Genomic DNA, 72,089 nt, shown 5'->3' on the forward strand with positions numbered 1-72,089 from the left:
CCCGATGTGTGCTGTAACTAGGAGAGCAAGGAGCCAGCGCTCAGTGTGCGCTGCTCCCTGCTCTGTGCACAGATAGCTGCAGCACACATCAGGCAATTAACCCGATGTGTGCTGTAACTAGGAGAGCAAGGAGCCAGCGCTCAGTGTGCGCTGCTCCCTGCTCTGTGCACATTTAGCTGCAGCACACATCGGGTTAATTAACCTGATGTGTGCTGTAACTAGGAGACTGGGGGCTGGTCACTGGTTGCTGGTGAGCTCACCAGCAACTCGTGTAGCCACGCTCCAGCGATCCCTGCCAGGTCAGGTTGCTGGTGGGATCGCTGGAGCGTCGCAGTGTGACAGCTCACCAGCAACCTCCTAGCAACTTACCAGCGATCCCTATCGTTGTTGGGATCGCTGGTAAGTTGCTTAGTGTGACTGGACCTTAATAAGTGACAGATCCTTGAAATCAGTGTCTCAGCCTCTACCTCATGCTGTCATCAGATTACATAGTAAAATAATGCTGATAGATTCCCTTTAAGTGGCAGCTGTAGTCCATCCAATTGCATACAACTCAATGTATCGCTTTGGACTGCAGCTGTAGCTAAATAGGTAAAAATCAATTAGTAGCGCTACAAAAGTTGTAGTGTAGCCCAAGTCTAAAACCACAAGTTAGCAAAAGTGCTTACCAATAAATAAACTTCATTTACTTCACAGTTTTCAGCATATGTGCCATTTAACCCCTTCCACCACCTTGCTATACATATTTAGCACAGCCAGGGTATGCATGTAAGGCCTCTTTCACACACCCGTGCCTCCGGTACATGTATGGACAGTTTTCTCACGTACCGGAGACACGGGCACACGTTGACATATGTTTTCCTATAGTTTCGGGCACACGTAAGTATTTTTGTACGGAACGTGTGTCCGTTCTGTACTTACGTGTGCCCGTGTGCTCCACACGCTGACATGTCCGTTTTTCTCCGGCATCACGGGTGTCACACAGAACGCAAACGTGTCACACGTAACACACACGGACCACACGGATGTGTTCCGTTTGACACGCACTGGAGAAAAGACATGTGTCTATTAAAAAAACCCAAACCTTTACTCACCTTCTCCAGCCCTGCAGTCTCTGCCGCTGCTGTCACTTGCTGCCGACCGCCGCTCATTATGGTCATTTAATATTCACTTCACTGCGGACGGAAGCAGCAGCAGCGGGGAGTCGGCAGGACCGGAGACAGAAGATCAGCACCACGGACAGTGACGCCAGGGACAGGTGAGTAGAAAGTTCCCGTTCTCCGTGTGTTATCACAGATAACACACGGAGAACACACGTGTGCCAGACACAGAGCTCACCGAGAGCAATACGCATCTTTGACACGTTCGTGAAACACGTGCGTGATTTTCATGGGCGTGTGAAAGAGGCCTAAGGAGCGGGATCAGGAGCTGTACCTGCTCAATACAAGGCAGACTACACCCATAACACTAAGGGGTACTTTGCACATTGCGACATCGCTACTGCGATATCGTCGGGGTCAAATCGAAAGTGACGCACATCCGGCGCCGGTAATGACGTCGCAACGTGTAAAGCCTAGATGTGCCAATAAACGATCGCAAAAGTGTCAAAAATCGGTGATCTGTGTAGCGTCGGTCATTTTCATAATGTCGCACCAATTGGAAATACGATGTTGTTCCTCGTTTCTGCGGCAGCACACATCGCTGTGTGTGAAGCCGCAGGAGCGAGGAACATCTCCTTACCTGCTTCCACCGGCTATGCGGAAGGAAGGAGGTGGGCGGGATGTTTACGTCCCGCTCATCTCCACCCCTCCGCTTCTATTGGCCGCCTGCAGTGTGACGTCGCTGTGACACCGCACGACCTGCCCCCTTAGGAAGGAGGCGGGTCGCCGGCCAGAGCGACGTCACAGGGCAGGTAAGTGCGTGTGAAGCTGCCGTAGCGATAATGTTCGCTATGGCAGCTATCACAAGATATCGCATGTGCGACGGGGGCAGGTACTATCGCGCTCGGTATCGCTAGCCGATGCTAGCGATGTTGCAACGTGCAAAGTACCCCTAACAATTGTCACTAGCATCTAAAAGCCAAATCATCAAACCCGGTATATCAAAATGTAGAATTATTTAAAACATACAAAAACTGCAATTAAAAGTGATCAATATGTTGGATGTACCCCAGAATGGTAAAAAAAATAAAACTACTGCTCGGCACGCAAAAAATAAGCCCCTCACACAGCTTCATTGACAGAAAAATCAATCAGTTAATGGTCTTAAAAAATGACAACACAATATTTTTTTATACAAATCTCAGAATTTTTTTCCCTTAAATAAAAAAAATAGCTATAGAAGTTTTATATCATTAATCGCATTGACTAGGTTATATTTACTGCACAATGAACACTGGAAAAACAAAACCTGAAAAATAATAGTGGATTTGCAGTTTTTCACCATTTGCCCTGATTTTCAGTACACGATTCAGTAAAATAAACAAAGAAAATAAGTTCTTATACAACTATAGTAACCAAAAATTAAAAAGTGACTGATCTTGGCAGAAGAAGGAGAGGAAAGTACAGAAGCATGAGTTGTCCGATCCCTCTAGACCCAGAAGAACATCCATACTGGATATAGTGGGTCTGATGGGAGTCCAGGAGCTCAGTGCTGCAGTGCCCCAGTGTATTGGACTATTGTTACCACAGTTATCTAAACTGTGGTAACAATAGTCCGTTACGCTGGGATGTGTGCGCCTTTCCAGTTCTCATCACGTCTACATAATTATCAGCCATTTTGAACTACAAGAGTATGTCACGTCCTATGTCCTGACATCCACTAAGGTGACGGCCCTCGTCCAGCGTCCATTTCACATGGAATGGGAAACCTGTGCTAAGATGTTTCTCATATACATGAACTTTCTGTCTATAAATATATATTCTTTATTCTCTTATTACAAATATTTTACAGTGACATAAACAAAAATAATTAGACTAAGCTGCCTGTACCTTAACGGGAACCTGTCAGCATGACCATATGAGAAAATCGTCCTCGTTTCATCAAGAAAATTCGGTCAATTTTGTTTTTCATTTGACATCCATATACAATCTGTTTTTTTTCGTTATATTTTTTTACAGCAGTCATTAAAGAAGCACTGACACGGAGAAGGCGACAGTAGGTGAGTATATTAATACACTCACACTACATTACATGCATATGTACACAGACTGAATCAATAGAAATGTTAGCGGGAGTGCTTCTTTAATGATGTACAAGACCATTTGCAGTTTTCTGTTACAGATTGCAATGTCTCCATATGGGATCCATTTTTTTCCAATATTATTCAATTGTGCTGTTCAGATGAGCATTTTACGTTTCAACGCATGTGAAAAAAAATTGCAGTGTGCACTAGTATCTTCCGTACGTCGGCTCAGACTTGTGCATTCCAGTCTATGGGTTTACAAAAAAAACAGATCTTATATGGAACGTATAGTATCAGCTTTTTACAGATACATTACAATTCTTTAACATAAAAAAATATAAATCACCTTGTAAATTATTATTAGCTGCTGCTATAAAAAAATAATTGGATTGCTTATGAGTTTCCTGTTGTGAACCCGGTTTAACTGGAAGAGTGCAGGCAGAAAATGGAATTTTTGTTCACCCTGCAGCCCTTTGCTTCCAGTCATGGTGACGATGCAAGGTCAGTTACAGTCATCATTCATTACACAGTGAGCGCTCTGTAATGACACCATGGCATATTGATTGACAGCCTGCTCTGCAGCATGTGTTTGCAGAGCAGGCTGTTAGCCATTGTGCAAGAGGAGTGATTACAGAGCGCTCACTGTGTAATAAGCGGTCACTTCTAAAACCTCCTGTACCGTTATGATTACAGGAAGCAAGCGGCTGCACGGAAAATATATCTTCGTTTTCTCCCTGGAGCCACTCTTCCAGTTAGAAAATTAGGGCTTGGTTCCACTTGCGTTTTGCAAGGATGAGTGCAATCCGATAAAACATCAGATTGCTCTCAGTCTAGTGCAAAACTATGGAGCAGTGTCTATTTGTGATTGATTTCTCATGCCATAGTGGCATGCAGAATGAATCCCAGCATGCTGCGTTTTGAAGCGAGTCTCAGGTCACGCACCCCCATACAAGTCTATGGGAGTGTGTGAAACATTGCACTGCACTCACATGTAATCCCATCGCATTGCGATATACGAAGAGACAGGCCGGGAAGGAGATGAGGAGAAAGTGTTCCCTCCCTCTTCTCTGCAGCTGTGATATGATCACATCACAGTCGCATGACTCTCGGCTGACGCTCACAGCAGAGGGTCATTAGCATATCGATTCCGATGCTCTCACATCAGGAGCTATGAGCAAGTGGACAAGCACCCTAAAACTATGTGCGCACTAGAAAATGGATTTTTCTGAAAAAAATCTGCACCATGTGGCAGAATACCGCACCTGCGGCAACAACCACGGTAATAATGCACCCGCTTTATTGCCCTGGTATTGCCGCGGTTTTGCTGCAATTTTTTTTTACCATTATCTATGGCAAAAACCGCAGGCACCTGCGGAAAAGAAGTGACATGCACATTAAATCCGCAGCGGAAAATACGCGGGTAAATCCGCAGGTATAAAAAAAAATTCGCAGTGTGCGCACAGCATTTTTTTTTATACCCATAGGTTTTGCTGGGGAAGGACTGCAGAAATGTTAGAAACATTTTCTGCAGCAAATCCGCGGTAAAATGTGCGGTAAATCCTCAGCGTGCGCACATAGCCTTAGAGTATTTGGTGAGTTTTTTACCTCAGTATTTCTAAGCCAAAACTAGGAGTGGAACAATTCGAGGAGAAATATAATAGAAAAATGGGCACCACTTCTGTATTTATTACCCACTCCTGATTTGAGCTTACAAATAGATAAAAAGGTCACCAAATACTCAACATGTGCATGGCCTAAAATTGTATTTACCTGCAGATTACCACTATGGTTGCAGGCAACTACCATTTTTAACTGACATGTTCCCTTTTATCACATCTTAAATCAATCATTCTCCTTAGGTCATTGGCCTTCATGATATTCAAATAAAATTAGTACATGGAAAAGTCCTTCTTGGCTGATATGTCGTAACAAAATACTGCCTGCAAGCCTCCTTGGGATTTCGAGCCTTTTTTGACTGTTGGAAATTCAGTATGATTGAGTTGAAAGAATCCTTTCTTGCTTAGTTGTCTATAGATATGCAGAGAAAGTAGAATGCTGCCAATCAGACCTGTAGCTGGCACAATTGACCACATAAGATAATATCCATCTGAAAAATAAAAGAAAGCATTTGGTTTTATCTGATTACTTAATGGCGATTTCCAGGACTTTTTCCTTTTTTTTTTACTATGGGCTTTAGGTTACTTTCACACTTGCGTTGAACGGCATCTGTTGCTATCCGCCGCCTTGAGGAATTGCAGTAACCGTTGCAGGAAACTGTTTTATTCCTCATAGACTTCTATTAGCTACGGATAGCAATGGTTGGCCTTGCATTGCATCCGTTAGCCGACGCTGTGTTGCATCCGCCTGGCGGATGAAACGCTGCATGTAGCGTTTTTCAGCGCTTGGCAGAGTGTCAAAAAAACGCAACCTGCAAGATTCCGTCGGCGTCCGTTGTTTTTATAATGGATGCCTATGGTGCCGGATTCTGTTAACGCAACCATCTTTACACAACTGCGCATGCCCAGTATAAAGTCAAGAAAAAAAACTATAACGGATTGCGTTATTTTGTACAATCTCTTGCATCTGTTGTGCCACTATATGCAACGCATCCGTTGCATGCATCACACAACGCAATGCAACGGATGCCGTTCAACGCAAGTGTGAAAGTAGCCTAAGAGCTATCAGGCAGTTACCTGCCTGTTGTACCCGCCGCTGGCTCAGAACAGTTACAGACCACTCCTGCCAGTGATTCTGCTGCTTCACATCAACAGAGCAACATTTCCTCTTCTGGGATAATCTGACGATGGGGTCTGTCTGCCGATGTCATGCTGAATGACAGCTGTCTCATTGTAATCAGGCAAAGGGAAGCCAGCTGTCAATCAGCATAACTGACCTAGGTCTTGACCTATCTATAGGATAGGTGTTCATTTGTAGCCAGGTGGGGGTCCAAATGCTGAAAGCATCAAATATCCCAAAAATGGGATGTGTGTCACCTGCTCCACTAATTTTCTGATAGTCCTACAGAGAAAGAATAGGGCAGTAACACTCATGTATGGCCACTGCTTCATTTTCATGGGGTATGTCAGAGCCCTATTCTCAGGATCCACAGGGTACAGGGAGATGAACCCTCACTGATTCGGACATTATCACCTGTTCTCTTAATAGATGATAACCTTTAATGTTGGGAATATCTTTTTAACATGTAACATTCAAATTACACAACAGAAGCCATTGCCATGTTTTTGTTGTATGGCTGTGATATAATTGATATATCCAGACCTAAAGAGATTTTCCTGGACTTTAATATTGATGAGTTAACCTTTAAAGTGGTTATCCACTACTTAGACAACCCCATCTCATTCCCCATGTTTGCTCCATTAAAATAAAAAAAGCTTATACTCACTTCCCATGCTGGTGCCATTTCAGAAGTGCTAGGGCTCGCAATCCCGGGGCTGACATGAAGTTGTGATATCACCTGAGACCCACGCCCAATAAGCACTGGCTTTTCTCTCACTGCCTTCGGAGAAATGATTTTAATCAACAGGTAATGAGACCAGAGGCTGCAACTCACTTCATGTTGATTTATCATTTGTGAAACAAACAGCTGGAACAACGCCAGAATGGTTGGGACTGGAGTATAAGCTTTTTTTTTATAAGGGACAAACATGGGAAATGGAGAATGGGGTGTCCAAGTAGTGGACAATCTCTTTAAGGTAAAATGTTTACTGCTATGTTTTGTCTGTATACATACCAGTGTTAATAGATTTGGTAGCACCAATTATCGTAGTAGGCCAGGTACTCTGTGTGGTGACTGTATTAATTATAGCATTCTTTGTATGTTCTCCTGTAATGGTCGAATGGTGACTTTTTATTGAAGTGCTCTTTTGCTTCCCCTGGGTGGTTTCATGATTTTGAGAAGTGGTAACTGTGGTCACGTAAGGTGCCTCTGATGTCTGTGTTAGGGTAGATGTGATTTGAGAGGTGGAAGTAGCTGGGGCTTCAGTGGTGCTCTTGCCTGTAAATGAAAATATTCTATAAAAGAAGGTAATCTTTATGGTAATGATTTCCCCATAAAATGTAGTTCTAACTGACAAAACTAGTTTGATATGAAACCACATTACAGAAATATATATCACAGGGGTTGGCCCCTATTTGGTCAACCCCTTCTCAATCACTATGTTTGACCCCAGGAAAATAACAACTATACTCACCTCTGGTGCCAACGCAGTTCCAGAGGGGTCAGCACTTGCTCCCCAGGGGCTCATGTCATATTATTACATCAAGCAAGCCCCAGTTCACTCTCTCCGCCTTTTGAAGTATCAAACATTAAGAGGACGTGAGTAGAGATGAGCGAACCGGTTGTGGTCCCGCGAACCGAGGTCTGGTTCGAGTTCGGTTTGGCTAACCAGTTCGGCGAACCACTCGAACCCATAGGAAACAATGGGAGGCAATCACAAACACATAAAAACGCATTATAAATGTACACATACAGTTAATAAACATTGCCATAACACTTACCTGTCCCCGGGATGCGTCCTGCACTCTGTCTCCTGCCGCTATTCCTCCCGATAATCGCTGCATCCTCCTGTTAACCAGCAGGGATGCAGGACCTACGTGACGTCATCAAAATAGCATGTGACCAGTCACGTGTCTGTTATCTCATTGGCTACAGACTGGTCATATGACTATGACGCCTCATGCTAGGACCTGTCATTGCATCTCTCTGTTACACGGTGCACGTTTGTGTATCGCCGTGTACTGGCGACATGCTCCAGCACACGGTTGACTCCCCGTTCCCTTAAGGTACCGTCACACTAAGCGATGCTCCAGCGATCCCACCAGTAACCTGACCTGGCAGGGATCGCTGGAGCGTCGCTACACGGGTTGATGGTGAGCTGTCAAACAGGCAGATCTCACCAGCAACCAGTGACCAGCCCCCAGCCAGCAGCGACGCGGGGAAGCGATGCTGCGCTTGGTAACTAAGGTAAATATCGGGTAACCAACCCGATATTTACCATGGTTACCAGCGCACACCGCTTAGCACTGGCTCCCTGCACTCCTAGCCAGAGTACACATCAGGTTAATTTAACCCGATGTGTAGTCTGGCTATGTGTGCAGGGAGCAGGGAGCTGGCACTGGCAGCGTGAGAGCAGCGGACGCTGGTAACTAAGGTAAACATCGGGTAACCAAGGAAAGGGCTTCTTGGTTATCCGATGTTTACCGTAGTTACCAGCGTCCGCAGAAGCCGGCTCCTGACCGGCTGACACAGCCGGTCAATAACGGAGATCACCGTTGCCATAGCAACGCGCTTGGTAGCGGTGACGTCCCGCTACCAGCATGCAGCGGCATCTGAATCACGTAATCGGAGCAGCGTTGCTATGGCAACCCGTGCCACCGCTTACAGCCGGGAGCCTGTGGTCACTCTCACAGAGTGATTTCTGCACGGAGCACAGCGTCTTCCCCCATGCAGCTGTGTTGTCTGATGGAGCAGACAGAGCTACATGTGTTGAAGGGGAAAGAAGACAGAAGAGCAGGATCGTGGAGAGCTGAGAGGGGGTAATAAAGATGGAGTCTCTAATGTGTCTGTGTATTTATTTCTATAAAAGTATTTTTTTTCTGTGTGGTGTTTTTTTTTAACCCTTTATTGGAGATTCTTAATGGCCGGGTCAAACGTGCCTGACATTAAGAATCTCTGACTTAATACTAGCTAGTAAAAAAAAGCCAGTATTAACTCATGATTACCCAACAAGCCACCCGGCTTCAGGGCTGTTGGAAGAGTTGGATACAGCGCCAGATGATGGCGCTTCTATGGGAGCGCCATTTTCTGGGGTGGCTGCGGACTGCAATTCGCAGCAGAGGGGCCCAGAAACCTCGGCTAACCTGTGCTGTGGATTCCAATCCCCAGCTGCCTAGTTGTACCCGGCTGGACACAAAAATGGGGCGAAGCCTATGTCGTTTTTTGTTTTTTTTTAATTATTTCATAAAATTCATAAATTAAGTAAAAAAAGGGCTTCCCTATATTTGTAGTTCCCAGCCAGGTACAAATAGGCAGCTGGGGTTTGGGGGCAGCTCGTAGGTGCCTGCTGTACCTGGCTAGCATACAAAAATATGGCGACGCGCACGTCATTTTTTTTGTAGTTTTTTGGCAAAAAAAATACCCCCATCTGCATGGCGTTACCTTGGCTGGCAATCAAAATACAGGGAAGCCCATTAATTTTTTTCTATTTAAAAAATAGTTAAACAAAAATGACGTTGGGTCCCCCCATTTTTGATAGCCAGCTAGGGTAAAGCAGATGGCTGTAGCCTGAAAACCACAGCTGGCAGCTTTACCGTGGTTGGGGATCCAATGTGGAGGTCACCCCAGGCTCTTTTTTTATAATTATTTTATAAATATTAATAATTACAAAAAAAAAGTAGTGTCCCCCCCCAAATTGGATCATCAGCCAAGGTAAAGCGATCAGCTGTGGTCTGGTATTCTCAGGGTGGGAAGGTCCATAGTTATTGGGCCTTCACAGCCTAAAAATAGCAGGCCGCAGGCACCCCAGATGTGGCGCATCCACTAGATGCGCCAATTCTGGCGCTTCACCCCAGCTCATCCCGTGCCCTGGTGCAGTGGCAAACGGGGTAATAAATGGGGTTGATACTAGCTGTAAAGTCACCTGACATCAAGCCCAGCAGTTTGTGATGTCATGACGTCTATCAAATACCCGACATCATAAACTGTCAGTACTAACAAAAAAATCGACAAAAAAAATGTATTTGAAAAAACACTCCCAAAACATTCCCTCTTTCACCAATTTATTGTAGGAAAAAAAATAAGGGGGTCCCACGACGACTCTGGATCGTCTATAATATGGGGGGGAGACACTCAGGGAACGTATCCCCCATTTTCTAGGAGTGCAGACCCTCCATGTGAGGAGTGTGGGTGCAATGAATCTGCACTCACTCTCCCCGGGTCCACAGCAGCAGAGTTCATGTCGTAACGGTTGCTACCAAAGCTGCAATGCCCTGCTCATGAGGTAAGGGCATGCCTAATCAGGAGAACTATTCTACAGTTCCAAATATTGTTAGACACCGTATGTCCATGTACATAGAAAAACACAGTAGGGTGGGTCATACATGAAATCACCACACTACTATAGAGCTACTCAAATAGCATAACAAACAGAGAACTAGGAGTAGATATGCTTCAAATCAGTCAATTTATTAGTACAAAAGATCATAAAATCGAAAAATACAAGGTCATGGGACCAAGGCAATTATTAGGGCACAGGAGGGGGAAAAGGTGAAAAAGGGCAAGAAAAAACGGATATCTGCACTTGTGTGAAACCTCAGTTTCAAGTCTCCACACCTAGACCACATGTATCAAACGGTAAACAAATAGAAATGTCCAAATAGCTTATAACGTAACAACATCTAAAGTTTTAAATGGACATGTAAGCCATGTCAGGAGTGGTGACAGGACAAGCAGGCAGCAATGTTGGAACATATGCACCATATGCCCCAATTGTGAGGGTAAAAGAAACAAGGGTTCATTAAAGTTAAAGAGGTCAGACCAAAAGGAAGACACTGATGCATGTGCACACTACATTACAACCAACCTGCGAACCTGTATGATGTAACACAAAGGCATGCAGAAAAACTCCGGAGGTGACGAGGAGGGAAGACCCCCCCAGTGGGACTCCAACGTACGTTTCACGTTAGTGGTATATTCGCTTCATCAGGGAGTCCCTGCGTCCTGCTCCTGCCACCTGGCCCCGGGACCAACAAACCCCCTACCCACGGAGGGGTCAACACCTAGCTGCGACCCACCACCGATCCCGGATGAGCCTCCGCACCCTCATCGCAGCGGTGGTGCCCATCACCTCACCACGACCCGTGGGTGGCGTCACAAACTGTTACCGGTCACCGCGGCTCCGGCCGTGAAACCGGTCCACCCCAAACCAAACAACCAAACCCCCCCTTTCCAGAGCGACGTGGCCCCCGGTCCGGAGGCACTCGAGCCACCGACAACCCGAGCCCGGATCCGAGCGGCTCGGCGGAGAGCAGCCGAGCCCCCAGGGCGGTACGGATCCATAGCTTCAACCTACATGAGGCGGTCACATGTTCACTCCAGTGCCATTTTCTACTGCTTTTCACAGCGTAGAGCGCTCTGGTGATTTTCTTGTGCTTGTACACTTCATATCAGTCTTTTCTGTCATCATAATGGCAGAAAGACACATAATGTCTCACTCTCCTGCATTTTGTAATTTTGCACCCTTTGGTGCCTTTCATGTGGCACTAAGGGGTGCTTAGCCTTGTATTTAGCCAAAAAATTTTAAAAAAATGACGTGGGGTTCCCCCTATTTTTGTAGCCAGCTAGGGTAAAGCAGACGGCTAAAGCCTGCAGACCACAGCTGGCAGCTTTACCTTGGCTGGTAATCCAAAACTGAGGGCATCTCATGCTGTTATTTTAAATTAAATAAATAATTAAAAAAAAACAACACGTGGGGGTCCACCCAAAATTGGATCACCAGCCAAGGTAAAGCAGACAGCTTGGGTCTGATATTCTCAGACTAGGGAGGTCCATGGTTATTGGACTCTCCCCAGCCTAAAAATAGCAGGCCGCAGCCGCCCCAGAAGTGGCGCATCCATTAGATGCGCCAATCCTGGTGCTTCGCCCCAGCTCATCCCGTGCCCTGGTGCGGTGGCAAACGGGGTAATATATGGGGTTAATACCAGATGTGTAATGTCACCTGGCATCAAGCCCTGGGGTTAGTGATGTCACGCGTCTATCAGATACCCGACATCACCAACCCAGTCAGTAATAAAAAAAAAAAAATAGACGACAAACACATTTTTATTTGAAAAAACACTGCCCAACACATTGCCTCTTTCACCAATTTATTAGAAAGAAAAACAAATCCAGGTCTGCTGTAATCCAAGGGGTTCCCATGACGATCCACACTGTCCCAGTCAATGAAGAGCAGGATGTTCCCCATTGGCTGGGAGAGCAATGCAGTGACCTGAGCTAACATCAATAGCCCAGGTCACTGCAGGGGATGACAAGTGCTGCTGTCAGGAGCGAGGTACATTACCTGCGCTGATCTCCTGCACTGCTGACACCACCTGTCACTGACTTCAATGACCTTCACAGCCAAGTATCGCGAGCGGCCCGTGACGTCACCGCTAGTGACAGTCTCTGGTCGGCAGCGAGAGAAGGAGATGTGACAAGCGGCGGCCATGGAGGACAGTGACAACGCTGAGGTCGGGAGGGCGGGACTTCATCACCACAGGTAAGCCGAGCGGGGCCATGTGTGCCGAGTGCGAGGTGGGCGGAGCCTAGCAGGGTAATGTGTGCAGAGTGCCAGGTGGGCGGAGCCTAGCGGGGTAATGTGTGCAGAGTGCCAGGTGGGCGGAGCCTAGCGGGCCATGTGTGCAGAGTACCAGGTGGGCGGGGCCTAGCGGGGCCATGTGTGCAGAGATCCAGGTGGGCAGAGCCTAGCGGGGCCATGTGTGCAGAGAGTGAGGTGGGCGGAGCCTAGCGGGGCCATGTGTGCTGAGTGCCAGGTGGGCGGAGCCTAGCGTGGTAATGTGTGCAGATGCCAGGTGGGCGGAGCCTAGCGGACCATGTGTGCAGTGACAGGTGGGCGGAGCCTAGCGGGACCATGTGTGCAAAGTGCCAGGTGGGCGGAGCCTAGCGGGGTAATGTGTGCAGAGTGCCAGGTGGGCAGAGCCTAGCGGGGTAATGTGTGCAGAGTGCAAGGTGGGCGGAGACTAGCGGGACCATGTGTGCAGAGTGACAGGTGGGCGGAGCCTAGCGGGGTCATGTGTGATGGTGGTGGAGTGCGAAGTGGGTGGAGCCTAGCGGGGCCATGTGGCGCTGAGGACGTCAGTGTCGTGGACTGCATGGCTGGGGACAGGTGAGTGTGAGTGTGTGTGTGTGTGTGTGTGTGTGTACATGCCGCGTGCAGGAGGGGGCGGAGCGAGCTGAGCGGGGAAGTGTCGGCTCCCTACACACGTAACTAGGATAAATATCGGGTTACTAACCAAAGCGCTTTGCTTGCATGCCCGATGTTTATCTTGGTTACCAGCTTACCTGCCTGCAGGCTGCCTGCGATGGCTCCCTGCACACTGTAGCTGTAAAAAGCCACGCTTTTTGCTGCTAGAACCGTTTTCGAACGTAACTCGAACTGTCGAGCTTTTAGCAAAAAGCTCGAGTTCTAGTTCGATCTAGAACAGCCCCCAAAATCACTCGAACCGCGAACTGGAGAACCGCGAACCACGAACCGCGCTCAACTCTAGACGTGAGTAGCCAGCTGCAGCTCTGACTTCCTCTTGATGTTCAAATCGACCAGAGAGTGTTGCATCCTACGTCATGCACACAGGCTGGCAATGAGGTCCCGTTCATGCGCACTACAATACTTTGATCTGCCCTGCTATATCCATACTGGTATTGCTAGGTTAAAGCATGTGTGTAAGGACAGCTGTGTGGTGGTGCCCTTAGGATATATGCGCACGTTGCATTTTTTCCCGCTTTTTTGTCGCTTTTTTTGGTGCAGTTTTATTGTCAGCAAGTTCTGACTTTTGACTTCCCAGCAAAGTCTATGAGAAGTCAGATTTGCTGTGTGCACGTTGCAGTTTTTGTCAGCAGTTTATTTGTCAAAATCTTGTGACAAAAAAGGAAGCAGCCTGTTCATTCTTCTTGCATTTTTATCAACTTTTGTCACCCATTGAAATCAATGAGGGGATGAAAAACGCAAGGAAAAATGCATGTTATCAAATTAGTGCATTTTGCATGTGTTTTACTTGGCGTTTTTGTAAAAAAAAAATGCAAGTCACCCACATTGTTCCAGGATAAATTCACTCTTTCTCTCTGTGTCTCTCTCTGTCTCTCTCTGTCTGTCTCTCTCTGTCTGTCTCTCCTAGCACTTCATACTCACCAATCACTGGTGCGGCTGTCACACTGCTCTCGCGGCCTGTCATTCTTCTTGCCAGGCTCATACATATTCACTGCTTCCCTTGACTACCGGCATCTGTGATTGGTTGCAGTCAAACGCGCCCCCTCCCTGGGTGACATCTGTCTAATTGCAACCAATCACAGATGCCGGTGGGTGGGTCTGTATCGTACAGTAAAACAAATAATTTAAAAAACCGGCGTGAGGTTACCCCAATTTTGATGCCAAGATAAAGCCCCATAGCTGGCGTCTGGTATTCTCAGACTGGGGAGGCCTATGGTTATTAGGGTCTCCCCAACCTAAAAATATCAGCTAGCAGCCGCCCGGAATTGCCGCATTCATTGGATGCGACAGTCCCGGCATTTTACCCAGCTCTTCCTGATTGCCCTGGTGCAGTGGCAATCGGGGTAATAAGAAGTTAATGGCAGCCCATATCTGCCACTAAGTCCTAGATTTAGTCATGGCAGGCATCTATGAGACACACCCTATCATTAATCTGTAAGTGAAAGTAAATAAACCTAAAACCCCCAAAACCTCTTTGTTTGAAATGAAAGACAAAAAAGCACCCTCTTTCACCAATTTATTAACCCCAATAACAGCCTTGCAGGTCCAACGTAATCCACACAAGGTTCCACGACGCTTCCAGCACTGCTATATCTGATGCTTCCAGTGAGTTCAATAGAACATGTTTTCCCGCTGTGAGCTTGACGCAGTAACTGAAGTGAGCCACGGGGTCAGAGGTGACGTCACTCAGGTTAGCCGTGGCGACAGCTGGAGTCCACCACCCGAGATAGCAAATCACCCAAGTGACTGAAGTGAGCAGCGTGATCAGCAGTGACATCACTCGGGTGATTTGCAGTCACAGCTGGAGTCCTCCACCTGTGATCGCAAATCAGACCGCGACTGAAGTGAGCCGCAGATGGAGGACTCACCTGAGTGACGTCACCGCTGATAACGTGGCTCTCTTCAGTCGCGGCCTAAACCTCACAGCAGTGAACCCGTGACATCACTTCCGTGACACACTCCGTACTGCGGGGCCTGCAGCTGTGACGTCATGGGTTCAACTGAGTTCAGTCTGATCGGGTGGCTCTGTCTGCACTCATAGCGGGCAGTCATGCTCTATGACGCCTGCTGTGACAGGACAGAGAGTAGCAGAGCTGAATTGCCGTGGGACCTCATGTAGATTAATTCAGACCTGCAGGGCTGTTTGGGGGTTAAGAACGTGGTAAAAGAGGGTGCATTTTGTATTTTAGTCCAAATAAAGGATTTTAGAGGGTTCATGTTTATTTACTTTCCCTTACAGATTATGGGGCGGGATCTAATAGACGACTGCCATCACTAATCTAGGACTTAGTGGCAGCTGTGGGCTGCCATTAACTTCTTATTACCCAGACTGCCACTGCACAAGGGCAATGGGAAGAGCAGGGCCGAGCACCAGAATTGGCGCATCTTATGGATGCGCCACTTCTGGGGCAGCTGTGGGCTGCTATTATTAGGCTGGAAAGGGCCAAATAACGATGGCCCTTACCACCCTAATAATATCAGCCCCCAGTTGTCTGCTGTACCTTGGCTGGTTTTAGAAAAATGGGGGAGCCCCCACTTCTTTGTTTTTTTTTAAATATATAAATCAAATAATTAAAAAAGTGTGGGATCCCCTCTATTTTTCATCATAACAAGCCAAGATACAGCACACAGCTGAGGGTTATAGCCTACAGCTGATGCTGTTCCTGTGCTGGATATGAAAAATGGGAGAGGGACCCCACGTTATTTTTTTACCCCCCTAAAGATTAAAAAAAAAAAAACAGCTGGCCAAGCTAGCTATCGCTCTACCTATCGAGCTATATTGTTATTTCTTTCTAACTATTCTACATGTTTTTGCTTATTATCTATTCTATATGTTCTTTCTATCTATTCTTTCTATCTATTCTAGCTATCTATTCATTATCCTATCCTATCATATTTTATTTCTCCTTTAAAAAACGCATTAACAAAAACATGGCAAAATCGCTGCAAAAACGCACCATGATACAAGCATATAGACTTAGTGTTTGAGGAAGCAAGTGCCATCAGTGCTCAGGATCAATATATGCAATCATTGCCAGGTTTGTCTGGAATAAGCTCTGACTTTCTCATTGCCTCTAGCTTGCCAGTCTGAGTAAGGTTCTTCCAGACTGTATTACAGTGTCAGGATGAAATTGGCATCAGAGTGAATAAGCACGACTGCCAAAATGGCTTCCTCACTGATGAGGGAATCACATGGGCTGCATGCCAAGGAAAGGGGGCAATTGGGGAGCAAGAGTGGTGTGGAGTAAGAATGAGGGATGCACTGTAATGAGGGAGTGATGTGCTTAGAGAAGATTCTTTTGAGGGGTATATGCAGCCAAGGGGAAAAAGATGTAAAGTTGAGGGTTTATTACAGTGGTTTTCTATGTGTGAGAAGGCTCTGATTGTACATCACAAGAAACAAAAAACTTAAACCCTACAAATCGCAAAGTCACAGAAAATCCCATTAATTTTACTCAAGTTCATGTTCACAGATTGTCACATTGCAAATTACATTGTTTCTGTTGCTCACACACAAGTGTATTTAGGTGGTTAACCCTTTAAAGTTTGATGTTTAGCACTGCTTTTCGTCTGTATACATACCAATGTTATTAGATTCGGTAAGACCACTTGTCGTAGGCTGTGCGCTTTGTGTGGTGACTGAACTGATTGATGCAGTCTTTGTATGTTTTCCTGTAATGGTTGTTTGGTGACTTATTATTGTAGAGCACTTTGGCATCCTTTGGGTGATTTCTGGATTTTGAGAATTGGTAATGGTGGTTGTCAGGTAAGGTGCTTCCAGCTTCTGTGATAGATTAGATGTGATTTGAGAGGGGGACGACGCTGGGATTGCAGTGGTGGTCTTGCCTATAAATGAAATATCGTGCATGAGATGGTTGCTACAATTCTCATGTTCTTGTACAATATACCAAACTAATATTTATATAGCAATACACATAAAGTGGGAGAAATCATGTCCTCATCATGTGCACTAACAGATCATAGCAAGAAATCCAATAAACATCTCTTTTAAGAGGAATGCATTTATGGTTTCCCCCCTTTTGAGATTATAAAAAAATTTTTGTCATGAAAAGTTATCCTGATGAAAGAACCATGAAATGTGCATTGGGGCGGTGGGGACAGACATCTGAGCAGGATAATTAACCCTTGTAAATACGTTTAACAATTTAGATGTCTTAAATGTATGTATCATATTGGAATATCGGATCTAATCAAAGGGACACCATTGTAGTCTTTATCCTATTTATGATTATTGTTGTCAAGAGACTTTATTTTTATTATGGTGTAAGTAAGGTAAGTGTATATACTACCGTATTAAAAAATGCAAAAATGTGTGTAGAACATTTTTGCATTTTTTAATACAGTAATATATACACTTACCTTAATTACACCATAAGGCCCATTTCACATGTCAGTGAAAAACACAGACGTTCTTCACTGACGTGTAAAACACGCACATGTCCCTCCATGTTCCGTGATTCACGGCACACGTGGATTGTCCATGTGCAATCCGTGATCCGTGATTGCATATGGACATTACTCACCTGCCTTCACTGCTGCTGTCCATGGTGCTGAAGTCTCTGGCTCTGCAGCGTCCGCCCACCGCTCTCAGCAGCTACTTCCTGGTCGTGTTTTCCTGCTCTCATGAATATTCATAAGCCAGGAAGAAGCTGCCGAGAGTAGAGGCTGCACAGCGAATCGCAGGCAAGGTAAGTTGAAAATGTTTAATATTTAATATGTCCGTGATTTTCTTGCACGTGTTTCACTGATCACACACAAATGACACCATAGTGTGGTCAGTGGGTCATCAGTGATGCCAGACAAAAACTGACATGTCTCCGTGCAGAATCACGGCCAAGTGTGCACGCTGCACGGAGACACGTTCAGTGAAAAATAACTGATGTGTGAGCAGACCCATTGATTATAATGGGTCTGCGTATGTCAGTGATTCTGGTACGTAGAAAAAAAAAGCACAAACGTACCAGAATCACTGACGTGTGAAACAGGCCTAATATTGTGGTAATATCTGCAGTTTGTCTGTCCCCATTCACACAGCAGCCTCTGTGTTTTACACTTTATTTGTATACATTTGGATGTATCTCTTTTAAGACTACTTAATAAAATGAATACTTTTAGGCCTAATACTCTATTTGTTCCTTTTTTGTGATGTACCTTATTGCCTTGGCTAAGTCATCAACTCTTAGTTTTCATAGACCTATTCTACATTCATCAAAACATCTATGCTAAATCACAAAAGTTGCCATTTTCACTTAGAGGTGCACTCACTTTTGTTGCCAGTGGTTTAGACATTATTGGCTGTGTTGTTAGAAGTCACACCTAATTTATACTGTTATACAAGCTGTACACTGACCACTTAACATTTCAAAGTATCATATCTTCATTGTTAAAAATAGAAGAATTGCCGCCACGTCCTAAACTTAAGGTCTGAACTGGTGCAAACTGAATATATATTATCAAAAATAACAGTTGCACTCAAGTAATAGAGAGGGGAAAAAACTCCAGGATGTAAATAGTAAACATTAAAATGTGAATATGCATTACTGCCCACAAAACATGAAAAAAAGGAAAAAATGAGTTACTTTGCAAATAAAAATTGACAAATTTACTTGAGCCCAGTTACCAAGCCAAGGTATTCCCCTCCCCTCTACGAATGCAACTGTTATTTTGAATATCTTCAGTATTGTCCCATCAAAAGATATAATAAAATATTTCCAAAAATGTGAGCGGTGTATTCACTTTTGCGATATAGCGGACATACATATCAACACCTAAATGACACTTAAAATATATTTTGTGCGGTTTCAATTGTTTGTCACACATAGGTTTATTGTCACAACATCAAGCACAATAATAATACATTATAATTATGTCCATTGGAGTATTTTTACCTTTAAATATGTTCAGGCTTCCTTCTCTTGTAAACACTTGGCCATTCACATGCACTTGTGCCTCACACCGGTAAGATGTGTCTGACAGCCAGTCCTCCTCAGGGACAACCCAACTCCAAGTAACATTGTATAAGTCCCCATGAAGAGCCTCATGGTCAGTGCCTTCATTCAGCATTTTGTATCCTTTGTAACAGCGAACTTCAGGCGGAGGATACACCAACTCCATTGAGCAGTTAAGATAATGGACGCCATTTTTCATATTACTGCTTAGGAGCAAAGTGTTTGGTAAAGCTGCAAAATAGAGAAAATGTATATGTATGTATGAAGAAAAAACAAGATAGCCAGCACTAAATGTGCACTACTGCACTAAAAATTACAAACTATACTTATTCATAAAATTTGAGATTTTTGGCAAAAAAAATTGCAATTTCTTTAGCTACCCCGCCACGTCATGGCAAATCTCTTTGGGGCAGTTATACTCTAAATTATTTTTATTTAAAATTTGCAATCTGGCCTCACATATGAAAAAGTAGAACTGTTCATAGCAGCATTTACTTACTGCTGGCTATCTTGTTTTTTCTTCATTGAATTGGTCGGTGGCTGACCCCCACCTTGCCGTGCACTCCAATTTGGGTTGTATTCCACCTGTTTTGATTTTGGCAATTGGTGGCTGTTCACATTCAGCCATCAAACCCTGTCCACAGGCTATTTACTTAATTTGCTTGGGCCTGTCCCACCCACAGCCATGATTCAGTCATGGGTACGGGATTGAAAAGCATCAGGTAAGAACTGCTAAGAACAGTTCTATTTTTTCATATGTGAGGCCGTATGGCACATTTTAAATAAAAATAATTTAGAGTAGAACTGCTCCAAAGAGATTTGCCGTGACGTGGCGGGGTAGCTCAAGAAATTGGAATTTTTTGCCAAGAATCTCAAATTTTAATAATGAGTGCAGTTTGGAATTTTTAGTGCTGCAGTGCACATTTAGTGCTGGCTATCTTGTTTTTTCATTTATGTATATACACTGCTCAAAAAATTAAAAGGACACTCAAATAACACATCTTAGATCTGAATGACTGAAATATTCTCATTGAATACTTTGTTCTGTACAAAGTTGAATGTGCTGACAACAAAATCACACAAAAATCATCAATGGCAATCAAATGTTTTAACCAATGAAATGAAAGTGGAAACAAGTCAAAATGAAAATCAAAACAAGACAAAACAAGGCAAAATGAAAGTGGAAACAAGTCAAAATGAGACTCAGTATTGTGTGTGGTCTCCACGTGCCTGTATGACCCCCCCCTACAATGCCTGGGCATGCTCATGATGAGGTTGCTGATGGTCTCCTGAGGGATCTCCTCCCAGACCTGGACTAAAGCATCCGCCAACTCCTGGACAGTCTGTGGTGCAACGTGACGTTGGTGGATGGAGCGAGACATGATGTCCCAGATGTGCTCAATCGGATTCAGGTCTGGGGAATGGGTGGGACAGTCCATAGCTTCAATGCCTTCATCTTGCAGGAACTGCTGACACACTACAGTCACATGAGGTCTGGCATTGTCCTGCATAAGGAGGAACCCAGGGCCAATCGCACCAGCATATGGTCTCACAAGGCGCCTGAGGATCTCATCTCGGTACTTAATGGCAGCCAGGCTACCTCTGGCGAGCACATGGAGGGCTGTGCAGCCCTCCAAAGAAATGCAAGTCTGCACCATTACTGACCCACTGCCAAACCAGTCATGCTGAAGGATGTTGCAGGCAGCAGACCACTCTCCACGGCATCTCCAGACTCTTTCATGTCTGTCACATGTGCTCAGTGTAAACCTGCTTTCAACTGTGAAGAGCACAGGGCGACTGTGGCGAATTTGCTAATCCTGGTGTTCTGTAGCAAATGCCAATCGTCAGTGAGCACAACTCCCATCTGTGGACATCGAGCCCTCATGCCAGAGGTGTATCTAGGCTTTCCAGCACCCGGGGAAAGAATTCAGTTTGGCTCCGCCCCCCCCCCACCAGGCAATTTAGGTGGTCGTTATGTGACCAATCACTCATATATGATTTGCACACTTACAGTCATGGGGTAACTAGCTTCTCTTAATAATTCTCTCAATGTTCAATGAGAAACTTATGAAGAAAAGCTAATTGTCATATGCAAGTATGAAAATCTCATACAGTTAGGTCCAGAAATATTTGGACAGTGACACAAGTTTTGTTATTTTAGCTGTTTACAAAAACATGTTCAGAAATACAATTATATATATAATATGGGCTGAAAGTGCACACTCCCAGCTGCAATATGAGAGTTTTTACATCCAAATCGGAGAAAGGGTTTAGGAATCATAGCTCTGTAATGCATAGCCTCCTCTTTTTAAAGGGACCAAAAGTAATTGGACAAGGGACTCTAAGGGCTGCAATTAACTCTGAAGGCGTCTCCCTCGTTAACCTATAATCAATGAAGTTTGGCGCCGCAAACAAGCAAGACCTGAAGGCTGCAGCTGTAAAGGCCTGGCAAAGCATTAAGAAGGAGGAAACCCAGCGTTTGGTGATGTCCATGGGTTCCAGACTTAAGGCAGTGATTGCCTCCAAAGGATTCGCAACAAAATATTGAAAATAAAAATATTTTGTTTGGGTTTGGTTTATTTGTCCAATTACTTTTGACCTCCTAAAATGTGGAGTGTTTGTAAAGAAATGTGTACAATTCCTACAATTTCTATCAGATATTTTTGTTCAAACCTTCAAATTAAACGTTACAATCTGCACTTGAATTCTGTTGTAGAGGTTTCATTTCAAATCCAATGTGGTGGCATGCAGAGCCCAACTCGCGAAAATTGTGTCACTGTCCAAATATTTCTGGACCTAACTGTATTTATTGTACTGCGCGATATAGACCCTCCTACCGGCGGCTGTGATTGGTTGCAGTGAAACAGCTGTCGCTCAGCGTGGGGGCGCGTCTGACTGCAACCAATCATAGGCGCCGGTGGGCGGGGGAAGCAGTGAATACGAGATGGAATAACGAGCGGACGACATTTTCAAAAGCAGGAGAAGCCGCCAGAGCAGTGCGACAGCTGTGCAGCGCCGGTGATCGGTGGGTATGAGAGAGGGGGTGAGAGAGACCGACAGACAGACAGACATCATGATTTTACATGATTTAGAACGTTCAGCTGGGCATGCTCAGTAGAACATGACGGAAACCTGCACTGGAATCCGTTGCCAAACGTATGGCGACAGAATCCAGCACCGCGAAAATTGTGTCACTGTCCAAATATTTCTGGACCTAACTGTATGAGTGGAGTGGCCATGTGGTGACCAGCGAGCAGAGCTGAATTGTGACAGTGGGTATTTTACACGCGGTTAGAACTGAGGATACTACACTACTTAATTTTGTAATTAAACGGGTTGTCCAGATTAGAGATGAAAGTCTGCAGTGACTCTATTTGTGACTTCAGGCTTCTGAATTCTTACAATGCATGCTCTGCACACTTTTAGGATTCTCCGGTGCCAGTGACGACAATGGACGATCATATAAGCACAAGTATGAGATTTGAATACTTATGGCCACATTCTGGTTTGATGTGTCCGGCCTCAGTCAAATCATTTTCATTGAGCATGTCTGTTCAGCACGTGACCACATCTATGTAAATCGCATACTTGCAGCTTCGTAACCTCCCACTGTCACCGCCGCCATCAGAGAATCCTGACAGCGTGCACAATGTACGCACTGTAAGAATTCAGAAGTCTGCAGTCATATAAAGTGACAGAGTGACTGCAGGCTCATCACAAACTTGGACAACCCCTTTAATGCTCCTAACAACATAAATAAAAACATAGTAACCCTTAACTTGTCAGACGGCACAAGACTTTATTAAAGAGATTGTCCACTACTTTAACACTGAGGGCCTTTCCTTAGGATAGGTCACCAATGTCTGATTGGTCGGGATCTGGCACCTGGCACCCCAGCCAATCGCCTGTTCTAGGTGCCATGCTGGTGGTGGCAGGTGGCCGGAAGTGCTCAGTTCTGGATCTGCTCCATCATCTGATAGTCGCAGCAGGTTCCTATTAAAAGCAATGAGGCGGATGTGCAGTACCCAGCCGCAGACACTATTGTGACGCCCTGGGCAAGCCAGGGGTCACAGGTCACAACATCACATGTACCCCATATTCCCTGCAGGTACACCAAGCTAACCCAAAATCCTTGTTGCCTTCCTCCAGGGGCTGATGTCCACACCAGGGGGTGGGCCAGGCGGTAGGCTCCACCCACCGAGGAGTTCACAGCCCTGGAGGCGGGAGAACCAGGCAGAAGAGAGAGGAGTTGAGGAGGAGGAAGTAGAAGGAAGTGAAGTGGTAGAGGAGCTTAGGAGAGAAGCTGAAGTGAAGTGAAAAGAAACAGTTTGTAAAGCCTGAAGTTGGTCCGGGTGTGTGCCCCGGACAGTGACAGCATGGTCAGCAGACAGCGGTGATAGTCTGCAGGGGGACTGCTCGGAGGTTGCTGGAAGGACCGCGGACGGGTGGTGACCCGGCGGTACCGGAGCAGTATACGAAGAACAGTCAGCACCAGGGTAGGGGCCTTTCGGATCCCGGCAAGGCTAGGAGTCGCCATAATTTGCCAAATCCGTCAGTGAAGGGGACCGCTGTCTCCTAACAACCAAGTCCCGATTGAAGGCAACAGCCCGACCGTGAAGGGGAGACACCGCCACCAGAGCAGCGGTGGTGTCCACTCCATCACCACAGCCGTGGGTGGCGTCACGGACAATAAACTATCCCAAAACCCAATCTCCTTTCACTCACGGGCGAGGAGCGCCGCTCGACAGCCGGACCCAAGCAGTAGGGAGAGCACGGCGTCCCCTCCTTCGCCCGCGACAACTTGGCGTCACGAACAGGATCTTACCGCTCTGCCGTTGGGTAGAGGTGCGCCTTGTGACCGCCGGAGGTATCCGGCCGGAAAATTTCAGAAGTCGCCATCTTTGGTGCGAAAAGTTCCCGCTCGAGCGTCTTCTCGAGTAGCAGAGGCGCGAAGGCCAAAACCCCGCCCCGATAGAGGAGGGGCCGGAAAGAGGCTAAGAGGGACGGAAACAAGATGTCTGCGCCCGACGGAGCCGCTGGAGGAGCGGTGGTCGCAGCTGCAGTGGCACCCGTGGATGGGAATGGGCCTGCCCAGGTCCCGGCCGCGCTGGCGGGAGGTGCCGCGGCCCCCGCGCTCGCTCAGGTGATGCCGTTCTCCTTGCCCTATGCGCCCGGAGCTACCTGGCTACTGCAGTATGACGGGAAACCTGATGCTTTACAGGTCTTCCGGAAAAAGCTTAACCCGTTGCTAGAACTATACCCCCTGACCGATAAGCAACGTGCAGCGGTAGTGCTGGGCCAGTTAACCGGTGCGGCTGAGCAGGAGGAGGAGACCTGGGCCGAGGGGGACCGGCTCTCTGTAGCCACCATCTTTGAGAAGCTACAGACTGCCTTTGAGACCCGGACTGAAGCTGAGCTGAGGATGCAGTTTTACCAGTGCCGGCAACGGTCTGTGGATAGCATTCGGGACTATGCTTTACGTCTGCAAACCGCCCTCTGCACGCTAAACCGGGTGAATCCTATCAATGAGGCGGACAGCAACAAGATGTTAGTAGAGCAATTTGTGCAGGGGATGAGGTCCCCGGAGGATCGCAAACAACTCCGGCTCTGGGCCCTAGAACACCCTGATGTGGACTTTGCCGTGTTAAAGGAACGGGCCATTAAAGCACTACAGCCCCCAGCTTCAGAAATCTTGGAGCCAGCCCCGTGGCCCATTGAGACGGCCCCCGTTGTGGTGGCCCCTGCCCTACCAACCTCTCCAATACCTACAGCCCCAAGCAGCACGATGGAGGAACTGGCAGCCCAGGTCCGTCGCATGGACGGAGACCTCGCCAAGATTCTTGCTGCACTCCAACCTTTGACCAGATCTCAGCCTCCAGCACAGATACAGCTTGCCGACAGCCCTGAGGATGTCCCCTGGATGCAGCGGAGAAGTGCTAACAACCCGCGGAGCAGACCCCCAACCTGCTACAAGTGCCGTAAGCCTGGGCATTACTTCCGACAGTGCCCGTTAAACGAGCAACCCCTGGGGCCCCGGGCCAATCCTCAGGAGTAGAACCCCGTGGCCCCCCAGACTGGCGGGACCGGTATATCGGGGCCCGGCCATCATCCCCGTGGCTGTGGACGGCATACCGGTGATGGCTCTCTTGGACACTGGATCACAGGTAACCACCATACCATACACATTGTACCAACGGTATTGGGGGACAGACGAGCTGGCACCCCCAGATACTAGTATAACGCTAATTGCTGCTAATGGACTCCCATTGACCCAAGTGGGGTATAAACAGGTGGCTATGACAGTGGGGCAAGCTGAACTGCAACACCAGGGTATGATTGTGATCATGAATGAACCCAGTGATCATAACCCGAAGATAGTGCTAGGAACCAATGTGATGGAGCACTGTATGGGTGATGTGTTGGCCCTACTGCAACAGCTGGCCGCCACGGCGGCGGGGAGCCGACAGAGAGCTGTGCAGCGTGAGATCCGAGCCTTGATGTACCGCCAGCATATAAACTCAACAGGATGAGAGATTGGTGGAGTGAGAGTGATGGATGTTGCTCCGTTGATTGTGCCCCCTAGGAGTGAGATGATGATTTGGTGTAGGGCAGCAGTAGGGCCTCAGGGGCGTGACTACCCTGCCATGATGAAGCCCATACCCTCCGAGCACTGGCCCACTGTAATGGCCGCCCGAGGGGTGGTAGACGTAAAGAAGGGGAGAGTGCCCGTGAGGGTGCTGAACTGTGGGGAGGAAGAAGTCAGGCTTCCCCGGTATGCCACCATTGCCAAGCTGCTCACCTTGGATTCCCACACCATGCACGAAGCCATTCCCTCAGTCTCCCCACCTACTACCAGCACTTCGCCGCCTCAAGGGGAGGTAAATGAGTGGCACCAACAGCTACACGTGGGCACTGATGATACCCCTACACATCACAAAGCAGGGGTATACAGGGTGGTGCGGGAGTATGAACAGGTTTTCAGCAAACATCCACTAGACTTTGGGCAGATCAAAGGGGTCCAACACCACATTCCCACCGGTGAACACCCCCCTATCAAAGAGAGGTACAGGCCTATTCCCCCTGCACATTACCAGTGTGTCAAAGATATGTTGAGGACTATGAAGGAGGCAGGGGTTATTCGGGACAGCTGTAGTCCCTGGGCCGCTCCGTTGGTACTGGTCAAGAAGAAGGATGGTACCATGCGGATGTGTGTGGACTACCGGAAGATTAATCAGATAACCCATAAAGATGCCTACCCACTGCCCCGTATTGAAGAGTCTTTGGCCGCACTGAGAACCGCAAATTACTTCTCTACCCTTGACCTCACCAGTGGGTACTGGCAAGTGGCCGTGGCCCCGGAAGACCAGGAGAAAACCGCCTTCACCACCCCAATGGGGCTCTGTGAATTCAATAGTATGCCGTTTGGGCTGTGCAATGCCCCTGGAACCTTCCAACGGCTGATGGAGTGCTGTCTGGGACATCTAAACTTTGAGACCGTCCTGTTATACCTGGATGATGTGATTGTTTACTCTCAGACGTATGAAGCCCATCTGGAGCACCTAGCCGAGGTGTTCGCGTCCCTTGCCAAATACGGGATGAAGTTGAAGCCCTCTAAGTGTCACCTGCTGAAACCCAGAGTGCAGTACCTGGGGCATGTGGTGCGTGCGGAAGGTGTTGCCCCCGACCCTGAGAAGATCACTGCCATCCAGGACTGGCCAAGACCAACCACCGTGAGGGAAGTAAGGCAGTTTTTGGGTCTGGTGGGGTACTACCGGCGCTTCATCAAGGGGTACACGAAGATGGCTGCTCCCATGCAAGACCTCCTCGTGGGACAGACCAAAGGTGGTAGACCCATCGGAGCCCCACTGGTGTGGGAGGACAGGCATGAGGAATCCTTCCGTCAGCTGAAAGCGGCCTTGACTGGAGAAGAGGTCCTCGCGTACCCTGACTACGGCTGCCCATTCATCCGCTACACAGACGCCAGCAATGTGGGTTTGGGGGCAGTCCTGTCCCAGGTCCAGGAAGGAAAGGAGAAGGTGATTGCCTATGCTAGTCGAAAACTCCGGCCGACTGAAAGGAACCCTGAGAACTACAGCTCCTTCAAGCTCGAGCTCCTGGCACTGGTGTGGGCTATCACCGAGCGGTTCCGCCACTACTTGGCCGCAGCAAGATTCACCGCATTCACGGATAACAATCCGTTGACTCACCTGGACACGGCCAAGCTGGGCGCGTTGGAGCAGCGGTGGGTGGCCAGACTAGCCAACTATGACTTCACCATCAAATACAGGGCCGGTCGTGTCAACATTAATGCTGATGCCCTCTCTCGGATGCCCCACTTGTCAGAAGGGGGGTGCGAGGATGATGACCTCGAGGAGATCGAGTTGCCTGCATTCCACCGGCCACCAACTGAGAAGGTACATGTCCACCAACAACGGGTGAACCTGGATCCGCTGCCCAGCCAGGAGTGTCAGGAAGCTCAAAATCAGGCGCCCGCTGTCCACCTAGTCAAGACCCTGGTGGAGCGAGGCGCTGCTGGGATGGACCCTGCCGCCCCAGCTGAAGCCCAACGCTTGTGGAAGGAACGGACCCGGCTGTGTCTACATCAGGGGAGGTTGTACCGTGAGCTGATCAACCCGAAGACCCATGAGAAAATCCGCCAGTTGGTTATTCCCCAAACTGATGTACCCACTGTTCTGCAGGCGTACCATGATGGTGCCGGCCACTTCGGGTGGAAGAAGCTGGAGATGCTGTTGAGGGAGCGGTTCTATTGGAGTGGAATGCGGGAGTCTGTGGAGACCTGGTGTCGAGAATGCGGTCCTTGTACGTTGAGGAGGAAGGATGAAGCCAGCCAGAAGGCTCCCCTACGCCCGATCGTTACACACCAACCGCTGGAGCTGGTCGCCTTGGACCATGTAAAGCTCACCCCCAGCCGAAGTGGGTACACTTAGGCTCTGACCATAGTAGATCATTACTCCCGGTTCATGGTGGTTGTCCCGGTCAAGGACTTAACCGGCCGTACCGCCGCTGGAGCGTTCCAAGCTTACTTCTGTCGACCCCATGGATACCCTGAGAAGGTGCTTACCGACCAAGGTCCAGCCTTTGAGGAGGAGGTGTTCCATGAGTTCTGTCAGCTGTACGGCTGCAAGAAGATCCGGACCACACCTTACCATGCCCAGACCAACGGTATGTGTGAGAAGATGAACCATCTGGTCCTTGGCCTCCTCAAAACGTTGCCGTTGGAGGAGCGGAACCTGTGGCCGGAGAAGCTGCCTGACTTGGTCGATATGTACAACAATATCCCGTCTAGCTCAACGAAGTGCACCCCAGCGTATCTGATGAGGGCTCGGCCTGGCCGACTGCCGGTGGACCTGGAAATGGGACTGGAAGCCCCAGAGACACTCCCCTCAACGGCTGAATGGGATACCCGGCGGAGGGTGCAGTACCGACAGATTCATGAGTATGTGGAGAAGAACCTAAGTCGGAGTCGAGAACAACAGGAGCAGCGCTTCAATCAGAAAGCGTCTGCGGGCCCTTTCCAGCCTGGAGATGTGGTGTTAAAGCGGAAGATGAAAACCCACAAGCTGGATGATCAATGGGAACAAATCCCGTACGTCATCCAACCCACAGGATGGGAAGATGGAAAGGCCTACCAGATCAGTCGTGACCAAGGGGGCACCTTGGCCACGGTTTCCCGGGACCATCTGAAAAGGTGCCCACCAGCATTGAGGGCGATGGCTGAAGTACCAGTTCCTCCACCAGCAGAGAAGGCAAAAGAGGTGATCAACACTGTGATGGGTGACTTCCCAGCAGACTGGCCTACACAGATCGGCGCGGTGATTCTTCCAGTGATACTGTTCCCACAACCTGTGGATGAAGAAGTGGTGGAAGCAGTCAACCGTGAGCCAGAACCAGTGCCAGTGCCCAGGGATGAACCTGTGCCCAGCTCCCCTATGCCTCCGCCTGCCCCACACGATAGCCGGGAGGAGGAACCGATTGTTCCCTCTACCCCACTGCCCAGCCCCACTGACACCGGACCCCGGAGGTCCACCCGTCCCAACCTAGGTAGACCCCCACTTCGGTACAGGGAGACCGTCCTTTAAAGAGGGGATCAGCAAGTCTGTGTGTGTTTGTTTAAAAGTTTGAAAAATGATGATAAGCAAAATGGAACCGAACAGTCATCTGATTTACCGTGATTTGCAACCGGCCGTGGCCGGCACCGTTGTCCCCGTGGGGACCATTTGAAAAGAGTTTGCATGAGGAACTGCTCATGGACAAGCCCGTGAACTTGCAGGGCAACCACAGATGTTAGTGGCTTGTAAATAAGTTGTGTTACCGTTACCGTTTCCGCAATTGCCGCCTCCGGAGAGGCAGGTTGGAGGGAGGGCCCACAGCAGAGCAGGCTGGGGCCCAGCCACCACAGGAACCGGTGGCTACCCTCTGGAGGGGAAGGACAGATCCCGCTCGGGTAACTTGTGCTGGACTGGGGTCAAGGGGTGCTGCCTGGGCTTTAGGGGCAGCATCAGGGCCAGGTTGCTTGGGTGGGAGAGAGCGGAAACCGTAACTGTACACCGATTGAAACCGTTTAAGAAATGTGCCTCCCGATGTGGGATGATGTCATAACTTGTAAATATGTTACCGTTTTCTATCTTTTCAGAAAAACAAAAGGAAAATAAAACCGGTGTTGGACGGGCAGCCCGAGGACGGTCTGCGTTTTGCTAAGGGGGAATGTGACGCCCTGGGCAAGCCAGGGGTCACAGGTCACAACATCACATGCACCCCATATTCCCTGCAGGTACACCAAGCTAACCCAAAATCCTTGTTGCCTTCCTCCAGGGGCTGATGTCCACACCATGGGGTGGGCCAGGTGGTTGGCTCCACCCACCGAGGAGTTCACAGCCCTGGAGGCGGGAGAACCAGGCGGAAGAGAGAGGAGTTGAGGAGGAGGAAGTAGAAGGAAGTGAAGTGGTAGAGGAGCTTAGGAGAGAAGCTGAAGTGAAGTGAAAAGAAACAGTTTGTAATGCGTGAAGTTGGTCCGGGTGTGTGCCCCGGACAGTGACAGCAAGGTCAGCAGACAGCGGTGATAGTCTGCAGGGGGACTGCTCGGAGGTTGCTGGAAGGACCGCGGACGGGTGGTGACCCGGCGGTACCGGAGCAGTATACGAAGAACAGTCAGCACCAGGGCAGGGGCCTTTCGGATCCCGGCAAGGCTAGGAGTCGCCATAATTCCTAACAACCAAGACCCGATTGAAGGCAACAGCCCGACCGTGAAGGGGAGACACCGCCACCGCCAGGGCACCAGTTTCCCAGGGCCAGCGCCTGCGGGCAAAGTAGGGCTCCTTCGGCCCAGATTGAAGCCGAGGAGTGGGTAACCGGTGGGGACCCATCGCTACCAAGAGACTTTACATAGGTGCAGGGAAGAGACCGTCACCGCTAACTGCAGGGAACATCAGCACTGTGAACCGTCCGAGGGACCGGTCCAACCAGCCGTTTGTTTACCGAGAACTGTGTCGTGTTTACTGGCTAAGTGAGTAGCTCCGTGCCGTGCGGCACAGCGCTGTCCCTGCGCCCCTGCACCTCCACAGGCCCCATCCCCGCCTGTCCACCATCCCAATCCCATCACCGGGCCCCGGGAGCACCAAGACCCCTACTCACGGAGGGGCAAATCAACAACTGGCTGCTCCGTACCATCACTCCCGGGCTCCCCAAACAGAGCAGCGGTGGTGTCCACTCCATCACCACAGCCGTGGGTGGCATCACGGACAATAAACTATCCCAAAACCCAATCCCCTTTCACTCACGGACGAGGAGCGCCGCTCGAGTCCCCGGGATCCGGCCCATCACTCGAGCCACCGAGCAGCAGCAGGCCGCAGCAGCCGCGGCAGCCGGACCCGAGCAGTAGGGAGAGCGCGGCGTCCCCTCCTCCGCCCGCGACACTATCAGAGGATGAAGCAGATCCAGAAATAAGCATTTCCAGCCACCTGCACCAAGAACAATTGATCAGTGGGGGTCCCATTGCTCTCACATCAGAAGCAATGCGCAAGTGGGACCAAGGCCTAATGATGGGACATAGTCAGTATCACAAATAAACATTTACATTCAGGTACCTTATAGATGATGTGTCTCTGAGTTGTTTCTTTCTATTCTTTATCTTGTCCTGACGCCATGATGCCTTTTTACATTCACAGCTCGTGTCTGCAGATTTCCATCTTTTTCGATCTTCTGCAGCACATCCCATCACGATGCCCCTAAGAATAGCAGAATGATTATAATACTCCTATTTAAAAATATCTGCCCTACACTGTGCCCCAGAATAAATAATGGCCCCTCACTGTGTTCTCTGCACAAAATATGACCCACACACTGTCCCTCTTATGGTACATGCCCCATACACTGCCCTCTCCTTTCCATACTACTCTTCAAACTGTATTACCCTATACTGCCCAGTCTTTATACTGTGCCCTCTCATCACACCCCCTCCTCGCTATGGCCTCACACTGTCCTCCCATTCTGCCCCCTCTCCATACCACGTCCCTCCACTACCCAGTCTCTATTCTGTGCCCCCTCACATTTTTCTCATCCCTTACTGTCTCCTCACTACCTCCTGCGTGTCCATATACTTTTCTACCTCACTCCACATCCTGCCCACTTGCTCCTCATACCATGTCACTCTTTATTCTGTGTCCTCAAAATTCCTTTCCCATTTGCTCCCCATACCATGTCTGTATAAGTCACCCCTCTCTCTCCCCATACATCACCCCTCACCCTCCCTCTCCCCATACATCACCCTTCACCCTCCCTCTCCCCATACATCACCCCTCACCCTTCCTCTTCCCATGCATCACCCCTCACCCTCCCTCTCCCCATGCATCACCCCTCACCCTCCCTCTCCCTATGCATTACCCCGCATCCTCCCTCTCCCCATGCATCACCCCGCATCCTCCCTCTCCCCATACATCACCATGCATCCTCCCTCTCCCCATACATCATCCCGCATCCTCCCTCTCCCCATACATAACCCCGCATCCTCCCTCTCCCCATACATCACCCCGTATCCTCCCTCTCCCCATACCGTGTCTAAAGATGCTTCCCCTCCCCATCCTCCCTTCCCACTATACTGTGTCCAAAGATGCTTCCCCCTCCCCATCCTCTCTTCTCACCATACTATGTCCAAAGATGCTTCCCCCTCCCCATCCTCTCTTCCCACCATACTGTGTCCAAAGAACCTTCCCCCTCCCCATCCTCTCTTCCCACCATACTGTGTCCAAAAATGCTTCGCCCTCCCCATCCTCTCTTCCCACCATACTGTGTCCAAAGATAGTTCCTTCTCACCCCTACTGTGTCTATAGATACTGCTCCCATCCAATCCTCTCTCCATACTGTGTCTTTAGATGCTGCCCCCCTCTATCCCATCATACTGTGTCCACTGATAATTCCCTTTCCCCACCCTCTGTCCCCCCCATTCTGTGTGCATAGATAGCTCCGCCTCACCCCATACTGTTCCTCCTCTGTGTCTTCAGCTCCACACTGGAATACTTATCAGTGCTCTCTGCCGCCTCTGCGCTGCGGCCCTGACTTCCGGGTCAGCAGTGTGATGAGCTGACCTGATCACATTACAGCCGTCGCTCTGACCCGGAAGTCAGCGCCGGCGTCAACGCTCCAATTGTCCACGCATCTGACAGATACAAGGACAATTGAGCAGTGGGAGCCAAGCACTGCAGTTTCTATGAGTGCGGCTGTCAGCGTGACAGTCGGGACTAAGAATAGCTCCCACTATGGGGTGGCAACACACAGCCGCCGAGGAGACTCGGACCGCCACATCAGGCAGCTCAACAGCGCCCCCTTGACAGCTGCGCCGGGGCAGATGCCCCGCCAGCCCCCCCCCCTGGATACGCCTCTGCTCATGCCATCCTCATGGACTCGGTTTCTAACTATTTGTGCAGACACATGCACATTTGTGGTCTGCTGGAGGTCATTTTGCAGGGCTCTGGCAGTGCTCCTTCTGTTCCTCTTTGCACAAAAACGGAGGTAGTGGTCCTGCTGCTGGGTTGCTGCTCTCCTACGGCCCCCTACACATCTCCTGGTGTGCTGGCCTGTCTCCTGGAAGCGCCTCCATCCTCTGGACCCTACGCTGACAGACACAGCAAACCTTCTTGCCACAGCTTGCATTGATGTGCCATCTTGGATGAGCTGCACTACCTATGCCACTAATTTAGGTTGGCCCCAGTTTCCTTTAAATTTGCTGTGAGCATAGTATTATAAAAGGGCCTCTAAACATTGTAACACTACTATATTTGCATCATCTGGATTCTATTTCTGTAGTGCATGTGCTGGTATACATTACATCGGAGATCTCCACCTCCAGTCCTCAAGAGCCACCAACAGATCACATTTTCAGGATTTTCTTAATTGTACATAGGCAATGGAATTATCCCATGGGTGATACTAAGGAAATCCTGAAACATGATCTATTGGTGGCTATTGACTGGAGTTGGAGAACACTTCATAATATTATAGCACTTACCATATACATGGAGTTGTAATGATTTCTGGTAAGCTTTGCGGTAACCTGGACAAGTCCCTTCACAGTATTTTGTGCCTTCCATGGACATGCTTATATTTTCTAATGTCTGGACACTGTACCCATTAGCAATATATTGCTTGTTAATAAAAATGTCAAGTCCTTTCCACGCTACAGTACCCAAAGGACAATTGATAGAGCAGTTCAGTTGTATGGATTCTCCAATAGACACCACTGGATCCACAGGAAGCACCGTTAAGTAGTGTTGAGCTGTAAAAGAAAGAAAAAGGGACTTACCCACATATAGTAGGTATTTATACATGTATTAGATACATTTCTATTAGTTTTTTTTCCTTCACAACATCTTTTTCCATAAACCGCCTGAAAAAGTGCTAATACTAAAAATAATGAACATACAGTTAGGTCCAGAAATATTTGCACAAGGTGCAAACCATTAATCAGCCTTAAAAATAGAAAAGCCAAATTAGACGTTGTCAAAAAGCATCTAAAGAAGCCGACCAGGTCTGGAAAAGCATTGTATGGACAGATGAAACTAAAGCGGGCTTTACATGCTACAATATCATTAAGGAATTATCGTCGGGGTCACGTTGTTTGTGACGCACATCCGGCGCCATTAACGATATCGTAACGTGTAACAGTTATGTGCGACCTAAAATGATCTCAAAAGCGGCAAAAATCGTTTGCCACGGAGAGGTCATCCTAAAACATAAAATCGTTTACCTCTCATTAGCGATGCTGTTCCTCGTTCCTGCGGCAGCACACATCGCTGTGTATGAAGCCGCAGGAGCGAGGAACATCTCCTTACCTGCCTCCAACCGGCAATGCGGAAGGAAGGAGGTGGGCGGGATGTTTACGTCCCGCTCATCTCTGCCCCTCCGCGTCTATTGGATGGCTGCTGTGAGACGTCGATGTGACGCCGCATAACCCGCCCCCTTAGAAAGGAGGATTGCCGGCCAGAGCAACGTCGCCGGACAGGTTAGTGTGATGGGTGTAAGCGAGGTTGTGTGCGACGGGCAGCGATTTGCCCGTGTCGCACAACCGACGGGGGCGGGTACAATTGCTTGCGATCTCGCTAGCGAGATCGCAGCATGTAAAGCCCGATTAAGAGCAACCTGCACCAGAATGATGGGAAGCAGGAAGTATGGAGAAGACTTGGAAAGGCTCATGATCCAAAGCACACCCGCATTCTCTGTAAGGCCGGTTTCACACCTGCGTTCAGCGCAATCCACCGCTATGGAGAATAGCGCAGTCCATCAACGCACTCCGCTATTCTCCATAGACTTGTATGGACAACGCACTGTAACAAAAGTGTCTGCATTGCATCCGCTGCACGACGCAGCGTCGTTATTTTGACGTTGCGTCGGGCGGAAGGAACGCTACATGTAGCGTTTTTTGTGTCGTTAAAATAACACACCCTGATGGATTCCGTTGGAATCCGCCACGGTGTCTAATGATTGTCTATGGTGGCGGATTCCGCCACTATGCGCTAAGCAGCGGAATCCACTGACGGATTCTGTCACATTCTAGTGCGCATGCTCAGCATGTCCAGCAGAACAATCGAAATCATTTAAAATCACTCCTGGTCTCTCTCCCCCCTCTCTCATACTCACCGATCACGGGCGCGACGCTGCACAGTTGTTACAAAGCTCCGGCGGCTTTTACTCTTTTGAAAAAGCCGGGCGCTCATTATTCCATCTAGTATTCACTGTGATTGGTTGCAGTCAGACCCGCCCCCACGCTGAGTAACAGCTGTCTCACTGCAACCAATCACAGCCGCCGGTGGGCGTGTCTATATCGTGCAGTACAATAAATAAATAAATAATTAAAAAAACAGCGTGCAGTCCCCCCTAATTTTGATACCAGCCAAGGTAAAGCCACACGGCTGAAGGCAGGTGTGAAGACACGGAGTCAGTGGGTGCTCTCGTCCGCTGGCCCAGTCGCCTTTAGAAAGACAGCATGGCCCAGGGCTCATCCCAACTGAACGCCAACCTCCTTAACCGTGGGCAGAATACTACTCAGACAACACAGCGTGAAAGAATGACAATATTAAGACTTTATTGGATCCCCAAAATATTAACGGCACATAACACATAACCAGCAAAACACACAAATGTAACAGGCAACAGAGTCTCACCCTTCCGCTGGCTCACCAGGGATTAGAATGGTCCGTGCCTCAGAGCTTCCAGGGCTACTTACTCTCGTATAATATAGTAGCACGATACTTGAAAATTAACCCTCCAAATGTCAAATTCTCTATAGCAGGAGTGGATCATTCATGTTACAACATGAAAAGGATTTTAAAATATAACTTTTAATAGTGTCTCCTAAAATGATATATAATCAGTAAAAACGTGAAGTATAAAATGTATTGCCTGTTTTTTTATGTCACCAAACTCAAATGGACCAAAAAGATCAGGCACGACGCACACAAACATATCCTCTTAGGTCAGGCTAGTTGCCATAGTACCTTATAATTCTCCAAGACAGTTATTACAGGGAACCGCCCTCCACAATCTATCTTGGAAATTCAACAATTTTTTGAGGAAAATTGGTGATGCACATTACCACTTATTTATCCATATGTCATTTTCATTCCTAAATGACCATTGTAAAAATGGAATAGTCTCACCACATGGCGGGCTTAATCCATGTTTCATCAACCTTATTTGCTTCAGACGTGGAGAAATTACTGATAAGCCTCCCTGGCTATCTTATCGCTTTATCCTCCAAGCAGACATCATAAAACTCCCAACGCGTTTCTTTTCACTTTAAAATCGTCAGGGGAGTCTGTGTTAGTCAGACTCTGCACGTCCAAGATACCACCATTCAATTCCACATAGTGGTCTTTTCAACAATTAATGCCCACAGCGGACTGTAATCAAAGCAACAAGACTTTAATAATCCTTCTTCCCAAACAATAACTCTTAGCCCGCTTTATTCAAGTAGTAGATCAACTCACCATCCTGTGTCCACAGACATTCATAACCATACTGCGCCGCGCTGAGCGCTATGGGCGCCGCCATTTTATACCTGCTGCGCATGCCCATTGCATCGCAGTCAGTGGGGAGAGATCACGTGATCAGACATCACGTCCGCATCACGTGGATGATGAGAACACCCCTTGTAAACAAGGAAGTGTGTGGAGCGCACGCCATGCGTTCCACACGTTCAATCTGTTCTCTCTGTCAGCGCTGTGCCTCCTGTGCAGACCCCCTTAATCAAATGTGGAGAGAACAGCGCCGGTTTAATCATTCCCCCTATTGTCTAGCAGCGATCATCCAGATTTCACTGCCTAATTTACTGTGAAACATATCAGCTTTATTCCAACAGTAATGGTATCGATTTTAAATGGTAGCATATTTTTCTTTTTTATTTTAACATTAAAATGGGCACCATAGTTTGTTTTCATACTGCCTATTATATTTATTATTAATTATATCCTGATACTGGATTCAGAATACACCATTTATATTAAGAATTGGTGTTGTATCAGGTTTCTTTTAGAGGATGTAGCCTCAACAAAGTCTGACAAAGCATTTATTATTCCCAAAAACTGACTATAAAAGACATATATTGCTTATCTCATCTTAACCCAAGGTAGCTATGTCAGAAAGAGGAAAACAACACGATCATCAAGCCCACATCAAAGTTCAATTTTTTCTATCTATTTATCTGACGTGGAGCATTATGAGAAAAGCTAGAGGAGCCCTAGAGATTTTAACCATTCTCCCATTCGAGATGGTGGAGTGGCTTTTATAGTTGGAGTTCACTTTTTAACTGAAAAGGGACAGTACCCACCACCAAGCGTGCTCACTGACCTCATAACCTCATACTCATGGGATGACCCTTCCTAGCCTGCGGAGGTTGGCACCCTAGTTCCTACGCATACGGCGCCCCCGCTCAACGATGACTGTCCCTCCTACACTTACCCTCAGTCTATTGTGTATAGAGGAAAGGAGCAAAAGATAATTGTTCGTTTAAACCATGCGGTGTAGCTGCATGCAGTCTAAATATCCAAAAGGATTCTTTCCTCAGCAGCAGGTTATCCCAATTTCCACCCCTCAGTGGAGGATCTATATGGTCGATACCCATTACTGTAATGGATTTCAAATCCCCATTATGTACAGTGTTTACATGCCGTGCCACACTAGTGTCCCTTTTGTTGACAATGTCTCGTCTATGCTCCCCCACTCTCTTCCTCAGCTCCCTAATTGTTTTTCCCACGTAGTATTTACCACAGCAACATTTTATCCTGTAAATGACCCCTTTCATTCTGCATGTAATCAATGATCTAATTTGATAACTTTTGTTGGTGTTGGGGTCTACAAAGTCCTTGCCCTCATCTATCATGTTACACATACTACAATTATGACACTTGTAGCATCCTTTTGTGCTGAGTTGTGCTCTAGTTCCTACATCTTTAAAGTGACTATGTACTAATCTGCCTTTTAAAGACCGAGCTCTTTTGAAGGTTATCGCAGGGCCATCAGATATTAATTTACCAATGGTTTCATCCATTTTTAAAATTGGCCAATATCTACCTATGATTTCCTTCAGATGTGTAGAGCCATTATTGTAGGTAGTCACAAATCGTGTCAATTCCGAGGTTTGCAAATCTTTTGGTGTGGGAGTCAACATCGCGGTACGATCCATCTTTCTGACATTTTCAAATGCTTCTTTAACCATACTTTTGGGGTACCCTCTCTCATCCAATCTTATTTTCAGATCTCTAGATTGTTTCAAAATTGCTCATTGTCTGAACAGTTTCTTCTCATTCTAATAAATTGGCTTTTAGGTATCCCTTTCTTGTGTACATAGGGATGGGCACTCTCCCATCGTAGTAGGGAATTCGATGACGTCTCTTTACGAAAGGTACTAGTCATTAGTCTGCCATCCGGACCTTTCTCAACTAAGATGTCCAAGAAGGCCAGCCTCTGGTCACTCACTCATGAGTAAAGGTAAGGCCAATGCTGTTCTGATTCAAATTCCGAACGAACTGCTCCAAACCACCATGATCCCCCTTCCAAATAACAAAAATGTCATCGATGAAACGGACCCAGAGGACTATGTCCTCTGTGTCCGTCTCACCCCCAAAGAAGACACAGCCGCTCCTGTCAGCTCCACGCAGCAACTGAAGACAGCCGCGCGATCAGCTGAGCTGTCACTGAGGTTACCCGCAGCCACCGCTGTTTCCAGTGACAGCGGGTAACCTCAGGGACAGCTCAGCTGATCGCGCTATTCCCTTCATTAGCTGCGTGGAGCTGACAGGAGCGGCAGTGTCTTCTGCAGCTCCGGTCACCTCCATGCAGCAGAGCTGGAAATGACGCTGGACCATCCTGGATTACGCCGGACATGGAGGGCTTTTCCGGGCTGATTAAAGTGGTGAACCAGGGTATATGTTTGTGTTTTTTATTTCTAATAAAGGATTTTTTCGGGTGTGTGTGTTTATTTACTGTAACTTACAGATTAATCATGGAAGGTATCTCGGGGAGACACCTGCAATGATTAATCTAGGATTTAGTGGCAGCTATGGGCTGCCAATAACTCCTTATTACCCCGATTTGCCAACGCACCAGGGCAAATCGAGAAGAGCCGGGTACAGTCCCAGAACTGTCGCATCTAATGTATGCGGCAATTCTGGGCGGCTGCTGGCTGATATTGTTAGGCTGGGGGGCTCCCCATAACGTGGAGCTTCCCATCCTGAGAATACCAGCCTTCAGCCGTATGGCTTTATCTGGCTGTTATTAAAATTGGGGGGGACCGCACGCCGTTTTTTTAAATTATTTAATTCTTTATTTCACTGCACAGTATAGACACGCCCACCGGCTGCTGTGATTGGGTGCAGTGAGACACCTGTCACTCAGCGTGGGGGCGTGTCTCACTGCAACCAATCATAGGCGCCGGTGGGCGGGGTAAGCAGGGAATACGAGATTGTTTAATGAGCGGCTGGCTTTTTCAAAATAGTATAAGCCGCCGGAGCAGTGTGAATGCCGTGCAGCGCCGCGCCTTAGATCGGGGATCGGTGAGTATATGAGAGAGGGCTGCTTAATTCAGTTACTCAGGAGTTTAGCGGTCACCGGTGAGCCCTTCACGGGTGACCGCTAATCAGGACGCAACACAGACAGAGCCGCAGCATGACAATGAAGTCGGGTGAAGTTAACCCGAGTTCATTCTGATCGTTCGGCTCTGTCTGTGTCTGCTGTCATCTGCCATTCAGCTCTGCTACATGGCTGTCTGTGTCTGCTTTTAGCGGCAATGTAGCAGAGCTGAATGGCAGATGACATAGTATAAACGCATCCCTACACATTACACACGCTTGGCAAGTCAATAAATAAAAAAAAAAAAAAAGTTTGCCCAATGCATACGTCACAGAATACATGATCTAAAGGATCGCACACAAAATTGATCAATTTAACATAGACTACTAACGCACGTGTGACAGCAAATGACCGACCTATGTGCGATCTCATTAAATCGCATATGCGACCTGGGCGTGTCACATCGCATACGAGATTGCACACCTAATTGTAAGGTGTAAAGCTGGCTTTATTGGATGAATTTCAAGCTATATTCAAATATCCAGAGACAAGGGTGAGACAGGTAAATTACATCACCTCTAGCAATTCACTTAGTAATACAATGGGAAGATCGCATAATTGAGTTATCTGGGTGTCTGGCCTTCAGTGGCCAAAACAATTACATGAGTCAACAAAAACTTCAATAGTAAACTCCCAAGAGTCTTGTAGAACAATGAGGGATTATCACCCATCTATAAACAAACTGGCTTCATGTCTGGCTGAATATTAAGAAACTTTAACCCATGCTAGGCAGTGAGTGTCCATGTCATCACAGCTGGTATTCTCAGGATGGGGAGCCCCACGTTATGAGGAGCCCACCAGCCTAAAAATATCAGCCAGCAGCCGCCCTGAATTGCCGCATTTATTAGATGCAACAGTCCCGGGACTCTACCCGGCTCATCCCGAATAGCCCTGGTGCGGTGGCAATCGAGATAATAAGGAGTTAATGGCAGCAGCCCATAGCTGCCACAAAGTCCTAGGTTAATCATGGCAGGCGTCTCCCCGAGATACCTTCCATGATTAACCTGTAAGTGAAAGTAAATAAACACATACACCCGAAAAAATCCTTTATTTGGAATAAAAAAAAACAAACACCCTCTTTCACCACTTTATTAAAATCCCCAAATACCCCTCCAGGGCCAGGTTAATCCACATGAGGTCCCGCGATGCTTTCAGCTCTGCTACATGAAGCTGACAGGGGCAGCAGTAGAAAATCGCCACTCACTGTCAGCTCCACAGAGCAACTGAAGTGAATCGCGCTGTCAGCGGGGATGTCACTGAGGTAATGCCTGTGTGTGTGCGGTGATGATGGGGGCGGTAGTGCCTGCGTGTCTGCGGTGATGATGAGTGCGGTAGTGCCTGCGTGTGCGGTGATGAGTGTGGTAGTGCCTGCATGTGCGGTGATGAGTGCGGCAGTGTCGGGATGTGTGCGGTGATGATGTGGGAGGCAGTGTCGGGATATGTGCGGTGATGATGTGGGCGGCAGTGTCGGGATGTGTGCAGTGATGATGTGGGCGGCAGTGTCGGGATGTGTGCGGTGATGATGTGGGCGGCAGTGTCGGGACGTGTGCGGTGATGATGTGGGTGGCAGTGTCAGGACGTGTGCGGTGATGATGTGGGCGGCAGTGTCGGGATGTGTGTGGTGATGATATGGGTGGTAGTGTCGGGATGTGTGCGGTGAAGATGTGGGCGGCAGTGTCGGGATGTGTGTGGTGAAGATGAGGGCTGTAGTGTCGAGGTGTGTGTGGTAATGATGTGGGCTGTAGTGTCAGGGTGTATGCGGTGATGATGGGTGCGGTAGTGTCGGGGCGTGTGCGGTGATGATGTGCGCGGCAGTGTCGGGGCGTGTGCGGTGATGATGTGGGCGGTAGTGTCGAGGTGTGTGCGGTGATGATGTGGGCTGTAGTGTCAGGGTGTATGCGGTGATGATGGGTGTGGTAGTGTCGGGATGTGTGTGGTGATAATGTGGGCGGTAGTGTTGGGGTGTGTGCGGTGATGATGTGGGCGGTAGTGTCGGGATGGGTGCGGTGATGATGTGGTCTGTAGTGTTGGGATGTGTGCGGTGATGATGTGGGTGGTAGTTTCGGGATGTGTGCGGTGATGATGTGGGCGGTAGTGCTGAGATGTGTGCGGTGAGGATGTGAGCGGTAGTGTCGGGATGTGTGCGGTGATGATGTGGGCTGTAGTGTTGGGATGTGTGCGGTGATGATGTGGGTGGTATTGTCGGGATGTGTGCGGTGATGATGTGGGCTGTAGTGTCGGGATGTGTGCGGTGATGATGTGGGCTGTAGTGTCGGGGTGTGTGCGGTGATGATGTGGGCTGTAGTGTCGGGGTGTGTGCGGTGATGATGTGGGTGGTAGTGTCGGGATGTGTGCGGTGATGATGTGGGTGGTAGTGTCGGGATGTGTGCAGTGATGATGTGGGCAGTAGTGTCGGGATGTTTGCGGTGATGATGTGGGCTGTAGTGTCGGGGTGTGTGCGGTGATGATGTGGGTGGTAGTGTCGGGATGTGTGCGGTGATGATGTGGCCGTTAGTGCTGGGATGTGTGCGGTGATGATGTGGGCGATAGTGTCGGGGTGTGTGCGGTGATGATGTGGGCGGTACTGTCGGGGTGTATGCGGTGATGATGTGGGCGGTAGTGTCGGGATGTGTGCGGTGATGATGTGGGCTGTAGTGTCGGGGTGTGTGCGGTGATGATGTGGGCTGTAGTGTCGGGGTGTGTGCGGTGATGATGTGGGTGGTAGTGTCGGGATGTGTGCGGTGATGATGTGGCCGGTAGTGCTGGGATGTGTGCGGTGATGATGTGGGCGGTAGTGTCGGGATGTGTGCGGTGATGATGTGGGCGGTAGTGTCGGGATGTGTGCGGTGATGATGTGGGCGGTAGTGTCGGGATGTGTGCGTGATGATAAAGGCTCTCTCTCAGCTAAAGAAAACTTAACGCAACGCGTTATTTCACTGGAATCCGTTGCCGTTATTATCACACTATTTGCAAGGCATCCGTCACATGTGACGGATGCCGTTCAACCCAAGTGTGAAACCGGCCTAAAACATGGTGGAGGCAGTGTGATGGCATGGGAACGCATGGCTTCCAATGACACTGAGTCACTAGTAATTATTGATGATGTGACTGCGGATTAATTCTGATGTGTACAGGGCTGTACGTTCTGCTCAGATTCAACCAAATGCAGAAAGGTTGATTGAATGGCACTTCACCGTACAGATGGACAATGACCCAAATATTTTGCAAAAGCAATCCAAGGTGTTTTTTTAAGGCAAACAAGTGGAATATTCTTTAATGATTTCAACCCCATCGAGCATGCGTTTCACATGCTTAAGGCAAAACTTAAGGTAGAAAGACCCACAAACAAGCAACAACTGGAGCCAGCTGCAGTAAAGGCCTGGCAAAGGAGGAAACCCAACTTTTAGTGACGTCCATGGCTTCCAGACTTCAGGCAGTCATTGCCTGTAAAGGATTCTCTAGGAAGAATTAAAAATAAACATTTATTTATGGTAAAGTAAATTTGGCCAATTACTTTTGAGTCTCTGAAATGATGAGCATTTGCCGAAAAGTGGTTGTAATTAGTGATGGGCGAACCCGAACTGTAAAGGGGTCCGTACCGAACACATGATGCTCGTGCACACGATCCCGATCACGAACTTTCCTGGGAATTTTGTGTTACAGTTTAGGTCCAGGGGCTGTAAAAAAAAGCACATTATCAAAAAACATTATGATCATACTTACAGGTCCCGCGACACGTCCTGCAGACTCTGTCTCCCGGCCGCTTCCGCATCCGTCCGATCATTGCTGTGTCCTCCCTGTAACCACAATGACTAAAGGACCTTTCGTGACATCATGGCCATGTGATCAGTCAGGTATGCATGTTGTATTACCTCATTGGCTACAGACGTGACTATGATGTCATCACAGGTCCTGGTGCGCCGTGATGCGAGTGTCATCGCATCGCAGCGCACAATCTCCCGACAGCAGCGGGTCAGCTACGTTTATTTCCACAGCTGAGGCGCTCCTGTCCTGAGAGTGGGGTGATGCAATGCGAGACGCAAGTGCAATCATCGCCTCACTGTCAGCTCTGCTACATCGTTCTGTGCAGAGCGATGTAGCAGAGCTGACATGGGTCTCTTTACTTCTCAGGCCGGTTTCAGACGTCTGTGTTTAATCAGGTACAAGCCACATGCATGGTTATGGTCATACGTGTGTCACACGTATGTGACACATGTGACATCTGTGTTTGCATACGTGTGACAGGTACCAGAGTACACACGTGTCTGTGAAATAAAAAGATTTTCTATATTTACCTGTATCCAGTGCTGTTTTCTTCAGCTCTGCTGCCTCCCGCTCCTGACCGCCGCTCATTATACTCATAGAATATTCCCTGCACTCAGGACCTGGAAGCTGGAGCATCGCTGGGGACTTCAGTGTTGGTGACAGCACCACCGAGGACAGCAGCGCGGGGACAGGTGAGTATTCACAAAGCAGTGTGTGTGCAGTGATGTCCAGGAGGTCATTAGAGTTCCCAATGAACTCTGATGAGATCCTGATGACACCCCAGCGACACCCGCGCTACAGCGGGTGTCAGGACTAGAGTTGAGCGCGGTTCGTGGTTCGAGGTTCTCCAGTTCGGGGCTCGAGTGATTTTTGGGGCTGTTCGAGATCGAACTAGAACTCGAGCTTTTTGCAAAAGCTCGATAGTTCTAGATACGTTCGAGAACGGTTCTAGCAGCAAAAAGCAGGGCTTTTTACAGCTAGAGTGTGCAGGAGCCATCGCTGGCAGCCTGCCACAAGCTGGTAACCAAGATAAACATCGGGTATCCAACCAAAACGCTTTGGTTAGTAACCCGATGTTTATCTTAGTTACGTGCAGGAATCCCACACTTTCCCGCTCAGCTCGCTCCGCCCCTTCCTGCCCGCGCCACACACACACACACACACACACACACATGGTCCCGCTCGGCTTACCTGCGGTGATGAAGTCTCGCCATCCCGACCTCAGCGCTGTCATTGTCCTCCATGGCCGCCGCTTGTCACATCACCTCTCGCTTCCGACCCGAGACTGACTAGCGGTGACGTCACGGACCTCTCGCGATACTTGATGTGAAGACGCCGGTCATTGAACTCAGTGACAGGGGCTGTCAGTGTGCTGGAGATCAGCGCAGGTAATGTACCTCGCTGACAGCAGCACTTGTCATCCCCTGCAGTGACCTGGGCTGACCCATTGATGTTAGCTCAGGTCACTGCACTGCTCTCCCAGCCAATGGGGAACATCCTGCTCTTCATTGACTGGGACAGTGTGGATCGTCATGGCAACCCCTTGGATTACAGCAGACCTGGATTTGTTTTTCATTCTAATAAATTGGTTAAAGAGGGAATGTTTTGGGGAGTGTTTTTTCAAATAAAAATGTGGTTGTCGTCTATTTTTTTTTATTACTGACTGGGTTGGTGATGTCGGGTATCTGATAGACGCCTGACCTCACCAACCCCAGGGCTTGATGCCAGGTGACATTACACATCTGGTATTAACCCCATATATTACCCCGTTTGCCACCGCACCAGGGCGCGGGATGAGCTGGGGCGAAGCACCAGGATTGGCGCATCTAATGGATGCGCCACTTCTGGGGCGGCTGCGGCCTGCTATTTTTAGGCTGGAGAGAGTCCAATAACCATGGACCTCCCTAGTCTGAGAATATCAGGCCCCAGCTGTCTGCTTTACCTTGGCTGGTGATCCAATTTTGGGGGACCCCTACGTGTATTTTTTTTTAATTATTTATTTAATTTAAAATAACAGCGTGGGGTGCCCTCAGTTTTGGATTACCAGCCAAGGTGAGGTTGCCAGCTGTGGTCTGCAGGCTGCAGCCGTCTGCTTTACCCTAGCTGGCTACAAAACTAGGGGGAACCCTACGTCATTTTTTTTTCATTTTTTTGGCTAAATACAAAGCTAAGCACCCCTTAGTGCCACATGAAAGGTACCAAAGGGTGCTCCACTTTTTCTCCATTTTTTTCTCCACTTTTTCTCCACTTTTTCTCCACTTTTTTCTCCACTTTTTCTCCACTTTTTCTCCACTTTTTCTCCACTTATTTTCCACTTTTTCTCCACTTTTTCTCCATTTTTTTTCTCCACTTATTCTCCACTTATTCTCCACTTATTCTCCACTTATTCTCCACTTATTCTCCACTTATTCTCCACTTTTTCTCCACTTTTTCTCCACTTTTTCTCCACTTTTTCTCCACTTTTTCTCCACTTTTTCTCCACTTATTTTCCACTTATTTTCCACTTTTTCTCCACTTTTTCTCCACTTTTTCTCCACTTATTCTCCACTTTTTCTCCACTTATTCTCCACTTATTTTCCACTTTTTCTCCACTTTTTCTCCACTTATTCTCCACTTATTCTCCACTTATTCTCCACTTATTCTCCACTTTTTCTCCACTTTTTCTCCACTTTTTCTCCACTTTTTCTCCACTTTTTCTCCACTTATTTTCCACTTTTTCTCCACTTTTTCTCCACTTATTCTCCACTTTTTCTCCACTTTTTCTCCACTTTTTCTCCACTTTTTCTCCACTTTTTCTCCACTTTTTCTCCACTTTTTCTCCACTTATTCTCCACTTTTTCTCCATTTTTTTCTCCACTTTTTCTCCACTTTTTCTCCACTTATTCTCCACTTTTTCTCCACTTTTTCTCCACTTATTCTCCACTTTTTCTCCACTTTTTCTCCATTTTTTTCTCCACTTTTTCTCCACTTTTTCTCCACTTATTCTCCACTTTTTCTCCACTTTTCTCCACTTTTCTCCACTTTTTCTCCACTTATTTTCCACTTTTTCTCCACTTTTTCTTTACTTATTCTCCACTTTTTCTCCACTTATTTTCCACTTTTTCTCCACTTTTTCTCCACTTTTTCTCCACTTATTCTCCACTTATTCTCCACTTTTTCTCCACTTATTTTCCACTTTTTCTCCATTTTTTTCTCCACTTTTTCTCCACTTTTTCTCCACTTATTTTCCACTTTTTCTCCATTTTTTTCTCCACTTTTTCTCCACTTATTCTCCATTTTTTCTCCACTTATTTTCCACTTTTTCTCCACTTTTTCTCCACTTTTTCTCCATTTTTTCTCCACTTTTTTCTCCACTTTTTCTCCACTTATTTTCCACTTTTTCTCCACTTATTCTCCACTTATTCTCCACTTTTTCTCCATTTTTTTCTCCACTTTTTCTCCATTTTTTTCTCCACTTTTTCTCCACTTTTTCTCTGTTCTTTTTCTATGGTCGGTCTACCCATTAGCTCTGCCATGCATACTGTAGCTCTACACCTACTGCACATGTTACTTTATGATTGACATCTCTTTCGTACCAGAGCTGTCTAAGTCTACTCTGACCCCATATTTGTCATTACTATATTGTCCTTGTACTGTATTATGACATTTGTATCATGTGTTTCATTTCTTGCTGTGTTGCAATTTTTTTGCTGCATCCCAATTGTACCTCTACATTGTTCGAGTTTATGTTATTGTTCTCTCACTCTTATGTAATACTGATTATTGTCATTTTTCATGATTACATGCAGATAAGTCCAATCTGACGAAGGCTCAGGCCGAAGCGTCATTTGTAACTTGTTTTGGACAAAAACATATATGCTTATGAAAAAATTTTTTTTCTTAATACGGACCAATAAAGAGTGATTTTGCATTACTATCCGTTGTGACTTACTGACTTAGTCTGGGAGATTTAGAGTGCCGAGGTTAGTCACTAATTTTATCTATTATTACCTCTGAGCACCTATATACCAGTGAGCAGAGCTTCCTCTACAGTAGTTCTCCTGATTAGGCATGCCCTTACCTCATGAGCAGGGCATTGCAGCTTTGGTAGCAACCATTACGACATGGACTCTGCTGCTGTGGACCCGGGGAGAGTGAGTGCAGATTCATTGCACCCACACTCCTCACATGAAGGGTCCGCACTCCTAGAAAATGGGGGATACGTTCCCTGAGTGTCTCCCCCCCATATTCTACACGGTCCAGAGTCGTCGTGGGACCCCTTTATTTTTTTTCTTACAATAAATTGGTGAAAGAGGAAATGTTTTGGGGACTGTTTTTTCAAATAAATTTCTTTTGTCGATTTTTTGTTTTTGTTAGTACTGACAGTTTATGATGTTGGGTATCTAATAGACGCCATGACATCACAAACTGCTGGGCTTGATCTCAGGTGACTTTACAGCTAGTATCAACCCGATTTATTACCCCGTTTGCCACTGCACCAGGGCACGGGATGAGCTGGGGTGAAGCGCCAGGATTGGCGCATCTACTGGATGCGCCACGTCTGGGGTGCCTGCGGCCTGCTATTTTTAGGCTGTGAAGGCCCAATAACTATGGACCTTCCCACCCTGAGAATACCAGACCACAGCTGTCCGCTTTACCTTGGCTGGTGATCCAATTTGGGGGGGACCCTACTTTTATTGTGTAATTATTAATATTTATAAAATAATTATAAAAAAGAGCCTGAGGGGACCTCCACATTGGATCCCCAACCACGGTAAAGCTGCCAGCTGTGGTTTTCAGGCTACAGCCGTCTGCTTTACCCTAGCTGGCTATCAAAAATGGGGGGACCCAACGTCATTTTTTTTTTAACCATTTTTTAAATAGAAAAAATTAATGGGCTTCCCTGTATTTTGATTGCCAACCAAGGTAACGGCAGGCAGATGGGGGTGGCAACCCATAGCTGTCTGCTTTATCTGCGCTGAGAATCAAAAATACCGCGGAGCGCTACGTCATTTTTTTAAAGATTTATTTTTACAGCACTGTGATGTCCAGCAATCAAAATACAGGGAAGCCCATTTTATTTTTAGTTACTTAAATAAATAATTAAAAAAAATATATATGGGCTCCCGCTGCATTTTTTGTATCGCTAGCTAAGGGTAATCCAAGCAGCTACTGGCTGCTAACCCCCACTGCTTGGTGTTACCTTCACTGGCAATGGAAAATCCAGGGAAGCATTTTTTATTTTTTTTGCCAAAAAACTACAAAAAAAGGACGTGAGCTTCGCCATATTTTTGTATGCTAGCCAGGTACAGCAGGCAGCCACGGGCTGCCTCCAACCCCCAGTTGCCTATTTGTACCCGGCTGGGAACCAAAAATATAGGGAAGCCCGTTTTTTTTTAATTATTTCACTTATTTCATGAAATAATTAAAAAACAAATGACGTGGGCTTCGCCCCATTTTTGTGTCCAGCCGGGTACAACTAGGCAGCTGGGGATTGGAATCCGCAGCACAGGTTAGCCCGAGGTTTCTGGGCGCCTCTACTGCGAATTTCAGTCCGCAGCCGTCCCAGAAAATGGCGCTCTCATAGAAGCGCCATCATCTGGCGCTGTATCCAACTCTTCCAACAGCCCTGGAGCCGGGTGGCTTGTTGGGTAATCATGAGTTAATACTGGCTTTGTTTTACTAGCCAGTATTAAGCCAGAGATTCTTAATGTCAGGCACGTTTGACCCGGCCATTAAGAATCTCCAATAAAGGGTTAAAAAAAACACCACACAGAGAAAAAATACTTTAATAGAAATAAATACACAGACACATTAGAGACTCCATCTTTATTACCCCCTGTCAGCCCTCCACGATCCTGCTCTTCTGTCTTCTTTCTTTCTAGTGTAGTAGTAGTGACGATTGTAGTGAGGATGAGATTCCCCAGCTCATGACTTGGGGCTGGGGAACCTCCATCCTCACTACAATCCTCACTAGTGTAGTAGTAGTGACGATTATAGTGAGGATGAGGTTCACCAGCTCATGACTTGGGGCTGGGGAACCTCCATCCTCACTACAATCCTCACTAGTGTAGTAGTAGTGACGATTGTAGTGAGGATGAGATTCACCAGCTCATCACTTGGGGCTGGGGAACCTCCATCCTCACTACAATCCTCACTAGTGTAGTAGTAGTGACGATTGTAGTGAGGATGAGGTTCATCACCAGCTCATCACTTGGGGCTGGGGAACCTCATCCTCACTACAATCCTCACTACAATCGGGAAGCAGCGTGCAGCCTTCACTCCATGAGTGATCAGTGCTGGCTGTCAGCGGTAACAGCGGTAACGCTGACAGACGCGTTACCATAGCAACGGTGCTCTCGGAGCCGCGGTTAGCGGTGACATCACCGCTAACTGCGTTGCTATGGCAACGGTGATCTCCGTTAATGACCGGCTGTGTCAGCCGGTCCCTAACGGAACGGGGAGTCGACCGTGTGCTAGAGCATGTCGCCGGTACACGGCGATACACATATGTGCACCGTGTACCGGAGAGATGCACTCGCAGGTCCTACATGACGTGTCATAGTCATGTGACCAGTCTGTAGCCAATGAGATAATAGCCACGTGACTGGTCACATGGCTATTTTGACGTCACGATAGGTCCTGCATCTCTGCTGGCAGTGCCGGTCACCGGGAGGATTCAGCGATCATCGGATGGAATAGCGGCAGGAGACAGAGTGCAGAAGGGATCGCGAGGACCGGTAAGTGTTATGGCAATGTTTATTAACTGTTTGTGTACATTTATAATGCATTTTTATGTGTTTGTGATTGCCTCCCATTATAGCCTATACGTTCGAGTTCGGTTCGTCGAACGTTCGACGAACCGAACTCGAACGGGACCCCCGTTCGGCGAACCGGCCTCGAGCCGAACCGGGACCAGTTCGCTCATCTCTAGTCAGGACGGTGATTTCACGGGTTCATCAGAGTTCATTGGGAACCCTGATAAGTCCTCGATGCTGTCCCCAAGATGCTCCGGCTTCCAGGTCCTCACTACACACACACACACATAGCACACACATGTATACATTGAGCACATACAGTATACACACATATATATATACACACATAGCAGACATACATGGATACACCAAGCACATACACACATAGCGCACATGCATGTATACACTGAACACACACACACACACACACTCTGCTGGATACTTGCCTGTCCCCAGTGATGCGGTCCCTGGCACTGAAGTCCCCAGCACTGCTTCGGCTTCCAGCTCCTCAGTGGAGTGAATATTCAGTGAGTATAATGAGTGGGGATCAGAAGCGGGAGGCAGCAGAGTCGAAGAAAACAGCGCTGGATACAGGTGAATATAGAATTTTTTTATTTAGACACTTGTTTTCTCAGGTACGTGTCACACTGATGTCACATGGATCACATCAGTGTGCGATCCGTGTGAGACCCGTGCTGCTAGAGAAAAAAGTCATGTCTCATGTGCGTGCGGGGCCATGAGGGGTCACACGGTCCATGTGAAAACACGGCCGTGTGAGTACCATTATAGAATAACATGGGTACGTGTGGCATCCGTGTTAAAAACGGATGTCACACGTACCTGAAACATGGACGTCTGAAACCAGCCTCACTCTGTATAGACACTGTCTGTGCACAGTGATGAAGCCGAGTTGACATTGCTGTCCCTGTGGATTCCGTCGGACTAAGGAATTTTTTCCTAATAAACAAGGAGTCTCAATGCTTTTTGGTTTCCTAGAAATTCATGATGGCCATGTCTAATTTGGTTTGACACCATGAATTTTGGGCTTAGTACCATCTGAGAATACAAAGCTGGTATTAACCCCTTTATTACCAAACGTGCCACCTGGCACCAGGTCCGCTGGCCGAGCCGGGCAATGCTACTAGAAATGGAGCTAAGAAACAATGTGCCATTTCCAGGGGCAATGTGCCATTTCCAGGGAGCTGGGGGCTGTGATTCTCTGCAGACCCCAGCTGCCTGGCTTTACCTGACTGGCGATCAAAATAAAGAGAAGCCCATTTTTTTTAGTTATTTAAAAAAAATAATTGAAAAAAAAATACGTGGGCTTCAGATGCTAGCCAGGTATAGCAGGCAGGTACGGGCTACCCCCAACCCCCAGCTGCCTATTTGTACCCGGCTGGGAACAAACAATATAGGGAAGCCCTTTTTTTAATTATTTCATGAATTTCATGATATAACAAAAAAAAACGATGTGAGCTTCGCCCAATTTTTGTGTCCAGCCAGGATTGGAATCCGCAGCACAGGGGGGCCCAAGCTTTCTGGCCCCCCACCCCCCACCGTGAATTGCAGTCTGCAGATGCCCCAGAAAACGGCGCTTTCATAGAAGCGCCATCTTCTGGTGCTATATCCAACTCTGCCAGCGGCCCTGGTGGTGGGTGGCACACTGGGTAATAAGAGGTTAATACCAGCTTTGTTTTACCAGCTAGTATTAAGCCCGAGATTCTGAATGTCAGGCCAAGTTTGACCTGGCCATTAAGAATCTCCAATAAAGGTTTTAAAAAAAAGACACCACACAGAGAAAAAATACTTTATTAGAAATAAATACACAGACACACTTAGGGACTCCATCTTTATTACTCTTTCTCATCCCTCCACGATCCTGGTCTTCTGTCACCTATCTAGCTCTGCTATATCAGAAAGCACAGGGGGAGGAAGAACGCTCCTCGCCACTCCCCGTGCTGTCTAATCACTCAATGAGTGAGCAGAGGCTGCGGGTTGGTAAGCGGTGACGTCACCGCTGCCACCGTTGCCATAGTAACCTAACGAGCAGTTTACTATAGCAATTGTGATCTTTGATCACCTTATTCCCGGCGCCGCTATTCACCAGCTGTGGCATTACAGTGTGTGGCAGCCAATCCCTGCATGTGGGCTGACTCTGTAAAGAGCGTCACATATAGGGAGGGGGAACCGAGCATGTGCCCGAGCAGCTCGCCGATACTTGTCACTCGCCAAGTATACCGAGTAGAGCTCTCTTCCACTTGAGTACCCCTTCCGATGCGAGAGCATCGGAAGCAATATGCTAATGACCCTCTGCTGCGGGTGTCAGCTGAGGGTCATGCGACTGCTGTGATTTGATCTTGCGATTGCATCACAGGAGCAGAGAAAATGTCTCTGCATGCACCGCACTACAGTCGCAGAACATGCGAGTGCAGTGTGATTTTACACACGCATGAGCCGAAACTTGATTCGTGTGGAGAAATAAAAGGAAAGAGGAAACTGCCTCAATAATTAACACTGTTGCGAGTACAATCCGATTTTTTATCGGATCGCATTCGCACCAGAAAATTGCAAGTGGAAAAGAGCACGTACTAAGATGCTTGGGCAAGCACCGAGTACCAACGAGCATGCTCGTCCATCCCTATCCACTGACAGTACAGGAGAGCAGGATTCGTGTGGAGAAATAAAAGGAAAGAGGAAACTGCCTCAATAATTAACACTGGTGCGAGTACAATCCAATTTTTTATCGGATCGCATTCGCACCATAAAATTGCAAGTAGAAAAGAGCACGTACTAAGATGCTTGGGCAAGCGCCGAGTACCAGCAAGCATGCTCGTCCATCATTATCCACTGACAGTACAGGATCTTGCATGACGTCATAGTCATGTGAGCAGTCTGTAGCCAATGAGATAATACAACATTCACACGTGACTCGTCACATGGCTTTGACGTCAAGGAAGGTCCTATCAGCAGTGGTTACCGGGAGGGCACAGCGATGATCGGACTCGGAAGCAGCGGCCGGGATACAGAGTCTGCACGACGCATTACGGGACCTGGAAGTATAATAACAATGTTTATAATTAACAATATTATTTATTTTACAGCCCCCCCGCCTCATCACATAACTGTAAAGTCCCAGTTCAGTGTTCTGATGCAAGGTCGCGTTATCTCAGAACTCAAACTTTACAAAACGTTCGGGCGAGTCTCCCGAACACTGCACATCGGGGGGATCGCCCATCACTAGTTGTAATTCCTAAATGTTTCACAGGATATTTTTTGTTCAACCCCTTTAATTAAACCTGAAAGTCCACACTTCAGTTACATCTCAGTTATTTCAATTTAAATAAAAAATAGCAGCATGAGGAGGCCAAATCACGAAGATTCAGTCACTGTCCAAATATTTCTAGGTCTCACTGTATGTATTGCAATGTTAGAACAACTTGCTGTTCATACAGTCATATGAAAAAGTTTGGGCACCCCTATTAATGTTAACCTTTTTTGTTTATAACTATTTGGGTTTTTGCAACAGCTATTTCAGTTTCATATATCTAATAACTGATGGGCTCAGTAATATTTCTGGATTGAAATGAGGTTTATTGTACTAACAGAAAATGTGCAATCCGCATTTAAACAAAATTTGACCGGTGCAAAAGTATGGGCACCTCAACATAAAAGTGACATGAATATTTTAGTAGATCCTTTTTGCACAAATAACAGCCTCTAGTCGCTTCCTGTAGCTTTTAATGAGTTCCTGGATCCTGGATAAAGGTATATTTGACCATTCCTGTTTGCAAAACAATTCCAGTTCAGTTAAGTTTGATGGTCGCCGAGCATGGACAGCACGCTTCAAATCATCACACAGATTTTCAATGATATTCAGGTCTGGGGACTGGGATGGCCATTCCAGAACATTGTAATTGTTCCTCTGCATGAATGCCTGAGTAGATTTGGAGCGGTATTTTGGATCATTGTCTTGCCGAAATATACATCCCCTGCGTAACTTCAACTTCGTCACTGATTCTTGAACATTATTGTCAAGAATCTGCTGACACTGAGTTGAATCCATGCGACCCTCAACTTTAACAAGATTCCCGGTGCCGGCATTGGCCACATAGCCCCAAAGCATGATGGAACCTCTACCAAATGTTTCTGTGGGTAGCAAGTGCGTTTCTTGGAATGCCATGTTTTTTGCCTCCATACATAACGCCTTTTGTATGACCAAACAACTCAATCTTTGTTTCATCAGTCCACAGGACCTTCTTCCAAAATGTAACTGGCTTATCCAAATGTGCTTTTACATACCTCAGGCGACTCTGTTTGTGGCGTGCTTGCAGAAACGGCTTCTTTCGCATCACTCTCCCATACAGCTTCTCCTTGTGCAACGTGCGCTGTATTGTTGACCGATGCACATTGACACCATCTGCAGCAAGATGATGCTGCAGGTCTTTGGAGGTGGTCTGTGGATTGTCCTTGACTGTTCTCACCATTCTTCTTCTCTGCCTTTCTGATATTTTTCTTGGCCTGCCACTTCTGGGCTTAACAAGAACTGTACCTGTGTTCTTCCATTTCCTTACTATGTTCCTCACAGTGGAAACTGACAGTTTAAATCTCTGAGACAACTTTTTGTATCCTTCCCCTATACAACTATGTTGAATAATCTTTGTTTTCAGGTCATTTGAGAGTTGTTTTGAGGAGCCCATGATGCCACTCTTCATAGGAGATTCAAATAGGAGAACAACTTGCAATTGGCCACCTTAAATACCTTTTCTCATGATTGGATACACCTGCCTATGAAGTTCAAAGCTCAATGAGGTTACAAAACCAATTTAGTGCTTTAGTAAGTCAGTAAAAAGTAGTTAGGAGTGTTCAAATCAACAAATTGATAAGGGTGCCCATACTTTTGCACTGGTCAAATTTTGTTTCAATGCGCATTGCACATTTTCTGTTAGTACAATAAACCTCATTTCAATCCAGAAATATTACTCAGTCCATCAGTTATTAGATATATGAAACAGAAATAGCTGTTGCAAAAACCCAAATTGTTATAAAGAAAAAAGGTTAACATAGAGGTGCCCAAACTTTTTCATATGACTGTATGTGGAGTCCTTAGAGCTTCTTTTAAGCTGCTTACTAGTTTATACAGCACAAGTTAGAAAATGTAAATGCAAACAAATGACCAAAAATACTCTGCAAAAGACACTTAATGAAAAAAACATTACGTGCAGAAACCCTTGGCAGGTAACCTATATTAAGTAGGAAATGACAGATTAGCTAAAATGTAAAAGTATAAATGATATATATAAAAATAAAGCCCCCGTAGCAGACGAGAGAAGGGGGGAGGGGCATCCAGCTTTGATCACCTTGGACGCGGAGAAAGCCTTTGACAATGTGAGGTGGTCATGGCTGGAACAGGTGCTAGATCACCTGGGCTTACACGGAGCTTTTAGGAATTCTGTGAGGGTCCTTTATGCAAATCCTCAGGCAAGAGTGAGTACCCCGGGATTTCTGTCAAAAACATTTCTTTTGATGAAGGGAACCAGGCAAGGATGCCCGATGTCACCACTATTGTTTAACTTGGCTATTGAACCACTGGCTAGACGTTTGAATGAGGGGGGGTGGTTTGAAGGGATCAAGGTAGGGAGGAAGTCATTGCACTCAGCCTTATTTGCTGATGATATAATCCTGTTCATGAGCAAACCTAAAACGCAATTGAGTAGAGTCATAGAACAAATTGAGGAGTTTGGGAGGTTAGCAGGGTTTAGACTTAACAAAAACAAATGTGAAATTCTCTTCTTGGACGGAAAGAGAGCGGAGGGAGAGAGGGGTGCATTATGTGACATTCCAATAGCTAGAAATACAATGAAATACTTGGGAGTACAGGTTGGGAGGGATACTAAGACCATATATTCATTAAATTATTCCCCTTTGATCGAGAAAATTGAACGTGAACTGCAAGGTTGGGCAAATTTGCCGTTGACTCTTCTGGGAAGAAATCATCTAAAAAAATGATGAGCTTTTCCAAGCTTCTCTATCCAATGCAGACAATCCCATTGCTTCTTAAACACTCAGATGTGAACAGATTGACAAAAGCGTTCTCACGTTTTTTGTGGAAGGGATATAGGCCGAGGATTAGTGCCAAAAAGCTAATGTTATCAACAGAAAATGGTGGGATCAGACTACCTAACATCAGGGGGTACAATTTGGCCTGTATCTTAAGACATGTAGTCGATTGGATTAGACGAACAAGTAGGTATTCTGACTGGGATATAGAGGCTGAATTTTGTAAACCTTGGGACCTGAGTTCAATCCTACATACATCCATTCCAAATTTGCCACCCAACATTAAACACTCACTGATTTGTAGAGACACAGTGATGACTTGGAAGGCGGTTAGGAAAAAGTTCGGGTTAGCCTGGAACATCTCCAAATTCCTTAATATATGGGCTTGTCCTGACTTTCCACAGGGAAGGGAAAATTATCTCTTTAAAGAATGGAGGGAAAAAGGGATTGGAACTGTAAAAAACCTGATGCATGATACAGAATGGAGATGGATGACGTGTGAGGAGTTGAGGGCAAAGTATGACTTGCGCCCATTCCAGACTCTCCAGTTTGAACAGGTGAAACAAGGGATAATGAAGAAACTATACAACATAAATAATGAATATGAGGCAAATCAGATGGATGCGATCATATTAAGGGACATCCATGCCACAAATATATCAAGTCTTTATGGAAATATGAGAGAAGTGTTAGTCCCTAACATATCAGGAAGAATGTTGGAAGGGTGAGCAAAGCAGTTGGGAGATCAAGAAGTGGAGGAGAAGATTTTGAATGGTTGGATGGTGATGAGAAAGAAGATTGTGAATGAGAACTTAAGAGATACCCAATTCAGGATCATACATAGAGCTATCTATGGATTTAATATACTGAATGCAAGACATCCAGATAAGATGATGAGTTGTCCAAATTGTGGTACGGAAAAAACAGATCTATATCATGGGATATGGTAGTGCGAAAGGATTGAAAGATTTTGGAAACAAGTCCAAGGGGTAGTGAGGAAAATCTGGAATAGAAATGTAGAGTTGGATCCAATGGTCTGGTTATTTCACTATCAGCATCGACAGGAGGGAGAGAAAGGGGGAGACAAGTTACCGAATCTTTTCCATGATATAACAATGATAAGTAAAAGGGCTATTCTTCAGAAGTGGCTGGTGAAGGAAACACCAACAAAAGAAGAACTTGTTAATCAATTGAAAAAAACGCTCATGTTGGAGAAGGTGATGGTGGAGAGGTGTAAAGAAAGGATGACAGCAACATTTTTCAGTAAATGGAGAAAGTTCATAAGCGTTATATGTTCTAGAGAAGAAACAATACAAAAAATGTCCACATTTGTGTCTACGGAATGGTACATGAAGGAAGACCTGTCAGGGTCCCTGTGCGAGCTGAAAGTATAGTTGGCCAAATTCTGGGTTGTGTCGCATGGAGAGGGGAGGGGGGAATGGGAGGTATAGTGTTTACAAGTAATGTTTGTAACAAGTTATCAAGGAATGCTGAAGGGGGGTAGCGGAGACTGAATAATGGAAATATACATTGACGAAGAAGGGGAAGGAGCAAATTTGATGACCATGACAAATATTTGATCGATAAATTGTAGAGACTATGTTATTTGATATTTTGATTTGTTGACCCTTATTTTCTTCATTCTGTACCCTATTTTACCATTACAAGAAAAGAAATAAAAAATTTGGTTTAAAAAAAAAAAAAAAAATAAAGCCCCAAGCTTAAAAAACAAAAATAAAAGTAGTGGGTTTTTTTAGTGTTACAGTTGCAAAAATAACATTTTAACTTTATTCTGCAGGACAGTACGATTATACGATTAAGATATTTTCATTTACTAGTTCTACAAGTAAAACACATACAAAAATTGGTGTCATATTTGGAGATATTCTTTTAGGATGAGAGTTGATTTTTGTTATTGGCACTGTATTTTGAGGTATATATAGATAATCTTTTTGGACAAACAAGTTATATAGTAATCTTTTTGGACAAACAAGTTAATATAAAGAAAACCCCAGTAATTCTGTCATTGTGTTCACCGTGCAAGGTTATATGTTATTTTCTATGGTTTGGATCATTATGGGCACAGCAATTATAATTATCTTTATTTTCTATTGTTTAGATACCTTACATTTACATTGACTAACTCTGACGAGTACTCTTGGTTAAGTAAAAAAAAACCCTAATACATAACATATAGGGTAAGGAATTGATAGAAGACAAATTTATGATAAAAGTTTCCATTCAGCATGTATTTGACAGATTTACATATTGATACTAGATATTTACTATTGAAAAGCATAATCTACCACAATATAGTTGAGAAAAGAAAAGTCCGTGCAAACTTGGCTCGAGCTTCCACCCAGATGAAGAAACAATGTCTTCATCTTCTATTCATTGCATTAGATTAGAAGACACAAATAGTAGCTAATGTAACCTTAGACATAATCTATCAATGTATCCTTGGACATTTGGACACAATGTATCACAATGTTCATTCCAGACATTTTTTTTTAACGAAAGTCAATGTGTGCAATTTATTTGCAAGGATTTTTGCACACAGCTGAAAAGAAGGTGTTTTTTTATGACTAAGTAAAAATGCATCTGTAAATACTAAATGCCAGTGATTCCCTGATTCCCCTGAGTTCTATCGCTACTATAGACGTGTTTTGGTGAGGTTTGCTTTCGCTGAAACGGTCATGTTGAAGTTGCCTCCATTTATTTATATTTTCTGACGGTTTCTATGCTACTTTGTGCAGAAACATTTCACATCTGGCTCTGCAATACTGTCTACTTCAGACCATGTATAGAAAAAAAACGTCTTAGGCCCAAGAGTTTTCATTGGTCCAGATGCCATATTTCTCTACATTGAGCCTCCATAGAGCCCTTGCCTTATTGTTAGTTACAATAAAGAAGACCTTTTCAGGACACAGACCCTGTTCAAGCCTTTCTAACAATTCTTTAACTGAGATAATGGAGATCATAAGAATAAAACAACACCTAAAAGAAATAAAAACTTTAACAACTGCATGTTTAGGATTCATGTCAGGTAAAGAAGGAAAAAATAAAGATTTGTTATGGGTCTTACCATTACTTAGAAGGAGCAGTTGCAGGACAATGCAGCAGAGCAAACATAGAGCCATGGCTATGCTTCAGACGTCTCTCATGAGTAGTTCCTTCCTTTGTTTCATTTCTGTTCTTGTCCTGCCAATATATATCCCTCCACATAACCTTTACTGATAACGGGGACTCTTTGGGATGCTGGGAAATTGAGAATGTAGGGGTGGAGAATATATAGGAATTTTTTAGGGGGAATCCAAATTATGAGGGCTGATTTGCAAAGGGAGGGGTGGTGATTATATACGGAACTTATTAGAAGCCTTAGGATACCTATTAATGTGCATACAAGAAAAATCTATTCTGTACCAGTTTTAATTTTTGTATTTTTTATTTTATTTTTTAATTCCAAATAAGATTTAATGTTTTACATCCTTATATTAAACTTACACCATACAGACAAAAGTATTAATCATTGAATCATTCAGTCCTACACAGGGGCGCACATAGAAATCATGGGGCCCCATAGCAAAAAGTCTGAATGGGGCCCCCCCACCGATAAAAAAAAAAACAAACAAAAACAAAAAAACAAACAAAATATTATCATAATAATCATTATACATGTTACTGGGGGCCGGCATGCTTTACTGGGGGCGGCTTATAGTCAGAAATAACACATACTACTACATAGTGTTACTGAACAACGCCCACCATATAAAGGTTTGCAATGTATTATTACATTGCAAAATAATGCTGCCACACCATGACCAAATATGATAACATAGAGTCTGAATATAACCACCACCCTGTTACCGTCCTGAGCATAGGCCACTGCACCAAGACCAGTGGATTCACACCGCAAATCCCTAAAAAATCTGCAATATGTAAACTTGGCCTAAAGTAGGGATGTCCTTCTTTGTGCCCCTCACCACACACAATATACATTTTCACATCTGTCTCCCCCAGTTAATGGTAACGATTATGACTTTCTTTATAGCCTTAGGGGTACTTTGCACGCTGCGACATCGCTACTGCGATATCGTCGGGGTCAAATCGAAAGTGACGCGCATCCAGCGCCGGTAACGTCGCAACGTGTAAAGCCTAGATGTGGCGATAAACGATCGCAAAAGCGTCGAAAATCGGTGATCTGTGTAGTGTGGGTCATTTTCATAATATCGCACCAATAGGAGATACGATGTTGTTCCTCGTTCCTGCGGCAGCACACATCGCTGTGTGTGAAGCCGCAGGAGCGAGGAACATCTCCTTACCTGCCTCCACCGGCTATGCGGAAGGAAGGAGGTGGGCGGGATGTTTACGTCCCGCTCATCTCCGCCCGTCCGCTTCTATTGGCCGCCTGCCGTGTGACGTCGCTGTGACGCCGCACGACCTGCCCCCTTAGGAAGGAGGCAGGTCGCCGGCTAGAGCGACGTCGTAGGTCAGGTAACTGCGTGTGAAGCTGCCGTAGCGAAAATGTTCGCTACGGCAGCTATCACAAGATATCGCATGTGCGACGGGGGCAGGTACTATCGCACTCGGCAACGCTATTATCGGCTAACGATGTCGCAGCGTGCAAAGTACCCCTTAGGATCTATAGTAAAACTCTGCAAAGTACAGGGATAATACACACACACACACACAGTGATGGCACAGGGGCAACACACACACAGGATCTAAAGTAAAACTCTGCAAACTACAGGGATAATACACACACACACACACTGATGGCACAGCACAGGGGCAACACACACAGTATTGACACAGGGGCAATGCACAGGGGCAACACACACACACACACAGTGATGGCACAGCACAGGGCAGTTTTTCTGTAGAGTTACAGGCAGACATTTGTACATTATAATACTCACCTGCTCCTGTGCTGTGAGAGATGATGATAGTGGCTCTGACCTCTCTGCTGCACTTCCTGTGAGTCTTCCTGGCTGCTCCTCCTGTCCTCTGCTTTTTCTTTCTATTCCTTCTGTTCTCTGCTTCTTACTGTTTTTTTCTGCTCTCTGTTTGCTTTTCTCTCTTTTCTGTTGTCTCTACTCCTTCTTCATTCCTGCACTGTTTTCCTTTTCATCATTTCATTTTCCTGTGGCTGTACTGAACAATCCCCGCACCCTCTCCTGATTGGCTGTTCTCCACCTGGCATCTCTCACTAGAAGAAGCTGCTGCCTGGCCACTCCCTCCTCTTCAGCACAGGCCGCGCACAGTATGCAGTGTGGGCGAGTCTGCATCTCTGCGTTGGCTAGTCTGCAGTTATAGAAACAGTGCCGGCTCCCAGCAGTGTTAATCAGCTGCTTGGTGATGGCCCCGGGGACATGATGCATGAAAGTGAAAACGCATACACTGTGGGCAGCCACCCAAGGCCCCTCCAGCCAGGGCTACCACCAGGAATTTCCGGGCCCAATACGGACAAAATTTTCGGGCCCCCTTCAGACTCCACCACAGCTCCGCCTCTACCCCTGGAACCTTTGGCAATAGAGTAGAGAAAAGTTGTTTCCAGCATCACGTCCAAGAAAAGGTTAAAAACCAATTTTATTCCATAAGGTTAAAACCAACACTAGGTTGGATGGACGTCCACGAAGTATAAAACAATGTCTGACGTGTTTCACACCTAAAAGAGGTTCTTAGTCTTAGATATATCCTGCTAGATCTGCACAAGTTATGGAAAAAAAATAGTTTTTAACGTCATTTCTTGGACGTGATGCTGGAAACAACTCTTTTCTATTGCCGGACTTTGCCTCTTTGAACATGAAGCTGCCCTCCCTGCACCACCCTCCAGAGAGAGGACCCAGGTAATGCCTTTACCGGGGGAGCTGAGATCCTCCTTTGCATACTGACCTCCAACCTTCCACAATCCCACCATCACTCTTGGAAAATCTCCAATTCTGCAAACAGTCCTCATCAATCAAACAGTAACCGCTAGTCATCATTTTGACAGCCCGAAAAAAGCTGCATGCAACTATGTTTTGAGGGGAAAATTTAACCCCGCGCTTTAGGTTGGGGCCACACAGGGCACTACTGTGATCCTCGCAAGACACTCGGCTCATGCTGGGAGCACAGCAGGAGCCGAGTGTCATACAAGTGTCACTGCGACTGAGCTCCGATCATGCAATCGGACCTCAGCTGCAGGGGACGGGCCGGCACTGAGGAGGGGAGGGAGGGATTTATCTCCCTATCTCCTCCGTAGCTGGCTATTGCCATTCTCGCACTACACTCGCGGTACACCGGTGTACTGTGAGTGCAGTGCGATCTTTCTCTCGCCCCATACACTTGAATGGGAAAGAGTCTCGCATAACAATCGCAGCATGCTGCGATTGTTTTCTCGGTCCGATTGGGGCCAAGAAAAAAATCGCTCATGTGTGCTGGCACATAGGCTAATATTAGTCGGAGTGGAATGCGATGTTTCATCGCATCCCACTCGCTCCCATTTTCATGCCATGTGTCTTAAGCCTTACAGTTACTCTCCAAAAAAATTCCTTACATTAAAGTCAATGGAGCTAGGAGGTGAGGTCATTAATAGGAGCTGTGATTGGTTATTATAGGCAACAAAGAACATTGCTAGTGTAAGAAACTTTTGTGTGAGGTAATATGACATCGGTGGAGAGACAGATAGAGACAGACAGACAGGGAATGAGAGAGACAGAGACAGACAGGGAATGAGAGAGAGACAGACAGACAGGGAATGAGAGAGAGAGACCGAGACAGACAGGGAATGAGAGAGACAGACAGAGACAGGGAATGAGAGTGAGACAGAGACAGACAGATAGGGAATGAGAGAGACAGAGACAGAAAATGAGAGAGAGAGAGAGAAAGAGACAGACAGAAAGGGAATGAGAGAGACAGACAGAGACAGACAGGGAATGAGAGAGAGACAGAGACAGACAGGGAATGAGAGAGACAGGGAATGAGAGAGAGACAGAGACAGACAGATAGGGAATGAGAGAGAGAGAGAGACAGAGACAGACAGGGAATGAGAGCGAGACAGAGAGACAGGGAATGAGAGAGACAGAGACAGACAGGGAATGAGAGAGAGACAGAGACAGACAGGGAATGAGAGAGACAGGGAATGAGAGAGAGACAGAGACAGACAGATAGGGAATGAGAGAGAGAGAGAGACAGAGACAGACAGGGAATGAGAGCGAGACAGAGAGACAGGGAATGAGAGAGACAGAGACAGACAGGGAATGAGAGAGAGACAGAGACAGACAGGGAATGAGAGAGAGAGACAGAGACAGACAGGAAATGAGAGAGAGAGACAGAGACAGACAGGGAATGAGAGAGAGATAGACAGAAACAGACAGGGAATTAGAGTGAGAGAAACAGAGAAAGACAGGGAATGAGAGAGAGAGACAGAAACAGACAGGGAATTAGAGAGAGAGAAACAGAGACAGACAGGGAATGAGAGGGACAGAGAATGAGAGAGACAGAGACAGACAGAAAGGGAATGAGAGAGACAGAGACAGACAAACAGGGAATGAGAGCGACAGAGAGACAGAGACAAACAGGGAATGAGAGAGAGAGACAAGGAAGGAGACAGACAGGGAATGAGAGAGAGACAGGGAATGAGAGAGACAGACAGGGAATGAGAGAGACAGACAGGAAATGAGGGACAGACAGGGACTGAGGGACAGACAGGGAATGAGGGACAGACAGGGATTGAGGGACAGACAGGGATTGAGGGACAGACAGGGAATGAGGTACAGACAGGGAATGAGAGAGAGACAGACAGGGAATGAGAGATAGACAGGGAATGAGAGAGACAGAAAGGGAATGAGAGAGACAAAGACAGGGAATGAGAGAGAGACAGGGAATGAGAGCGAGACAGGGAATGAGAGCGAGACAGGGAATGAGAGAGAGACAGGGAAAGAGACATATTGCAGGGAAACAGACATCCAGACAGAGACATCCAGACAGACTACATGCACAGTTACACACACTATACATTACCTCATCTGTACGGGATTGAAATAGACCAGGTGAGTGCTGCTAAGAGCAGTTCTACTATTCATATGTGAGGCCGTATGGCACATTTTATAAAAATATTTTAGTGTAGGACTGCCTCAAATGAGATTTGCCGTGACGTGGCGAGGCAGCTCAAGAAATTGCAATTTTTTGCCAAAAATCTCAAAATTTTTATAATAAGTACAGTTTGGAATTTTAGTGCTGAAGTGCACATTTAGTGCTGGCTTTTTGTTTCTCTTCATTGAATTGGTCGGTGGCTGACCCCCACCATGCTATGCACCCCAATTTGGGATGTATTCCATCTGTCTAGATTTTGGCGGTTGGTGACTGTTCACATTGCCATCAGGCCTTGTCCACAGGCTATTTACTTCATGCAGCATTTGCTTGGACCTGTCCCGCCCACAGCCATGACTCAGTCATGGGTACGGGATTGAAATAGACCAGGTGAGTTCTGCTAAGAGCAGTTCTACTATTCATATGTGAGGCCGTATGGCACATTTTATAAAAATATTTTAGTGTAGGACTGCCTCAAATGAGATTTGCCGTGACGTGGCGAGGCAGCTCAAGAAATTGCAATTTTTTGCCAAAAATCTCAAAATTTTTATAATAAGTACAGTTTGGAATTTTAGTGCTGAAGTGCACATTTAGTGCTGGCTTTTTGTTTTTCTACATTACCTCATCTTGCAGTTTCTGATCAGTGAAGAGCAGGAGAGAAACCACGGGGACTTGCATGGAGGCTGCAGCAGCTGAACAGCAGGACCTCCATGTTCACTGGTCATGTGATCAGGCACATGATTAGTTAGATGACAGGTCCTTCACCGCAGCCTCCATAGTACATTTTCCTGTCCTGCACCGATCACAGTTCAGTGCAGGAAGAGAGAGGGCAGCTCTCTATGAGCGACTCGGGCCCCCTCATTGCCCTGATGGCGGCCCCGCTCCCTGGGGCCCGGTGAGCTGAGGGATGAAAGGGGAGGGGCCTGGGCTGTCAGCTGCGGGCCCCCCCCTCCTGCCTCCAGCTCACGGGCCCCATAGCAGTGGCGTGGTCTGCCTCTATTGACGGTACGCCACTGACTTCCATTATACTTGGGTACTCGAGTCGTGCCCATATGAGCATCCAACTGCTCATTACAAGTACCAAGTATGGCAGTGCTCACTCATCACTATTCAAAACTACAGCTTGTGCCACAGAAAAAAATCCCTTATATCACTGCTGGGTATAATCGAATCACACTCATCCGAGCATCCAACTGCTCGTTACAATTACCCAGGCATAGTAGTGCTCGCTCAGCACTAGTGTTGAATTATATCATTAATTTTACGTTATGTACCGCCACAAGAAGCTTAAGTTTGGCACAAAAGTTACATGACCTACAATTGGATATCCCTCAAAACTGATAAAAAGACAAGTAAATAGGTCCAGAAGGCTGTCAAGAGGCCTACAGCAACTTTATCTCGTATTCTTGTAGGTCAGGTCTGTACTGTAGGGTGTAAAAACAGAAGTCCAAGCCAGGCTATGTTGTTTTGTCAAACTCTAAGCATATCTCCAAATCAACAAAAGAATGCTGCTCCAGAAGATCAACGTTTTGGAAAAGGCATTGCCAGAGCCCAGATGTGAATCCAATTGAAAATCTATGAGTTGACTTGAAGGGGGCTGTACACGGGACATGCCCTTGCGACCTGAGATTTGGAGCACTTGGCAAGGAAAAGTGGGAAAGAGTGCCAATTTTAGATGTGCCATGCTGATAGACTCCTATCCAAAAAGACCGAATTCTGTCATAAATTAAAAAGGTACTTCAAAGTATTCGTTTAAGAGTGTGCATATTTATGCAACCACACTACTTTAGTTCTTTGTTTATTTTCTTTCCACTCAAAAAGATTTCATTTTATATTTCAGTTGAATTGTACAGTCTATGGGTGTAATTAAAAATGGAAAAAGTTCTGAAATTATTCTCCTTGATGTGACTTTTCATACATGATAAAAATCGGGCATTTTATATCCACTGTACTATTAAATAAAGCTTAAAAGAGGTTGGTCACTACTTTAAAATTTATGGCCCATCATTAGGAGAGGTCATCAATGTCTGATTGGCCAGGGGTCAGACACCTTGCACCTCTGCTAATCAGCCGTTCTCGGTGCTGGAAGCAGGTAGGTGTAAATGCTCATTTCCAGAGCTGCCCTGTCTTCTGATAGTGGCTGTGGCTAGGCACTGCACATCTACCCCTATTACTTTGAATGGGAGGCTAATGTGCAGTACCCGGCCACAGCCACTATCAGTTGACGGGGAGTTCCAGAACTGAGCATTCCTGGCTGCATGCAACCTCTTGAATCTTTCGCTACATAGTTGTAGAAAATACAGAAAATCTATCAGCAATAGGGATTCAATAATTATCAAAGGGGAGGAATATAGGGAAATCCCAGTATTGTAACAGAGCATATATCCATATATGCATAATGTGAAAATAGGAGCAACACGTGGACAAAAATGGCATATAAAACTTATACTTTTTAATTAAAAAAAAAAAAAGTGTAAACAGGACAAACAGAGCAACGAGTGGTGTGATATAAAGGGTATAGATCACACAATAGCACAAGACACTATGCAAGTACAACATAATATAAGTTATAAATACCATACAATCAGTGAATTATATAATAAACATATACTAGGGAAACCTCCATGCCACCAGGTAAACATAAAAAATCCAGCATGGCGAGCATCGGGCAGTCCCAATATATACACAAATAGCGATATCCTTTAATTACCTGTATGTTGCTGTGAGAGTGTATTGGTGGCATAGGGGGATCCTTGGTATTGCAGCCACAACGCATGTTTCGCATGTTACTGTGCTCACTTTGTCAAGGTGAGTTTGCCCCCTTTGTTTCCTTGACAAAACAAGCATAGTAACACATGAAACGCACGTTGGGGCTGTAATACCAGGGATCTCCCTGTGCCACCTATACATTCTCACAGCAACATACAGGTAATTAAAGGATCTGGCTATTTGTGTATATATTGGGGTTGCCCAACACTCACCACGCTGAATTTTTCAGATTTACCCGGTGGCACAGGGAAGTTTACCTAGTATATGTTTACTACACAATTCAGTGATTGTATGGTACTTGTAACTGATATGTTGTACTTACATATTGTCTGATGCAATTGTGTGATCTATACCTATTATATCACACTACTGGTTGTTCTGTTTGTCCTGTTTTTTAAAATGTGTTAAAAGTAGTGATGAGCCACCCCCTAGTGTTCGAGTTCGGTTCGGTTCGTCGAACGGCGGGTGTGTTCGTCAATCGTACAACGAACGTTCGACAAACACCTTCGAACCCCATTGAAAACAATGGCAGCCAAGCACAAACACTTACAAACACATAGAAAACACCTTCTAAGGCAGGGGTCTCAAACTCGGCTGGGTGTATGGGCCACACAGAGGAAAAAAAATAATTTGGTGGGCCACATTCTTTGCAGGACAAAGTGACATTTTTATTGGTACCATAGATAATATATATAAATTTTATTTTTTTTTACACACCTTGGGATCACTGATTTTGAACATTTTCACTTGTTCATTATATCAAACGTGCACATTCTTTGTTTAAATATAAACATTTTTTTTTTTTTTTTTACATTTTATTCCTTTCTTGTAACTAAGTCTTACAATTAGCACTATATAGAAATTTTGACCAACATCTTTTAGTAATGTTCCCCATATTGTTGTAATGTGCCCATCCTTGTCCCCTTGTAGTATTGTGTCCCATCCTAGTCCCCATCCCACAGTAATGTGCTCATCCTTGTCCCCATCCTAAAGTAATGTTCCCCATCCTTGTCCCCATCTTGTAGTAATGTGCCTCATCCTTGTCCCCATGTTATAGTAATCTGCCCATCCTTATCCCCATCCTAAAGTAATGTTCCCCATCCTTGTCCCCATTTTGTAGTAATGTGTTCATCCTTGTCCCCATGTTATAGTAATGTGTTCATCCTTGTCCCCATCCTATAGTAATGTCCCCAATCTATAGTAATGTGTCCATCCTTGTCCCCCATCATATAGTAATGTTCCCCATCCTTGTCCCCTTGTTGCAATGTCCCCATCCTATAGTACTGTCCCCATTCTATAGTAATGTGCCCATCCTTTAGTAATGTACCAACCTTGTCCCCACCATATAGTAATGTCCCCAGCATTATCCCTATTCTATAGTAATGTTTTCCATCCTTGTAGTAATGTCTCTATCCTACAGTATTGTGCCCACCTTGTCCCCATCCTATAATAATGTCCCCATCCTATAGTAATGTGCCCATCCTAGTCCCTATCCTATAGTAATGTGCCCATCCTAGTCCCCATCCTATAGTAATGTCCCCATCCTATAGTAATGTCCCCAGCCTTGTCCCCATTCTATAGTCATGTGCCCATCCTAGTCCCTATTCTATAGTAATAATGTCCCCATCCAATAGTATTGTGCCGATCCTAGTCCCTATCCTATAGTATTGTGCCCATCCTTGTAATGTCCCCATCCTATAGTAATGTCCCCAGCCTTATCCCCATCTCATACTAATGTGCGCACTTTGTCCCCATCCTGTAGTAATGGGTCAGCAGCTCCCCTCACCTTCCACAGACGCCGAAGTGAAGCTGAGGGGAGTGGTCTGCGGCCCCAGATCCACAGTGATTGGAGAGATCGGTCACAAGGCTGGTCTCTCCAATCAAAGCTGGGGCGGGTGAAACACAGGTCACCCAGCTCCAGCCAATGGTCAGTGCTACAGCTGCCCTGATCTTGGCTGGATTTCAATGTTTCAGCGATTTTCAATGGATGAAACATTAGTGGCTGTGATTGGCTGACGAACGCCGCTCAGCCAATCACAGCCTCCGTAGGTCCGGGGAGAAGACACCACCCCTCCTCCCCGAATCTAAGTTATTTGCAGCGATCGCAGCCACCGGGGCTGCGATTTCGCCATGACGTACTGGGTACATCATGGGTCCTTAAGTACCAGGGAGCCATCACATACCCAGTACATCATAGGTCACTAAGGGGTTAACGTCCAACACACACACACACACACACACACACACAAACCATTCTTCTCCCCTGTCCCGCGCTCCCTCCGATGCCTCATCTCTGATTCGTGCGGCCCCCAGGCCCGTGCCCCTGTTCACTATCGCGGCAGGTGCAGTGTCACTGTCAGTGATTTATGTATGATGATTGTGTTGCCGGCGCGAGAGCGCAGAGACCTTTACTCTGAGAGCGCAGCGCCGGCAACACATTCATCTGACATAAAGTGCAGACAGTGGCTGCGGCCCCTGCACCTGCCGCGATAGTGAACAGAGGCACGGGCCTGGGGGCCGCACAAACTACCCTGAGGGGCCGCATGCGGCCCACGGGCTGCATGTTTGAGACCCCTGTTCTAAGGTGTCCAAAAGGTGACAAACAACTCACAAGACACCACAAACACATGGAAAAGTGACAAGTACATATACTCAAGCGAAAAGAAAAGAGCTGGACGAGTAAAAGGAGGAGACACAGATGTAGTAGTATCTGCAAATGAACATCGATGCCATTACTGTGCAACTGGAGCCTTCCTCATTTTGGGCTTCCAATCAGGAAAAATGGCCTGAGCTCGCCACTTACACCTTGGGGATCTTGTCATGTCCCACAGCCAGCATTCTCTCGGAAAGTGTCTTCAGTGCTGCTGGGGGTGTGCTGACAGATAAGCGCATGCATCTGTCCAGTGACAATGTGAACAGACTAAAGCGGGCTTTACACGCTACGACATCGCTAATGCGGAGTCGTTGGGGTCACGGAATTCGTGACGCACATCCGTCCGCATTAGCGATGCCGTTGCGTGTGACACCGATAAGCGATTTTGCATCGTTGCAAAAACGTGCAAAATCGCTAATCGGCGACACGGGGGTCCATTCTCAAATCTCGTTACTGCAGCAGTAACGAGGTTGTTCCTCGTTCCTGCGGCAGCACACATCGCTGCGTGTGACGCCGCAGGAACGAGGAAGCTCCCCTTACCTGCCTCCCGGCCGCTATGCGGAAGGAAGGAGGTGGGCGGGATGTTACGTCCCGCTCATCTCCGCCCCTCCGCTGCTATTGGGCGGCGGTTCAGTGACGTTTCAGTGACGTCGCTGTGACGCCGCACGGACCGCCCCCTTAGAAAGGAGGCGGTTCGCCGGTCACAGCGACGTCGCCGGACAGGTAAGTATGTGTGACGGCTGTGGGCGATGCTGTACGGCACGGGCAGCGATATGCCCGTGTCGCACAACAGATGGGGGCGGCTACCCACACTAGCGATATCGGGACCGATATCGCAGTGTGTAAAGTAGCCTTTACGTTCATCCAGATGAACAAATCAGGGATCCGCAAGGACTTTTCTACCCCTGTGTCATCCTGGGGAGACTAAAGGCTTGTGTATTTTTGATTGTGCTTCATGCAAATCAACATTTTAAGTTTTCAACTGTGGGACAATTGATGTTACTTAAGTGGTGTCTGTGGACAAATTTTTAGAAAACATGGAGACTCTTGTTGGAGTCCCCTTGCTGTGTTTTACATGATTTTAGAAGGGCATGACATGCCTAAGAGGTTGACTTTCAGCATCTGCAAGCTGTTGGCTACAGAAATGCTGCCTTTCCGCCCGATGGACACAGAGGATTTTTGAGACCTTATGTCCATCGCAGTGCCCCAAGAGCAGATGCTCAGTCGCCACTACTTCTCCAAGAAAGGTGTGCATGCGCTACACCCGCATGTCGCACACAACATCACCGCTTCCTTGAGAAACTCTGTGTGTGACAGGGTGCATTTCACCACAGATACTTGGAACAGTAAGCATAGACAGAGGTGTTACATGTCACTGACTGGGCACTGGGTAACTATGGTGAGAGACGGAGAAGGGTCTGCTGTACAAGTCTTGCCATCCCCAAGAGCTGTGCGTCAATCCTCTGTATGTAGACGTTCCTCCACTGCTTCTGCTTCCTCAACCTCGTCTGGGTCCTCCACCTCCGCCCAAATCCTGTCTGGTAAGGCCACCCGCGTTGTAACTGTGCACAAGGACTCCCGCACACCTCCTTCCTATGCTGGCAGCAGAGCTCGACGGCATCAGGCGGTCGACTCTTTACTTTGATATCTATGGGAAATGTGAGTCACACCGCTGAGGAGTTGTGGAAGGTCAGCTCTGGAGACCGATTTTCATCAAAGGTTGTCTCCACTCAACCTGCAGCCAGGGAAGGCTGTGTGCGATAATGATGCAAACCTGGGTGCAGCTCTTCGCCAGGGCAATGTGACTCACGTGCCTTGTATGGCTCACGTGTTGAACCTGGTTGTCCAGCAATTTTTAAACCACTATCCCGGCCTACATGGGCCTCTGCAAAGGGCACATTCGCTATGTGCTCAATTCCGCCATTCAAACCCCGCAGCTCAACGACTTGCATCGCTCCAGAAGTCTTTCAGCCTGCCGGTTCACCGCCTGAAATGTGATGTGCCGACATGCAGGAATTTGATTCTGCTCATGTTGCAGCACCGCCGAGCACTGGTGCAATACATTATGACGTATAGCCTGGGCTAACGAGATCCAGAGGTGGGGCAGACCAAGGACCTATGCACCCTTCTTCACAGTTTTGAAATGACGACGAAGATGTTTAGCGCTGACTATGCCATTATCAGCATGACAATTCCGGTTATCTACATGCTGGAGCACACTCTAAACATTATTCGGAGTCAGGT

At 46.8% G+C, this 72,089-nt stretch overlaps 1 protein-coding gene across 2 annotated transcripts; it reads right to left on the reverse strand.

Annotated features, from left to right (window-relative positions):
- Nucleotides 1-4,609: 4,609 nt before the first annotated feature.
- On the reverse strand, nt 4,610-59,522 carry LOC142294596 (mucosal addressin cell adhesion molecule 1-like). Of its 2 annotated transcripts, XM_075337884.1 has the most exons (6): nt 59,436-59,522; nt 33,676-33,942; nt 19,095-19,385; nt 16,768-17,031; nt 6,936-7,199; nt 4,610-5,291 (listed from the first exon to the last, which is right to left on the reverse strand). In XM_075337884.1, exons 1-6 carry the CDS (start codon nt 59,488-59,490, stop codon nt 5,074-5,076), a joined length of 1,359 nt encoding a protein of 452 aa, XP_075193999.1. In that variant the 5' UTR covers nt 59,491-59,522; the 3' UTR covers nt 4,610-5,073. The 2 variants fall into 2 exon arrangements, with proteins under 2 accessions (XP_075193999.1, XP_075194000.1); XM_075337885.1 differs by lacking the exon at nt 6,936-7,199.
- Between the last annotated feature and the right edge of the window lie 12,567 nt (nt 59,523-72,089).

The sequence above is a fragment of the Anomaloglossus baeobatrachus genome, chromosome 1 (assembly GCF_048569485.1).
Source record: "Anomaloglossus baeobatrachus isolate aAnoBae1 chromosome 1, aAnoBae1.hap1, whole genome shotgun sequence".
Lineage (NCBI taxonomy): Eukaryota > Metazoa > Chordata > Amphibia > Anura > Aromobatidae > Anomaloglossus > Anomaloglossus baeobatrachus.

Excerpts from the sequence above, each read along its gene's own strand:
- LOC142294596 (XM_075337884.1), bottom strand. The coding sequence starts at position 59,490 with ATGGCTCTATGTTTGCTCTGCTGCATTGTCCTGCAACTGCTCCTTCTA. Across the intron at positions 33,943-59,435 it reads ACTGCTCCTTCTAAGTAATG|CTCAACACTACTTAACGGTG; the intron begins GTAAGACCCATA and ends TTTCTTTTACAG. Across the intron at positions 17,032-19,094 it reads AAGCCTGAACATATTTAAAG|GCAAGACCACCACTGCAATC; the intron begins GTAAAAATACTC and ends TTTCATTTATAG.